Source organism: Sturnira hondurensis, unplaced genomic scaffold, assembly GCF_014824575.4.
Source record: "Sturnira hondurensis isolate 20B ecotype Veracruz unplaced genomic scaffold, ASM1482457v3 Scaffold0009733, whole genome shotgun sequence".
Taxonomy (NCBI): domain Eukaryota; kingdom Metazoa; phylum Chordata; class Mammalia; order Chiroptera; family Phyllostomidae; genus Sturnira; species Sturnira hondurensis.
The window spans coordinates 5,220,254-5,288,386 of record NW_028082364.1 but is presented as its reverse complement, the minus strand read 5'-3'; the positions used below and the strand labels follow the sequence as shown (position 1 = coordinate 5,288,386).

Below are 68,133 nucleotides of genomic sequence, written 5' to 3'. Positions count from 1 at the left end.
AAAGTGAGGCACCCCATCACTCCATGGCACAGGTGCACTTCTGCCAGTTTCAATGACTGGGACACAAAGGGGGATGGATACTCAGGCACCACACAAATACCGCATCCTTGGCATATGATCTTGCATCCACTGGCGATCTCCTTTCTTTTAAAGCAAAGTTATTCTCTTGAAAGCTTTCATGCATATTAAATATGTATACATTTTCACTCCACTATCAAACTCAATGTGTCAGTTGTGAGTTTTGAGTGTGTTTATACCCTGGTTGCATCCTCTGTGTTCTCCCCATGATCCCTCTGAGGCATATCTTTGGCCCATTGGTAGGTGCTACAGCACAGGACATTTGCAGGGGTCTCTCCCCGTAGACTTCTCCGCTGTTCGGTCAGGCACAACCCAGGTTTCCCAATGGTCGTTCCACTCGTGGGGAGCCCTCCCACCTCCACCCCATGCGTGTTTTCTGGTGTCACCTAGACCGATTTGCACAGAATGGCATATCCACGTTACTACACTCATAGGTTTCTCCCGTGGTTCTCGATGGTGCAACGCAGTTTGACTTCTCGTGGGATCTCTCGCATGCATCGCAACTCGGGGCATGCCTCCTGTGTGAATGACCTGACGTTTTGCAAGAGTTTTTACAGAAGGACTTCCCATATCTCTCACACGCGTAGGGTTTCTCCCCTGTGTCCGTGGGTGCGCTGTGAGGGCTGACTTCATTGGGAAGGATTTCCCACCTCTCTTACGTTCACAGGGCTCCTTCCTGGGGGAGTTATTTAGTGATGAGCGAGGTTGGACTTCGCATAAAAACTTTTCTCACATCCATTGCACTAGAAGGGGCTCACGCCTGTGTGGGTTCTCTGATGTACAGTGAGGTGTGATTTCATACCGAAAGATTGCTCACGTTCACCACATTTACAGGGTTTCTCTCCTGTGTGGGTTCTCTGATGTGTGGTCAAGGCTGACTTGGAATGATTTCCCACACGTATTCCATTCACACGGCTTCTGCCCTGTGGGTGTTCTCTGGTGCTGACCAAAAGCTGACTTCATATGGAAGGGTTTCCCACATTCGTTACATTTGCAGGGTTTCTCCCCTTCCTGAGTCCTCCAGGGTGCAGTTAGGGCTGACTGAAGGTGAAATGGTTTTGTATATTCATTACATTCATAGGGTTTCTCTCCTGAACGTGTCCTGATGACCAGCGAGGTTGGACTTCACAGAAAAGGCTTTCCCACCCTTGTCACCTACATGGGGTTTCTGTCCTCGCGACAGCTCTTAGGAATATTCGGACATGACTTCACACACAGAGGGGCTCTTCATACTCATTATGTTTAAAGGGTTTCTCTGCAGCGTGTGCACTCAGGTGTACTCCTGGGGTTGATTTCACATGGAAGGCTTTCCCACATTCTTTACATTCACGTGGCTTCTCCCCGTGTGAGTTTTCTGAGGGTAAGTGAAGGTTAACATTTTGTTGGATGTCCCCCATTTATTGCATCCATAGTATTTTTCCCCTGTGTGCGTTCTTTGATGTACGGTGAGCGTGCAATTCATAGCGAAGGGAATATCACACTTGTTACAGGTATAGGATTTCAAACCTGGGCGAGTGCTCTGATGTTTGAGTGGCATCTGACCTCTCACAGAAGGTTTTCCCACATTCACAAGAGTCACAGGGTTTCTTTCCTGTATGAGATACGTGGTCCATGATGAGGGATGACTTAGGGCAGCAGGATTTCCCACACTCAGTGTATTTATAGAGATCTCTTCTGGATGCTTCCCCTGATGGACATATAGGGCTGACTTATTAGAGAAGGATTTCCCACATTCATTAGATTCATAGGGTTTCTCCCGTGTGTGTGTGTGTTCTCTGCTGTGTAGTTAGGTTTGAAGACACACAGGAGGATTTCCCACAATCTGCATGCTCAGACTGTTTCTCCCCACTGTGTGTTCTCTGATGACGACTGAAGTCTGATTCCGCATAGAAGGCTTCCCCACACTCACTGCCTCAATAGGGCTTCCCTCTTGTGGGAGGTCTCAGCTGAACTTTCAGGGCTGAGCCATGTCTGAAAGATTGACACTCATCACAGACGTAAAGCCTCTCTGACTTGGCTGGGCTGACTTCACAGGGCTTTGTCACGGTCATGGGGTTCCTGTCCTGGGTGACTGCTCTGTGGACCCGTGGGCTGTGGTTGCTGGAAGGGTTTCCCACACTGATTACTTTCACATGGTTTCTCTCTTATGCGTGTCTTCTCATGTTGAGTGAGGTGGGAATCCTGGTTCAAAGATTCCTCATAACACTGTATTCCAAAGTTTTCTCTCCAGGGCGAGTTTTCTGAGGTTGAAATTATTCTCATTTTCATTAGATGCATGGTTTTTCTCCTCCCTGGTAACTTCCTGATGTTTGGCAAGGGCCAACTTCTCGCACTCATTAACCTCGGAGTACTTCTTCCTCGTGTGCCATGGGCATTTCCTGGTGGACTTTGAGGGTAGACTCGTCACTCGTGTGTCCTCATATTCCTGACAATAGTAGGATTTCTCTTCTGTCTGAGCCCTCCTCGAGGTGAGGGTGGCTGCTGTATGAAAGACGCCTTCTCCACATCCATTATCCTCAAATAATCGTTCCGGCATTTGAATTTTCTGTTGCTCAGTAACGTCCTCGTTATGACTTAGGGATTTCTCATCTTGGTTAGAGTCATCAGATTTCTTTCCGATATAAGTGTTTTCTTCTTTTCAAGATGCAACTTCCCAGTTACACTAATTTCATCACAGTCCTTACTTGAGTGATTTTTATCACTAGTAATAATGTTGAAACATTTTTCAAACTCAGTCCACACAAGTCATATTGACAGCATTTTTCTCCCACAAACAGGGTTTGTGCCCAGAGTAAATGTTTTTCTGAAAATATTATATTTCTCTTAATTGGTGTTTCTTCTTAGATGTTATTTATTTATTTTTAGTCAGAGAAGAAGGGAGGAAGAGAAGGAGAGAAACATCAATGTGTGGTTGCCTCTCTCATGCTCCCACTGGGGCCAGCAACCCAGGCACGTGCCCTGAAAGGGAATCAAACCAGCGACACTTTGGTTCACAGGCCGGTGCTCAATCCACTGAGCCACTAGCTGGGGCCAGTGTTTTTTTGTTGATGAATAAAGTTCATCACAAATGTTTATCTTGGTTGTCCTGGTTCCTGTCTATTCGACTATCAGACTTCCTGACTTCTAGAAATTTAAAAAAATCTGTATACTTTTAAAGTGCTAACACATTTCCTATGTTAATATAATGTATTGTGTTGCTGATTCTTATTTTCAGACCCAAGCTCCTTGGATCAGGAAGAAAAGTGGAAAATGCTGTTATAGTGGACTAGGAAGGTAAAGCTAGCAATGAACAGATGTATAATATTTGCTATTTTAAAAATATGACCTTTAAGACTAAAACAAGGGGGAAAGCATTATACAGAAGCAACGGAGGGGAAAGCATTATACAGAAGCTCAGATAATGGGGCAAACCCAGCAAAAGCCGTGACCAGGAAGGAGAGTGGCAGGAAATCACTGTAAGCGGATGTTCGGGAGGACCAGCCTTACTGGCCTTAAATGCGAGATGAAACAGGTAATACACATATATACGGACGTAGCCCACTCTCTACACCAATGGACAAAGTAAGATTTATATCAGTTGTTCAAGATATCCTTACAAAAAAACACAGCAAATATTGTTTCAACTATTCACTCCCAATCACCAGTTGTAGGTTTGATACAGATTCCTACACTCAGCAGCCTGCTTTTGAGCTTTGGTCTGACTCAACTCAGATGTCCTCCAGGAAATGCATCTCTCCCTAGCCTGTCTGCCTGTCTGCCTGTCTGTCTGTCTCTCTCGCTCTTACGCACACGCACACACTCTTTTTCTAGTCATGCCCCTTAAACTCCATTTTCTCAAACACCAAAGGTAACCCCTGCCTACACTTTCCATGAACACACTTTGGAAAGCACTAACTGTGCCCACATAGCATTTGATAACACTGAATTTCAAAGTGCATCACACAACTTTGTTTACCTCTCCCAACAACAACCGAGGCTCCCAGCAGGTCTGAATGGGTTTCCGGTTGCCTCTGAGTAGATAGAGTTGGTGGCCCTCGAGGAGCAGAATGCGTCACAATTATCTGGAAATTCACTCAAAGCACGGCATACAGATGCTTGCGGTCCCGTGTCATGCTCATCTATCAATCAGAATCATTAACAGGTGGGCGCATTTCCTATCCATGACAGATCACAGTGAGGGGGAGTAAGAAAAGACCCTTCAGGTGGGAACAGAAGCCTCAGGCAAACAACCAGGTGCTGTCAGGTGTCCTAGTGAATGATCAAGTGTGAGATGCTTGTGGCTCAGTCACTGAGTGAAGTGGGAATTCTTCTTCTTTAAAAATGTACTCGTTTAGCCCTGGCTGGTGTAGCTCAGTGGATTGAGCATGGGCCTGCGAACCAGATGATTGTGGTTCGACTCCTAGTCAGGGCACATGCCTGGGTTGCAGGCCAGTTCCCGGTGGGGGACACACCAGAGGCAACCATACATTGATATTTCTCTCCCTCTCTCCTTCCCTTTCCCTCTAAAGATAAATAAATAAAAGTATTTTTAAAAATGTACTCGTTTATTTTTTAGAGAGGGAAAGAGAGGGAGAGAAACATCCATCAGTTGTCTTTCGCACACCCCCTACTGGGGACCTGGCCTGCAACCCAGGCACATGCCCTGACTGGGAATCGAACTGACAACCTTTTGGTTTGCAGGCCCACACTCAATCCACTGAACCACGGCAGCCAGGGCTAGAAAATATAGTTCTGTTTTGAACAGTCAGGCGAGGCTTCTCTGAATAGTACATCTTCCCTAATGCGGCACCAGCTCATAAGCAAAGTCCAAGAGGCATGAAGAACAGGTTGCAGTATAACAGGAGGGCAGGGGTTAGGGCTGAGAAGGTCAGGAGCCACAGAGGACATTGGGAACGCGTCATGGAGTAGTTCTGGAGTATTCCTGGAGTTTACTGGTCTCCAGGCTACTCCATCGCCTCCCTACAATACAGTCTCGAGTGCCCCTACTTTGTTTATCTTTCAGTTGACACCATATACGGCCTGTCACTCTACACGGCTCTTGGGTATGACTGCTGAGGATCCTGGGCAGCCAGCTGAGGTCACCGTTGCAGCCGGAACGTTTGCGGGAAATCACAAGAAAGGTCCCATGTAAGCAACCTAACTTTACAACTGACGGAACTAGACAAAGAACGACAAATTTAACCCAGGCCGACCAGAAAAAAGGAAAGCACAAAGATTAAAGGAGATACCAACAGAATAGAAAAACAATAGAGAAAGTGAAACAAACAGCCTTTTTTTTCAATGAACAAACCTGGAAAACCTTTACCTAGATGCACTAAGAAAAAAAAAGAGAGATAGACGACTCCAATAATTAAAATCAGAAATGGAAAAAAGCACATTACTATGGATTCAGCTGAAATAAAAAGGATATAAGAGCCCTGGCTGGTGTGGCTCAGTGGACTGAGTGCTGGCCTGCAGACCAAAGGGTTGTGGGTTTGATTCCCAGTCAGGGCACATGCCTGGGTTGTGTGCCAGGTCCCCAGTAGGGGGCGCTAGAAAGGCAACCACACATCAATGTTTCTCTCCCTCTCGTTCTCCTTCCTTTCCCACTCTCTAAAAATGAATAAATAAAATATTTTTTTAAGGACATAAGAACTATGAAAAATTCTATGGCAACAAATTGGATAATCAAGATAAAATGGACAAATTCCTAGAAACGCAACGCCTATCAAGACTAAATCACAAGGGAAACAGACAATCTGAATAAAGTTACACCTAGTAGTGAGATTAGAGCAATAATCAAAAATAGCCCAACACATAAAAGTCCCGGATCTGATGGCTCCACTGGGGACCGAGGCAGCTGGCAGGGCGCAGGGCGCACGCCCCTTGAGTGGCGCAGGTGGCTCTGCGGGGTCGCGCTGCGGACGGGCAGGGAGGGTCCACCAGCGCGACTGGGCAGAACCAGCCACAGGAGCTGCGGAAACTCTTAGCGGCCCCAGGATTCAAAACACCGACGGTAAGCCTCGGTCGCACACATTTCGGGTGTGTTTGGGGGGCCTTAGGAACCGGCGCCACCTCGAGTACCGCGCAGCAGGAAGCGCCGGGCTCTGGGAGCGGAGGTCACGCGCGGGGCGCATAGCTGGTCCCACCTTACCTGGCTAATCCGCGGGGCCCCGGGCGGCCTGTGGCTCGGTCTTCCGGGCCGCATTCCGGCCGCCTCGGCGGTGGTGAGAACGGAGACCCGAGGCAAGCGCGACGTCGTGCCCCTTCTGCACGTTCGCTGGGGGCGGGGAGGGGCGTTCAGTGTGGACACTTACGCCGCCCCGCCCAACGTCCAGGCCCCGCGCCGGCCCACGCGCGCCCGCCTCCAGGTGGACGCCCCACGACGCCCCGAGGAACCGCCGACGCGCGCCGGAGCGCGCCGAGCCCAACGCAGTCCCGGGACGTGCGCCCCTGCAGACCCCGGGGGAGGCTCCGCCCACACGGAGGGCAGGGCCTGGGCGGACCCTCGCGGTCACCCCAAGCCCCACATCACTCCGCCTCTCCACAGCCGAAGTACCCTTGATCTGCTCCCTCCCCTCCTCTTAGGGGCCCCTGGGGTGAGGGGCCTGTTCACAGCCGCCAAGCAAAGGAGAGATTCGGAAAGTTACAGAGGACAAACAATGTGTAAAAACATGAGTGAGAAAGAAATAAAGGAGGGGAGCAAAGGTGAGGCTGCATGAAAATCGAAAGTAGGTCAAACACACACCAACGAAAACAGTACGTCACTCACGCTCTCAGGGACGACTGCGCATCTTTCTGACGTTTGTGCCATAAAGAAGCAATAGAGAGCACCACGAGGAGCCAGAGAACAGGCCTGGGACAGTGGGTATTTAATGCTTTACCAAATGACAACGGGGCCTCTGGCACGGGGTGGAGAATAAACTATTTCATGTGTTATGTTCGCTCAACCCGTGGCCACTGTCCAGTACCATTAGGGCTAAATCCCTAGATCACGCGTTAGCAGCAATCAGTCTTACCTGGATGCCAAATGTTCCAGTTCAAAGGCAAATTCGTGAAGTACAAGCAGACCTTCGGATTTCCTTTCTGGGTGATTTCCTTTCCAAAATGTTTTGGACTCCATAGAGGTCCCATGCGAACACAGTATTGTAAATGTACCAAATACCACCAAACTGTGCACTTCAAAATGGTTATTTTTATGTCACGTCAGTTTCACCTGGATTTTGAGAAAAGGAAAAAGAATCCGCCCGTGGTTCTACTGCCAAGGTCTAGGTGTAGGGGCTTCTTTTACAGAGCTCTCCCGGAAGCCTCACAAAATGACCTTTTCCTCACATCTGGGCGACCCCTTCTATCTACAACGGAGGGTGGAAATGCAGTCAGGGCGCATCGGCACACCCAGCAATACGGAGGGTGTGTTAGAGAAAGAGGCAGGGGGGGATGGATATAGAGAGGACAACTCAGGAGGGAAAAGTGGATAAAGTTCAAGCCGTGAAATGAAGATCCACTGGGGTGAGAAACAGCAAGTTTGCCTTCGGTAGATTCATTGATTCAATGAAAATGCAGTGAAAGATAACACTTGTAAATAGAAAATTTAAAATGTCAAAATCATGTGAGTGGTTAGAAGCAAAGGCCTCCTAGGCTCTAGGTTTGGAAGTGAATGAATTGCCTCTCACTTGTCCCCAACCAGAGACCAGGCCCGCAAAACAGGTCTGTGTCCTGACTAGGAATCGAACCAGCAACCCTTTGGTTCAGAGGCCGGCGCTCAACCCACTGAGCCAGGGCCACTCAATCCACCAGCCAGGACCACACATGGATGTTTTTCTCCCTTTCTTTCTCCTACCCTTCCCTTCCTTCTGAAAATAAATAAAATATTTTTAAAAGAAATTAAGTTCTGCCCTGGCTGGCGTAGCTCAGTGGATTGAGCGTGGGCCTGCGAACCAGGCGATCGTGGTTCGATTCCCAGTCAGGGCACATGCCTGGGTTGCAGGCCAGTTCCTTGCAGGCTAACTACCAGCAGGGATGCACAAAAGGCAACCATACATTGATGTTTCTCTCCCTCTCCCCTTCCCCTCTAAAGATAAATAAATAAAATCTTTAAAAAAAGAAAAAGAAATTAAGTTCTTGGAACAATCTGGCAGAAGCTTAAGTAGGTTAAAAATGGTCCAAGATAAAAATAAAGACCTAAGTTTTAAAATATTATAGCACAAAAACTGCACAGAGCCTCAGGGTGGCCACTTCGGCCATCAGACACGGGAAGGGCATCCGCATTCACGCGGTAGCTCCGAACGGGAGCAGGGCCCTGGTTCTCCCTCCCTGACCCTATCGGTTCCAGGAGAGGTTTCGTTCAGTGGCTCAGGGGTGCCCCACCTGGGCTGTTCCAAGCTGGTCGGTTTTTACCTTCTGACCCGCCTTTTACCACAGCTCTGCTCTTCCATGCCCAACCCCTCCGTCATATTCCACCCTCCCGGCCGCCCTCCCACCGCCCTGCAAACAGCTCCACGCAGATCTACTTCCTGCCCATCCTCTTGCTCAAATCAGAAGGATGTACAGCTGCCATATTGGACAGCTTTCTCCTGGACCCGCTCCTCTATCTCCTACATCCCAAACCTCCTCATTATTCTTCTCCTTCTCTTATTCTTTCTCCTCCTCCTCCAAGATTTTAAAAAATATTTTATGTATTTATTTTTAGAGAGAGGGGAAGGAAGGAGAAAGAGAGGGCGAGAAACATCAATGTGTGGTTGCCTTTCACATTGCCCCCACTGGGGACCTGGCCCACAACCGAAGCATGTGCCCTGACTGGGAATCAAACCGGCGACCCTTTGGTTCGCAGCCCGCACTCAATCCACTGAGCTACACCAGCCAGGGCCTCCAAGATTTTATTTATGTGTTTTTAGAGGGGAGGAAGGAGAAAGAGGGAGAGAAACATCACTGTGTGGTTGCCTCTTGCGCGCCCCCTACTGGGGACTGGCCTGCAACACAGGCACATGCCCTGACTGGGAATCAAATTGAACCAGTGACCCTTTTGGTTTGCAGGCGGTCGCTCAATCCAAGCAACACCTGGCAGGGCCAACCCTTCTCCTTTCTTGATTATTCCATTTTCTGATGTGCCTGCTAATAACTGATTGAGGGATGGTAAATTTCCTGAATTCCTGCATGCCTAAAAATATCATTATTTCTTCTCATAACCAGAACAGCTTGGCTGCATACAGAATTCTACATGGAAAATTATTTTTTCCTTAGGGAGAAAAAAATCAACCCAATAGCACTGAGTACCCTAACACCCAGACTGTGGTCTCTAAATATTTCCCGCTGCCAGAATCAGGGCTCCTTGGAGATCTGACTGATTAGCGTTTGGGGTAGGAAATATTCAGGGCAAGCCTGAGATACCTTGTCACATCAGAAAGTTTGAACTGGGTGGGGATATTTTATAGCCACGGATACATAAATACTCAGCAAAGGCCATGAGTTTTTTTTTTTGAACACTGTAACGTACCTACACATGTTAAGAAGAAATGGAGACATGCAAGCCAACCGCCTCTCTGGGAAGTGAACGAAGGTGAAAGCAACTGCCGCTGGCTGTCCTGTGTTGTCTCCCATGGGCCGACAATACTTCCTCACGACACTGGAGAGTGTGCTGTTGGACTGCAGCTAGCCTCTGTGGGTGGCAGTGGAATCATACCCCCAAACTTAGATATGCCTGCCCTTTGACCCAACAGTGGACCCGGGTACATTAAAAACCTGCATAACCGCACAAAGGTGTATGTACGGGGGGGACCCATGGCCCGGCAGGGTTTGCAACAGTGAGGAGCCGGGAACAAGGCCATTCCCACTGGCAGCAGGGACATGTATTACGGTGCGTGCACAGAATGAAATGCAGGGGCGGGGGGTGGCGGTTAAAGGGAGCAAGGTTGCCCTGAGGGTGGGAAAGCATGTCTTTATACGTTGAGTGATAGAGGCGAGTTGCACAGGGATAGCCCCGGTTTTAAAACGCTCCCACGCGGCATGGAAGAAATGGGTCCCCACTTGCCCGGCAGAAGCCGTGGTACCAGACAGCTGTTTGTGGTGTGACTGGTAAGGAGACGCAAAGGGCACTTAACGCATTTTCGTTCCATTGAAATTCTTAAGGCTGGCACGTGTGTGGTAATCAGGGAAGAAAAAAGCTAAATAATGAACAAGGATCATAAAGCTTTATTTAATAAATATAACCAAAAATTTCAAAATACTTTATTCCATATGTAGCCAATTAGAGACAGGGAAAAGAGTTAGGAGGAAATGTTTGGAGAGATTAAGTGAAGGGGTCAGGAGAGAGGCAGGAGGTTGGGAATGTGAGTAGAGAACAGGAAAATAACAAACCCAGGTGGAGGGGAGAGGGGTGCTGGGAGCCCCATGACTCCCCCAGCACCCCCCTATCCCCCATCATTGGTCACATCTCGCAGGCGTCCTTCCCTCCTTGGCAACGAAGGGAGACACTGAACTGACACTGGAGGAATGAATCAGGAATCTGGAAACCCCCACCCCCAGGTAGGCTGCTTCCTCTTTTTCTACAACAATGGGATTGAGGTGTTTCCCCTCCAAGATGGAAAGAAGAAAACCTGGCTGGACGACCGCGAGCTCTAGCTGGGAATCACTTTGTTTCTCTGAGTAGACTAAGATCCTCAAGGCTAGACCCTTTTGTACTAGGTCTTAACATCCATCTTTGCTCAAAGCCTGTTGCTTTAAAAAATCTGAACTCTTGGGTTCTGTTCTGACGCCTCTGAATGACAGAGTTCAAATTCGAAAACAGAGTTTACTTTGTGGTTCCTGTGTTTCAAATCCATCGGGAAAGGATGGGAGGACCAGGCCGGGGCGGGGGGACACGGTGTGTTGAGAAGTCAATAATGGAGTCCAAAGGCAGGTGCGGAGGCCCCCCCCCTGGGGGGGTGCGCTCCACCTTGGCCCAGAGCAGGCCAGCTGGGATGAAGCTCGTGACACTGGGGCCTCTGAGGAGGGGTCTGTGACGCAGGCACGGTTCTGGACCACTGGAGGGGGCCACAGGAAGGCTGGCCGACAGCCCTCTGGTCACAGTGCTGTCCCCGAACAGCTGAGGATGTGACCGGAGTGAATGGCAGTGTGGGGGTGCGCAAGGCCTCCCAGAAACACTTGGTAGACACGCATGGCAGGCTCAAAGCTCACCCTGGGTAGACCCCTCATGGACCAATACTAGTTTCCTAAGAGAACCTCCTAAAAACCAGTGTTTGCAGAACCCAGAGGGGCCTGACGCCCCATAGAGCTCCCTGAGGGCAGCCAGGAGTGGCGACAACACGCGACCCAGGAAGACCGCTGGTTTCTCTAGTCTTTATGAAAGCTAGGTCCTCCTGCCAACAGCCCAGAGCAGGGCAGAGGCAGCTGGGCCTGGGAGGGGCACCGAAGGTGTGCGTTTGGGGGCCGTGCCAGAGAGATGGCCCAGAGGCAGGCCCCCGGCCATGCGGGGCCAGCCCATCTGGGCTCCTGACCCTTTCTGAGGCTCCTGTCCCACAGGGAGAGGAGACCAGGGACCAGGACCCCTGCCTTCTTTATGTCCCGCCCCACTCCCTCCCCCAGCCAGGTGTGTTCACACCGCCAGTCAGGCCATTCCCACCCACCTACTGTGCCCCCTACGCCCAGCCCCCAGCAGCACAGCGGCTGGCCCTCAGCCCATGGCTACACCACAACAGGGGGAACTAGGTCTAAAGGGAATGCACACGCTCCAAAATCTGTTGGCTGGCCCCACGCACGCTGGCCAAAGAGGTGTTAAGGAGGGGCTGCCGCGGGCGGGGCGTTGCCGCCTCACACGGGCTGTGCCGCAGCCTGCCCAGTGGTTTCCGATGGCCCGGCCGGGGACGTGGGGTGTGGGCCAGGTGTGGGCCTTGCATAGTTGGGAGCTTGGTTTGTCGCTGAGCCGAGGGTTCGGGGCCAGGCCCCCAGAGATGGACCACCGCTGTGCAGGCTGCCCGCTCTGTGAAATGGGCACCTCAGCGGAACCACTGCCTGCCTCGAGGGTAGAATGACAGAGGCAGCGTTAAAGGGACCTGCAGATGTCACAGAGCCCCAGCTGTGAAATGCGAGGAAGGATTCCACCAGCAAACTCAGTCGCTTTACAGGTGGTTATGAAACCTAAGTGAGCGCTGGGCTTGGAAGGGCAGGTCGGCACAGTCCGTCTGCTGGCTCCAGGAGAGATTGGCAGCCCGGGGGCAGAGGGTGGGGCCCAGGCCCCGAGGGTCTCTGAGTGTGTCACCTCCTGTGTGAGGGCGAGCACCAAAGGACTCAAAGGCTGAGACTAAAATGAGGGGCCCAATGCGCACCAGGCCCAGCCCAGTGCTCAAGTCGGGTGAGGACAGTGGGGGACTCCGAAGAATAAGGCTTAAAATTCCCTCAGGACCTGCCAGGCCTGGGCCCCACCCGACCCCCAGGCCGAAGATTCGGCTTCTGGCTTCTGACCCTCCACCCCGTTCTTCAGGCCCCACAAAAGATGGAAATACACGTTCGAAGTCAAGTCCAAACCAACCCTTCCTCAGCTACATTTTCTGCCCCAGGTTAGGGACGACCACGGTCCTTTGGGCTCCCAGGGGCTGCCCCTGCTCCCCCAAGTGCACGATCTATAGAACTCTCCAGAGGTGCCCGGCTGACCAGAGGACCCCTAGATCTCCCACTGAGGCACAGAGGAAGTCCAAAGCAAACCCAGGAGAAGCCCACACTTGGCCCCCCACCACCCTGACTTCCCCTTGGCACAAAGGCTTCTCCCTCACTCTAAGACCCCCGGCTGTAGACTCATTGGCCACCTGTCCCGTGGGCCACCCAAGTCAGAACCCCAATAAAATAAATAACGTGGCCTGACATCCCTACCGCTTGGTTTCACAGCATCGACCAGGGACGTGGAAGTCCTCGTTGGGGCGGGTGGCCCCTGCCTCGCCTCCTCCGCCTGGCTCTCCCCTCCATCCCCCGACAAGCTGGGTGGCGCCGCTCTCAGCGGGGCACAGGGAAGCCTGAGGCCAGGGGCTGAGGGAAGGCACCGCACCAGGACTGGGACCCTCAGCCCTGAGAGGCCAGAGGAGCAAGGGGCTGGCACCCGAGCAGCCCTGGGGGCTGGTGGCCTAGCGGGCTGTGCTTCCATCAGCCTCGGGCACTCACAGGACGCTCTCCCCATAGGCGCCCGAGGGCCCCGCAAACACGGTTGCGGGCTCGGAGCCGAAGCTCGTTCCACCGGCGAACTCCAGCAGGGTGCTGCCGTGCTCCCCCGTCCCGGTGCCCGTGCTGGTGCTGGGCGGCCCTTTGGCAGGTGCCTCGGTCTTAGTGGCGGTGGGGGCCGTGGTCACGGTGCCGGGCGCGCCGGCCGCACCACGGTGCGTCTTCATGTGGGTAAGCAAGTGCGAGCTCTGCGAGAAGCGGCGGCCACAGTTGGCGCAGGCGTAGGGCCGCTCGCCCGTGTGCGTGCGCTGGTGCGTGACCAGCACCGAGCGCTGCGAAAAGCGCTTCCCGCACTCGGGGCATGGGAAGGGCCGTTCGCCCGTGTGGCCACGCCGGTGCTTGGCCAGGTTGGAACGCTGCGCAAAGCCGCGGCCACAGTCAGAGCAACGGAAGGGCTTCTCGCCCGTGTGCGTGCGCCGATGCCGCTTAAAGTCCGAGCTGTGGCCGAAGCCCTTGCCACAGTCAGGGCAGCGATGCGGCTTCTCCTCGGCATGCGCCCACTGGTGCCGCGTCAGCGCTGCGCTCTGCCCAAAGCGGCGGCCACACTCGCCACACGCATAGGGCCGCTCGCCCGTGTGTGCGCGCCCGTGCGCTGTCAGGTGCGCACGCCTGCTGAAACCTGCGCCGCAAACACCGCACACAAAGGGCTTCTCACCGGTGTGGCCACGCACGTGTGCCGCCAGGTGTGAGCCTCGAGCGAAGCGCGCGCCACACTCTGGGCAAGGGAAGGGCCGCTCGCCCGTGTGTGTGCGCCGGTGGCGCGCCAGGTGCGAGCCATACACAAAGCTCTTGCCGCAGTCTGCGCAGCGGTGCGGCCGCTCGCCTGCATGATAGCGCTGGTGTTTGGCCAAGGCGGCACGGCGCCCGAACGTCTTGCCGCAGTCGGAGCAGATCCACGGGCTCTCCTCTTCGGCCATTGTGGCTGGCGCCGGCTCGGCCAGCAGTCCCCCAACAGCTGGCCCGAATGCGCGCAGCCCGCCGCCGCCACTGCCCCCAGGCCCACCACCGCTGCGGAAAGGGTCGCAGGCCAGTCCCGCACCTTCCACCAGAGCCAGCCGGCCCCCCAAGGGTCCTGGCAGAGGCCGCCCATCAGCTGGCAGCTGCTCCCCGAAGCCCGGGAGGCTTAGGATCTGAAAGCCGTCTGGGTGGAGCCAGGACTTGGGATGAACAGAAAAGTGGAAGCCGAGAGGGTGCGAGGAGGGCCCTTCGCTGTCACCTAGGCCATTGCCGAGTTCCAGAAACCGCCTGTTGGGCTCCGGGTCCTCTTTGCTCCGAGGGGTGGGCACCTCTGCGGCAGCTGCAACCTCTTCTCTCGCCTCGGTCTCGGCCTCTCCATCCACCTCGCTGGCTTCAGGCCGCTCCGACCCGGTCTCAGCTTCCTCGGGCTCTGCCACGAGCACCGTCTCACAGGGCTCTTGCCGAGGGCCGTCGCCGCTGGGCTCCGAGCAGCCCCCACTGCGCCGGTGGCGCTGGAAGTCAGCACGGAGGCGGAAGGCCTGGCCACAGTCCGGGCAGCAGTGCGGCCGGTCGGCAGTGTGCACGGCCTGGTGCCGCGCGAGCGCCGAGCTCTGGCTGAAGCTGCGGCCGCAGTGTGGGCACGGGTAGGGCCGCTCGCCCGTGTGCGTGCGCTGGTGCGTGACCAGGTAGGAGCGGCGCCCGAAGCCCGCGCCGCAGAAGGCGCAGCGGTAGGGCCGCTCGCCCGTGTGGATGCGCCGGTGCGTAACCAAGTGAGACTTGTAGACGAAGCGCTTGCCGCAGTCCGGGCATGGGAAGGGCTTCTCGCCCGTGTGCGTGCGCTGGTGGATGGCCAGGTGCGAGCGGTACACAAAGCCCTTGCCGCACTCGTCGCAGCCGAAGGGCTTGACGGCCGCGTGGTAGCGCTGGTGCTTCGCCAGCCGGGACCGGTGTGGGAACACCTTGCCGCACACATCACAGGTGGTCTCGGGGCGCCCGGCCTGAACAACCGCCGCTTCAGCTGGGAATGCCCAGGGCACCAGCAGGCTCCCGGCCGGCTCACCGCCTGGCAGGAAGGGCTTCACCTCCTCACCCTCCGCCAGGGCCCCGAGGCCGCCTGGGTCGAGCCCCCAGCCCTCTGGAGTCTGCACAGAGTCAGAGTCATCGGGGCCCCACGTCCCAGGCACGTCCCCCACACCATAGGCTGCCGACCACAACCCTGGCGGCTCGTTCTCTTCCTCGGCCACCTCGGCCAGGAAGTCCTCGTCATCTTCCTCCTCGTGGTCCTCTAGGTCATCGGTCCAGAACCAGGCACCTGAAGGCGGCAACAGGAGGCCGGAAGAGAGAGGTGAGAAGCTGCCACAGGAGCCCCTGCAGGCTCTGGTCCCTGGAAATCTCAGCTTCTGCAGGAGCAGCTGCAGTTGGAAGCTCTGCTTGGCATTCCTCCCTCTGGGTGCTTCTCCACCATCCTAAGGCTGGCTGGCAACCAGGGTCTCCCTCCTGCACCCAGAGCAGAGCCAGGAAAGGCTGCCTTGGCCAAGGAGGCTGGGGACTCACTGCTCGGACATTGCTCAGGCCCCTCTGCTGAGCTGTGCACCCGCACCGCCCCCGCCCCACCCCCGGCCTTTTCTGAGCAACTGTGCATCTGGGCAATGGTCCCCAGTGGGTTCAGGCAGCAGGGCAGCTGCACGCCACTCCCCACCACACAAGGACAAGGACTCCCAAGTTCCTGCTGCTCCGTCCCTCCTCCTCCAGGCTGCACCACACCCTCCCCCTTCAGCACAGAGCGTGGGTATGGGGCCAAGTCTGCAGGGCTTCCAGGCTCATACAGTGGGGATGCCAGTCTGCCTGCCACTGTGACCCACCCGGAGGGAACTAGTGTTTATGCAGCGGGCGCTAAGTCACACCTGGCCCACAGGGGTAGGGGTGGGGGTCGGGGCAAGGATTCCAAAGCACCTGCGTGCTTCCCGGTGTGCACTTTATGCCGTGGGCCCACGGCGGATGTGCATCTTTCCATAGCCCACCTGCAGGGGAGAATCTGGCCAGAGCCCAGACCTGAAAGGGGGCCCAGCTTGTCAAGCACCAGTGGGGAATAGGCTTGTGTTCTGCAAGGCTACACACTGCCAACACAGAGGCTCTGCCTGTCCCAGCAGCCCGTGACAGCTCAGTGGCACGGAAATGAAGGTCGGGGAGGAGACAGACTAGCAGACAGGGTGCAGTTTTGCTCAGGGAGGACCTTAGATGGACCTGCCCTGCAGAGTGACCCCAGCAGACAGGTGACACCTATGACATCATGCTTGGATCCTACCTACCTCCGGCTCTACAGATGGCTGGGATCAGGAGTGGGGGAGCATCCCAGGTCCCCAGCCAGGTTCATGGACACACTGTGGCACCAAGACCCTCCAAGGACCATGGAGGACCAAGCACATCCATGCTCCGTGACAAGAGAATGGCCAGTGCCAGCCTGTGGCCCCTTCACCTGCGTGTGGCTTTTCTGCAATGTGCCCATAAGCAGGACACAAGTCCCTCTAAGACCCTCTGAGAGATGTCACCGACCTCCCAGACTCCTCCTGGAGGCAGCTGAGCTATTTCTCGCTGGCCAGAGCCCTGCGATTCTGCAGGATTCCGAGAGGGCCCCAGACGGTGGACACTGGGGCAGAAAGTCCACCCTGCGACGTGGTGGAAAGTGAGGCCCGAGGCTGACCCACCAAGGGCAAGTCAGGTGACCACCATCTGAGAGGTCAACTCCCCCACGAGCAAGGTGAGGCCAGTTCCCGCCCCTGCTGTCCCCCGGGTGTCGGGACCACCAAGGGTATGTGGGGCGACACTCCAGAGTGTGCACATATGCACCGCCTGTGTCTCCCTGTGTTTTTTACTGTAAACACATCTCTGAGCTGACGAGTCTGTCCAGACAGGTGACTGGCATGACATCCAGTGACCCTCCCTAGGCTGGTGTCACTCCAGCCCAAAACCCCGCACACCTACTGTGTGCGGGCTTCCATTGAACCTGCTGGGACTCTGAGAGCAACTCACAGCCCCCCACGAGACACTTCCACGGCACCGACAGTCCGACGTCCTCGGGTCAGAAACTTCAGGTTTAGTTCAAACTCTTTATTTTCCAGGTGAGTGACGTGAGGCTCTGACAGAGGATGAGAGCCAGAGCCCGGCCCCGGGCCCCTGGAGACATCTACCCCCTGAGGGCTTCCTGAAAGAATCTCTCCAAAATCCCCTCTCTGGAAGGTCCAGGCTGCCTGCCCAGGCTGAGGCCCATCTCTGGGCCTTCCGGGAGAGGAGAGAGGGCTCAGAGGCACCAGTTGTTCAGAGGTGGCTAAGTGGGTGGAGAAATGGAGGCGCAGCCCCGGCATGGCCAGGACCCACAGCTCCCTGCGCCCGGGGCGCACCCCTTCAGGTGGGCAACGTCACAGCAGGCCCCACTCCCCAAAACACACACTCAGAGACTCTGACACAAGGACAAGGGCTCATTTCTGAAGTGTCCTAAGAGGAACCCCTGGGTGCTTGAAGGGCCTCCCCGCCCGCAGCTCTCTGCAGGCTGGGACAAGAGGAGCCAGCCCATGAAGGCAGCGCTTAGCCCACAGTGGCCGCCCTGCCCCCACGAAGCCCGCCCCACAGCCCAGGCCAGCAGTGCTAAGCTGGAGCTCGAAGGAGCCGTGCTGGCAGAAACCCCGAAGATGCTCTCTCTCGCTCACCTGTGTAAACACCGGTGACGATGTCGTCCTCCTCAGGCCGGGGGCTGTCTGGCACCCAGGGCTCCTGCCCTTGCTCCAGCCGGGAGATCAGGTCTGGCTTGGGGATGGCGTACCCTGCCGTGGAGAAAACCAGAGGGCAGTGCAGCTGCGCCCACAAGGCCCTGCTGGCTCCTCAGTTCCTCTCTCCTCCGCCCCTTCCCCGACCAGCCCTCCCACCTCCCTGCCTCACTCTGGAAAACTCCACATTCCCTCCTCTGGAGCCTCGCCCTGACAGCCCCAACTCTCCTGCCTACCCCCTCTACACACCTTCTGCAGGGCGCCCACCCCTCTCTCCTTCGCCCCTTAAGGCCGGCCTCTGGGGGTGTACAAGAGGCCAGGGTGGGGCCGGCAGCTCTCCAGAGCATGTCCACCTGGGTCACGGCACTGCCAGGCCACACCAGGGCCCCCGTGACAGCTGCCGCCCAGCAGCACAGTAGTCCCTGGGACTCCCTGGGAGGAGGGCCCCCTTCTCCAAGACCCTGTGGCTGTAGAAGTGGTCCTCTCAGCAGCTGAGCCCCAGGAGGCCTCTCAGAGACAAAACGGCCCTGCTTACCCAAGGACACCAGGATCCCATAGTTCTCCTGCATGACTTCCTCGTAAAGGTCCTGCTGGTCCGCGTCCAGCCGCCCCCACTCCTCCAGAGAGAAGTACACAGCCACGTCCTCAAAGGTCACCAGCCCCTGGGAAACAGAGCGCCCTGGTCACGGCTCCGAACAGCCCCAGGCAAGGGGCAGGGCCCACAAAGGCAGAAACAGAAGGTGACCTGGACAGGACAGACCGAGGCCCTGAAACTCGGTGCCCACAAGGCCACAGCCTGATGCCATTACCGTTAGGCCTACCACTGCCCAACAGCACTGGGGGCTTCCGGGCCTGGCCATGGCCCTTCGGGGCAGGGCCCATCCCTGTTCGGAGAGCAGGAACCCAGGCGCAGAGAGGGTGGGCACTGAGTTCACCAGGATTCACACGGCTGCCTTGCCCTGCCAACTTCACCATCTGGCCAAGCCAGCAGTCACGCCTAAAGGTCTACACCCGGGGGGACAAGCGGCACCCATTAAGCAGAATGTGGGCTCTGGTATCCAACCTGGTGGGCTCAGCAGGAACTCAGAGCCTGCACAGGGGACAGGCACTCCAGGGAAGGGGCACAGCCTGGCCCTGGGGAAGGGCCAGGCCCCTGAAGGAACCGCACTGCACTGGTGAGTGGGCAGCAGCAAACGAGAGCAGGACATTCCAATGGCCTGGGAAGGCTCAGCACCAGGAGGGTGACTGCAGCCCACGGCCTTGGGGCTGGAGACGCCAGGCCCTTCCTGCAGCCACAGCCTGGGCTTGGCCTGAGGACCACAGTGCAGCCAACAGGGGTCTCCAGGACAACAGGGGCAAGCAAGGCCCCAGGCACCCTGCCTGGCTAACTGAGCTCCAAATAAGAAGGCAGCTCACCTGAGACCCAGCCGTGAGGAAACCGTCCTCCTCGTCCTCCTCGTCCTCCTCATCCTCGTCCTCCAGGTCTTCCTCCCCAAGCATGGCTGGAGGCCGGGAGGCCTGTGGGTCTGCAGGCGAAGTCTCTTAGGGTCCAGCTGCCCTGAGTGCTGGGCCTCACCGCCCAGGCCGCCTCGGCCCATCCAGCAAGCAGGCTCAGGGGCTCCCGCCGGCTCCCTGCTTCAAAGCCTGGCCCTGGCGTCCCAGCGCCAGCCCACTGGGCCAAAGAACGCTCCAGCCTGCTCGCCAGAGCCCCCACCTGCCCACCTTCCCCACGGCCAGCTCTTCTTACCCTTTTCCTGAACAGCTGGGGACTTGGTGTCACCACCAGGGCTAAGGCGTTCCTGCGACCCTGACGCTGGACTCTGCTGCTCCTCCTCCTCCTCCTCCTCCGCGGCCGCCTCCTCATCCTCGTCCCCCTGCAACTCCACCTCCACCTGCTCCACCTGCTCCACCTGCCCGGCCTCCGGCTCCTCCTCCGCCAATGCTGCTGCGTCTTCCTCTTCTTCCTCTTCTTCCCCTGCCAGCTCCTCCTCGCCCTCCAGCATCTCCACCTCTTCCCCCTTCTCTTCCTCCTCCTCCTCCTCCTCAGGATCACATTCTGACCCGTCCTCCGCCCTCTCCAGGTGGGCCGCCGGGGAGTCTGGAGCTGTGTGGAGGGCCGCCATCTTCGCAGGAAGTCGGCCTCAGCCCGGCCTGAAACACAGACGGGCCGCATGACAAGCCGCCCCCGGCACACTCGCAGGGCAGGCTCCTCCGTGGGCCTCTTGCTGGCCCGGCCGGGAGGCAGGATTCACTCCCCCCACTGCACAGTGACAGCAGGAGGTGGCCCAGCTCTTCCCACGGCCTCGTGCAGCACAGCAGGGCACTCTGCACTCAGAGGTGCCGCCCAGAGAGCCCCGCTCTGCGACCCCCACCGTGTGGTCACCACGGATGGAAAAGTCAGGAATTTACCCCAGGTCTTCATCCTCAAGGACCAGGGGCTTTGGAAGGGGATAAACAGAAAGGTCTCGAGATGAGGTCGTCCTGGATCAGGGGGGCCCTACACCCAATGACGGTGTCCTCAGAAGAGACAGAAGAGGAGACACAGACACAGAGAGGAAGCCATGTGGCAGCCCTTCACACGGTGTCCAGGCAACACGGCCCAAGGGGGCCTGAGTTTAGCTGAAAAGGGTGCGTGAGTGTGGCCTGCGAGAACAGCCCGCCTGATATTTGGAAGGAGGGGCTCCCCCACCACCCGTACCCAACACACCCAAGTGCGGTGCCAGGGAGTCTCAGAGGGGCAGGCCGCAGACACGTGCGCAGTGAGGCGTGGGTCAGGGCAGAGGTGACAGCTAAGACAAGCCAGACATTCGCCCCCCAAGGGTTTGCTGTGGACAGCCAGCAGGCCAGGCTCCCGCTGCAAGGGGCAGCAAAGAGGCCCTGAACACACCCAGCCCTGCCCATAGCAGCGCCCTTGCCCCTCGCCCTGTCCAACCAGGTCACTTGGAGAGAGCTCAGGGGGTCGTGGAGACTTGGATCATCACTCAATGAGCAAAGGTGTAAAGTGCCGTGAGACGTCTCTCCCAATTCCGAGACCAGAAACCCTGAGAGCTGAACTGTCAAAGTCCCAGTGGCTCACAGGGTCCTGCTCTCACACCAGCGTTATAGCCAGTTCAGCCCAGGCACTTGGGAGACACAGCCAGGGAGACACAGCCAGGCGGTGTCATGGCCCAGGGCTGTAGGTACAGGGAGAGGGAGGCCTCTGGCCCCAGGGCCCCAGGGCCCCCTGTCCCTTGGCTGTGAGTCCTCCGTCAGCCTCAGAACAGCCCCGAGGGCAGTCAGTTCCTATGGCTCCTTCTTGGGAGTAAACCTGAAAACACGCCCATCACCCAGCACCTGCTCCATCAGCATCTCAGATCTCAACAGGTTCATCCCCCATGTGGGCCACACCCACTACAAACACAGCAACCCCGAATCCTGGGGTGAGGGTGAGGGCGTGAACCCAGAAAAGATCCTGAGATGGCAGGCCACACAGGGCAGCGAGGCCCAGCTTACCCAGCTCCACCAGTGGGCAGCACCTGCCACCAACCCCCGAAACAGGACGGGGCCATCAGCGAAAAGATGCCCAGGGTCCTGAGGACAGGTCCTGTCACTGGGCTCCCAGGAGAACTGCTCAGGGGCTAGCTCTGACTCCACAATTCTCCACTTCGGCACTAACAAGGCAGTGTATGCGCACTTCCGGGACGGCTCCAGGCTGCTGCTTTGAACCCACACTTAAATAGCTAGGGACCTCGGCGAAGTCACGTGGCTCCTCCAGAGCCCAGGGCCCAGGTGCAGGAGTCGGAGCTCACTAGCACAGGAAGCCGTCTCTGCCCTGACCCTTGGGCTCCCCTGCTGGTTCCAGCCCCGGCCCAAGGTCACAGGTGAAGAACTATGCCTAGGAGGGTGCCCCCCGTGGGAGGGTGCCCCAGCCTTTCCCAGAGCCGCCTCCTCGGCTTCTGCAGCTCTCTGGTGTGACAGTGCCGCCTCGGCCACCTCTGGGAGGACGCGGCCCTGCCCAGCCCTTGGGGCAATGAGAATGCCAGCTGAGGTTTCCTAACTGCCGCCTACCTCAGGCTCAGAGGGTTCTTCTCACCCTGACCTGGGGCTGCAAATTCGGGCCAAGAACAGATGCCACGCCCGGCCTGGCAGAGACGCCTCCTGCTGGGCCCAGGGACCCACTTCAAAAGCAAATACCACAGCTTTGGAGTAAAGTGACCCCATGCTCAGGGCCTGGGAGCATGCCATGCCCCCCCGCCCAAGACTCCCTTTCCCTCTTTCTCACCCACCCTCCAGAGGCAGCCCCCCCACCCCGCCCCAGGCCCAGGAACACCCAGTGCGTGGGCCGAGGCCCTCACAGCACCTGTACTGTTCATACGTTAGGAGCTGCCTGCTCACTGCCAGTCTCCCAGGTACACAGTCAACTCCAAGAAGGAGAAAGTTCCCTCTGCCCATCTCTGGATCCCCTAAGGCCAGACTAGGAGTGCTCAACTCCCTGTTGAAGAAATGACCGGGTCCCGGAGTCAGTGGGATGAGCGTGGAATTGAAAAACGCAGCCTCCTGGCCCCACTGACAAACTCCAGGCCAGACTGGCCACTGTGCAGGGTCCCACTCAAGGGGCTCTGAGTCTCCGCCTCCAGAGAGGTTTGGCCCAAAGTCCCTTCTCCGGACAAGTGCGCCTGCTGGGGACAGGAAAAGGGAAAGGCCCAGCGGCCATGGAGGCTGGCAGTCACCCTGCATGGGACCAGGGTCCAGCACAGCCAGTCACCCACAGGCGACCCAGAACAGAGCACCTCTAAAAATGGGCCTCAGTCCCCTGAGCACTGTGTTGGCTTTGCCTCCCCAGGTGCGCACTGGGCATGCTCCCCAGACCTGCTCGCCCTTTCTTCCTCTCTGTCGGCCCACAGAAACTCACTCTGCGTCCTTCCCCGCACCCAGTCCCAGGTCGGCAGCCACAGAGGGTCAGGGGCGCAGCATCACCCACAGGCACACCGGGTCACCCGAGGCCCTTATTTCCGCTGCAGCTTTGCACCAGCGGCTACAGTGCTGCCGGCAAGACACCTTCCATGGGGAGAAAGGAGGGCCCCAAGGACGGAAAGAAGAGGCAGAACCGAAAAACTGCTGGAAATGTTCCAGAAAAGTGGATCAGTAGACACGGAGAAATGGGAGGGGGGGGGAAGCGTGTGGGTGCGCATGGATTCCTCCCCTCTGCGCGGCCTCGATCACCACACCCCTGTGATTCAAGGCCTTCCAGGTTTGCAGCTCCTCTGGGAAGCCTTCTTTCTCGGACCACCAGGGTCCTCACCGTCCCACCGCGGATCTGGGTTCCTCGGCTCTCCCGGGGCAAGCACTTCTACGGACGGTCCCAGCCCTCGCACCACGCCGGCCGGCCCGCTCCCCAGACCGGCCAACACTTGTTGACTCGAACCAAGTACCAAGGTCTCCCGACACCGGCGCAGCCCGGGGGGCTGATCTCCCTGCCCTGCCACTTCCCCTTCCCCGCCCCCACCGGGTCCCGCATGGAAGGCCGGCCGTCCTCCCACCTCTGCGGCCACATGGGGCAGCGCAGTCCCCGTCCGACTCCGAGGCCGGCCCCACGGCAGCCCGCTCGGGCGTCCATTTGCAGACGAGGGAGGGAGGCCCCAGCAAGGCCCCCGACGGCACTAGGCAAGCTCACGAAGGTCTGGCCAAGCCCCTCCATCCTTCAAGGGGCCCGCCTCCCACGGAGGCCCCAGCGGTGTCAGCCCCTCCTGGATGGGTGAGTCCCTGGCGCCGGTCACCCAGCGACCCCCGCCCCAGACGCTGGCGAACGCCCCCCGAGGAGTCGCGGCTGCGCCCCCGCCCCGTCCCACCTGCTCCGCGCCGCCTTCCCGGACAGGCCCCGGGGGCGGAGCCCGCCCCACCGCGCAGGCCCCGGCGGGGGTCGCAGGCCGCGGCCGGCAAGGGCGCGGCCGCCGGAGGCCCGGCCAGCGCGCAGCTCCGGCCCCGCCGGGCGCAGGCCCAGGACCCCGCCGCGCACCGCGACCTNGAGCCGCCGCCGGACGCCGGGGCCGGGCAGGGCCTGCGCCCCGCGCTACACAAAGTGACGGCCCCGGAGCTGCGCGGCGGCGGCGGCGCGTGGGCACCGGAAGTGCCGCCGCCGGCCCCGCCCCGCCCGTGCCCGTGGGGGGGCACTTCCGGTCACGCGGGGTCCGGCGCAGCTCCTGGAGGGGGCGTTCGGGAGCGGGAGGAATCTCCCCGCGCGCTCGGGCCTGGAGCCTGCGCCCACGTGCACCCGCGCCGCCACCCCTGGGGGGCCCCCCGCGATCGCGCCCCGAAAACTCCAGACCCCCATCTCGAGACCCCTGCCCACCCCTGAGACCCTGGCCCAGACCCGAGACCCCGACCCCACCGCGGGGACCTCGCCCTGACCCTGGAGCCCTCCCGCGAGGTTCCGCGGGCCCGGAGCGTCCCCGCTCCCCAAACTCACTCAGCCAGGACTCGGGGACCCTACCGAATGCCGGCCCCCCGCTAGGCCGGCCCTGGCCTCGGGACCCTCCCAAGGACCCACGACAGGGGAGGGAGGGGGTGACCCCGACAGGGGTCTAGTGGAGGCGTCCCTCCGGTCCGCATGGTATCAGGCCTGGACGTGGTCGTGTGCGGGGTCGATCCCTTGCTGGTGCGGGGCAAGTGGGACTTGGGCGGGTGCATCGGGCCCGCGGCTCACCGACCAGACTCCTGGGGACACAAGTGCGTGTAGGGTGTGGTGCGGCTGGTAACCCCGAATGGATGAGGACGGTTACTAAGGGGTAAGGGCAGCTGAATAAATGCAATAAGGGCCTCAGGTCTTGAAGAGACCCCTGGACCTGAAGAGTCCTGCTGGGGTTCTCCAAGCAGACACAGGTAGACGTGACAGGTGGCCACAGGCACACTGATAACGTCAGGGCAGTGGACTCCATCTGGCCACCCCCAGCCCTCTCCAAAACCTGTCTGCACCCACCCCCAGGGGACGCAGCTGAGAGCTGATTGGGACCCACAGAGGATGGGGTCCCTCTTGGCCTGGCTACAGCCCTAGTCAGGACTGGTGTGGCCCCACTCCTTCCCACTTCCGCGTGGCTCTCCCTCCCCGCTGTCTGGTCCTTCAGGTCTCTAGGCTGTGGGACCCCAGGGCCCTGGCTCAGACCCTCCCTCACTGCACCCGAGGCAGCTGCAGTGAGAGACTGAGTGCAGGCTGACTAAGTAGACAGGGAGGGCCAGGGTACTTGGAGCAACAGGAACAGCTCTGGGGCCTGGCACCTGGACCTGAAGTTTCCAGGGCAGGGAAGGGTGTCGTCGGCCCCGGCAGCTGGAGGGGTGCAGCTGGGGTCACTTGTGGGCTGTGATTGTGAGGGAGCCGCGAGAGCGCCCCCACCAGCACTGCCCCCGCCCCCGCCGAATCCACTCCCTGTGTGGAGGGCCGGGGAGCTGGGGGCCCAGGGCCAGGTAAAGAACAAACAGGGGAGGGGCAGATGACGCAGAACCAGCAGCTCCTTCCCTGCCTTGGAACCCTCCTCCACCTTGTCAGGCAGGGACCCCGCACCTCCCCAGCATCTCAGATCCCTTGGCCTGTCCCCACCTGGCACCTGAGCCAAGACCGATTTTCAAGGGCCTGGAGTCCACTGGACTCTCCCCACCCAATGGGCCTGCCCTCCATGAGGTCCCATCCCGGCCTGATTCCACTCCCCCCGCCCAGAGTCATCCCCACAGGCTGGGCCCAGAGGCTGCTGGGCCCTACCCCTGTTTACTCCCTTCTATGAGGAGCCCTCCCCAGGGCTTCCAGGGGCCTGTCCTTTCCCCCTGCCCTATAAAGGGCAGAGTCCCCAAAGCTTGTCCCAGCTGGGACACAGAGTGGTGCAGCCACGCAGAGGACCCACAGGCCACCCTGCCCAGCGTGTCCCAGGTCTGCTGGGGGCGTCCCTCCCCTGCCCCACAGCTGGGACATCTGGAGCAAGCAAGGGGTGCTCCGGTAGACGCCCGCATTTCTGTGAGGAAGAACCTAAGCCGCTTGATAGGAGCCTTAGTATCTGTGTTTATATTTTTAGAGTCAGAAAGTAAAATCCCTCACTCGTGGGCCCCCACGCCTTTCAGGGCTGAGCCCCACCGGGTCGGGCTGGATGCTCACACACAGACCTTGCCAACAGCCTCGGAGGGGCGGAGCTTCTGCAGCTGCCCCTCCCCTGGCCCGTGTCACCTTTGTGGCTACTCAGGGCAGAGCTGGGCTGTCGCAAATGGGGCACGCCGGAGCCTCTCATGACCTAAAGTCACCTGGTCTTAACTCTTCCAGCCACCTAAGTCCGGAGCTGCCAGGGGTTGGGGCTGGCTGCCCCTAGCACCTGCAGGCTGGGCCCTGGGGTGGGCCCCAGGCAGGCGGGCCTCTTGTCCGCCACAGAGGTGCTAGAAGGCAGGAGACCCAGGGCTCAGCCCCGACTTCCTGGCCCCACTTTGCTCCGTCTCGCAGTGACATTCTGGAAAGTGCCGGGTGGCCCCGCTGCTTGGGCTTCTCACAGTCTCAGACCCATCCTGGCCATCGGCCCTCTGGACACCCCTTCCTGTGGGCGGTCGGCTCCTCACGGCACCCTCACTCCCTGCGAGGCTCCCAGGTGTATCCTGCTTTTCCTTCCTCTCAGTGGGAATTCTTTTTTTTTTTTTTTAATTTATCTTTAGAGGGGAAGGGAAGGAGAGAGGGAAAGAAATCTCAATGTATGGTTGCCTCTCATGCGTCCCCCACTGGGAACTGGCCTTGCAGGCATGACTGGGAATCAAACCGTGATCCTCTGGTTCACAGGCCCATGATCAATCCACTGAGCTACACCAGCCAGGGCTCAGTGGGAATTCTTGAACCGGGTGTGTGTTCACATGACTGCACTCAGCCCACATGCTCACCAGGCCCTGAGAGTCACCATAGGGGCTGGGAGAGCCGGCTGGGGGCTGAAGGGCTGTGGGCTGAGCCATGAAAGGTGATGAGGGCCCCGGGGCTCTGGGTGGAGAGAGGTCAGTGGGGTGGGGCCCGGCAAGGACCAAAGGGAGGCGTCTTGCAGGGCTCACCATGTTCCCTGGACGGCCTGCGGGACCACACCCGTGGGCCTGGCGGGGGAGCCCCTGCCAGTAGTCACAAACACAAGCAGGGCTCAGTTATCTGAGTTCTGCCTAACTGGAAATCAGGACGGGGCTCTGATGCCGTTTTTTGACACGATGGGCGGGAAGCTAGACATGCCACAGTTTGCCAACCACCAACTCTTCCGGGGGCAGCTGATGGGTCAGAAACGCAGGAGCACCAGAGGAAGGAACCTAGTCCCACCTGAGGCCTCTGCCAACATGAGGTCGCCCAAGGTGGGAGAGGGAGGGCGAGCGGACCTCTATGGGGCTGGGCCACCCTCCACACAGCCGCTTCCGAGCCCGAAGGAGAGAGGAGAGAGGCGGTTGGCAGGGCCTGCCCGGGCCTGTGTACCCCAAACGAGAAGGAAGCAGCCAGAACAAGCAGCCGCCGCTCCCAGCCACAGGGCTGGCCTCAGCTTGGGTTCCTCCTGCACAGTGGCACCTGGGCTGGGCGGGGGGACAGGTGAGGGACAAAGGGCCCAGAGGAGGGCAAGTCCCAATGGTGAAGTTCGGGCTGAGAGCCCTGGGCCAGGAGCTGAGGGCAGCAGAGGTGAGGAGGTCCCTGCACCTTCACGGCAGAGGTGACGTTTCAGCCCGAAAGACAGCGGGAGATCGGCATGCGGTGCAGCGGGGGAGGCCTGGCCTGATCAGGAGCCTGGGGGCGGGATGCCTCAGCAGCCCTCAAAGACAGCAGGCAGGGTCAAGCTCACGATTTACCGGGCTGCCCGGGGTCCAAGTAAGTGGCAGGGAGCTCTCGGACGGCTGTTGAGTTGCCCCAGGTGGAAAGTAACGAGGCTTCCAAGCGACAAAGTGTCACTCTGTTCAGGCTGCTGGGACACAGATACCAGCCTGGGTGGCTCAGACAGCCGGTGTTGATTTCTCACCGTCCTGGAGTCTGGGAGTCTGAGATCGAGGCGCAGGCAGATTCGGTGTCTGGTGAGAGCTCTCCTCCTGGATCAGAGCGGCACCTTCTTGCTACATCCTCACATGGCAGAAGGGGTTAGGGAACTCTGTGGGGCGTCTGGTACAAGGGCACTAATCCTGTTCCCGGGGGCCCCACCCTTAGGACCCTGTCACCTTCTGAAGGCCCCCCCAACACCTTCTGGTTGGGGGTTCAGATTGCAGTGTCAGAATATGAGGGGACACGGACATTCAGGCCATAGCACAAGGTGACAGAGTTAAGCTGCAGACATGGGAGTGTTGTTTGGGGGGACCCTGACGCCACTGGGAAGGCCACTTGCAGAGCGAGCTCCTCCTTGTCCACCCGTATTCTGCAGGGCCTGTAGCTGCCCGGCAGTGGTGGGGGGAGGGAGTGGTCACTTGGCTGCAGGCGGGCAAGGCTGGGGTTGCCAGAGGGCAGAAAGCAGGTGCAGACAGAGGTGACAGAAGAGTCCACCCAACGGGGACAGAAGGTCAAGCCCAGGCCCTGCAATGGAGCAGCGGGAACCGAGCAGGTCAAGGTGCGGACTGCAGACGGGGGAGGCATGGGGGGCGGGGGGCGGATTCTCGCCTTGGCCGGACGTCTGGTCCGAGCCCCATCTCAATCAGGGCCCCGCTTTGGGGCCTCCCCGTCCGTCTGGGCATCACCCAGCTGCAGCAAGAATCCTGTCGAGTCAGTTCAGCCAGAATCTCCACCCTGGGTATCTGATCGCCTTCCACGTCTGACCAGAGCCTGCTCCCTGTCACCCCCCGACCCGCCTTCAGCAAGAATGCTGCCGGGGCTGTCGAACCAGCACCCCCCCACCAGGATGTCCTCCCCACCTGCTTTCCGTCCGCGGCTACCCCGCCCCATACACACACCCCGCTCCTTGGAAGGAAACCCCCACTTCCCTTCCATTCTGAGGTCTCTTTTCCCCTAGTGCATTAGATCCCGAATAAAATGGCTTTTTTAAACCGTTTAAAATGATGTCTAGCTCTGGATCTCTTTAACCACGGTACTTCTACTCTCTCCCCATGCTGGGCACGCTGGGGCTTGGTGGGGACGTTGTTATTACCCTTCTGTGCCCAGCTCCTGGCTAGCCACTCCCCCCATCATTATGTGAGAGCCCAGGGGGAGCCCAGGAGGGCTTCCTATAGGAGGAGTCAGCCGAGAGTCGAGTGGGAGTGAGTTCTGTCCAGCTGGCAGGCCAGTCCCTGAAGGCAGCGCACAGCTGCGTGTGGTCTGCACAGAGATGGGTGCCTCCCACGTCCCTGGGTCCCTGCCGGCGAGCCACAGCACGGCTGACACACAGGATGGGGGCCTCGTGACAATGACTGGGGGGCTGCCATGACCCTCGCTCCGTTCCCCCCCCACCCCATGCCCACCACAGAAGGCAGAGTGGATACTAGCCAGATGACCGCACCAGGGAGCTCTATTTCGTGGCTACATTTTCAGATGCCCACCCCCCCAACTGTTTACGGGCCTGGAGCAGTGACATGGAAAATGTATTAATTGGACGAGACTGACTCAGCCTATCCTCGGGAGATGCCCAAACCGCCGCCTCAGGCATCTACCTGTGGGTCCCCATCTTGCCCACGAGGGTTTCAGTGAACGAGTCCATCCCCAGCCAAGGGTCTCAGGCCAGAAGCAAGGATCTGGGCGAGGGGCACGGGGCATGCGCCCGAGCACTAAGTCCCTGTATCTACAGAGACCCGGAGAACGGTCCCACACAAATGAAGGCCCACAAAACTCAGAGGTGAAAACAGATAGGACAACGTGTTTCTTCACGTAAGTGTACTTTTTATTCTTGTGTTTCTCTCTCACCAACACGTCTGTAAAGTGTAGCAGGCTGTGCTAGTAAAGGAGAAGCAGGGAAGAGAGATCGGAAGGAGCTCGGCAGCCCACACGGGGGAGATCAGGAGCCCTCAGCGCGTGGGGGGTGGAGGTGGGGGGTGGGGAGCCTGCTCCAGCGGCCTGCCTTCCCGCGGGCATCGCGGCCCCCAGACGACGTGGTGAATGTAAAGAGCATTCCTGATGTCTCCGATCCTTGTCCCTAACGTCCTCCCTCTGACCCAGGTGACGCGGCAGAGTCTGCTCAGGCCAGCCCCCTGTGTGGCCTGGCCCTCGAGGACCTTGCCCTGGGTCTCAAGGCCAGAACCCAGCCTAGAGCTGGCTGGTTGCAGGGAAAGGGGGGTACCCTAGGGCTGTTTCAGGTTGGGGGGGGCGGGGAGTCATTCCTTTGGACCTTGGACAGCACTCCCAGAATGCCCTCTGCTTCAGCCACAGGCTTCTATTCCAGAGGACACGAGGGGGCCACTTTGGACATGGGAACAGGCACGGAGGCCGACAGCTTGCTTCCCACACTTATCAGGACTCCTGTGGCTCTGCGGGGGAAGGTTTTACCTTCCCGCCCAGAGCAGGACTTCCTAGCATTTGCACATTGTCCCAGCAGACACTCTGACCCTGTGTTTAGGAACGCAACATTCAAATCAGGATTATATCCATCCTGATGAATTTCTGTTCCAGAACGTATTTTCAGAGCAATTGCAATGGAGGACAATCGGACGCCTTGGTCGGTTTTCCACATAGTGCAGACGAGTTGCCTTTGCCCCCGTATTTCCTTGAAATAAGTTTCACCAGGATCAAATCCTTTTTGTGCACGTTTTACCAGGTATATTTGATTCCCTGGAGAGCGTTCGATCGGGTCCAATGTCACCAACTGTCCCATCTGTCATTGGAAGTTTTGCTTGGTGGCTCTCATATTTGGTAAGCCCAGGCTTCCCAGGAGAGGTGCTGTTTGGTGATCTCCTCACCCATCCATCGGTTCCCCGATCACGAAAGTGTAGCATGTGCTGTTTGTGCTAATGTGCAACATTCCTGCCGGCTCAGCCACACCCACTTTCCTCTCACAAGTGTTCCTGAGGGCGATCTGTCCCACTCTGCAGGTGGTCCCGAGGACAGATAGAAACCTTTTCCCAGCAAGATTCCTGGATATCCGGAAAGACCAGAGCTGGGTCAAGGTGGTACCAGCAGGCAAGGCACAGTGCCTCTCAAATCAGCGGAGCCGGGCCCCTCCTGGTCACAGAGCCTTGTCCCCTGTGGCCTGCTCAGGGCGCGGAGGCCCACTGGTGGCCGAGCGCGTGCTGCGAAGCAAACCCAGGCCCCGGGAGCGGCCTGCTCCATGCAGCTGGCGCTCGTGGCGGCGGATCTGGACCTTGTGGCGGAAGCGCTCGCCACAGTCTTCGCAGACGTAGGGGCGCTCACCCGAGTGCGTGCGCCTGTGGCGCAGCAGGTTGGATGAGACGCTGAAGCGCTTGCCGCAGTCCCCGCAGGCGTAGGGCCGCTCGCCGGTGTGCGTGCGTTGGTGCTGCACGAGCGCGGAGCTCTCGCTGAAGCGCTTGGAGCAATAGGAGCAGGCGTAGGGCTTCTCGCCGGTGTGGATGCGCTGGTGTGTCACCAGGTTCGAGTGCTGCGAGAAGCCCTTGCCACACTCGCTGCAGCGGTGCGGCCGCTCACCCGTGTGCGTGGACTGGTGCCGGATCAGGTCGGTGCTGCGGCTGAAGCCCTTGCCACACTCGCCGCAGATGGTCGGCCGGTCCCGGGCGCGCCGCCGTCTTCGCTGCCTCGCTGGAGCCAGGGCCGCACTGCCCGCAGGGCCCGAGATGGGTACCACTGCCGGCGGGGGTACAGCCGGCAGCACCATGAGCTCCTGCAGCACCACGTAGCCTGGGGGGGCCACCATGACAGCGGCTGGAGCCCCCAGCCCTGAAGCTCCACCTACCCCCGCGGCAGGCACGAGCTCCAGCTGCAGCTCTGGTTGCACGGGTGTCAGCTCCAGGTGCACCTCCTGCTGCTGGGCCCCTAGTTCCACCGGGGTCAGCTCCAGCCGCACCTGCTGCTGCTGCTGCTGCTGCTGCTGCTGCTGTTGCTGCAGCTGCTGCAACTGCTGCAACTGCTGCAACTGCTCCAGCTGCTCCAGCTGCTGCTGCTGCTGTTCCAGCTGCTTCTCCAGCTGCTGCAGCTGCTCCTGCAGTTTGAGCTGCAGCTGCAGCTGTTCCTGTTGTCGCTCCAGCTCCTGCTGCCGCTCCAGCTCCTGCTCCGACTCTAGGTCCACTGGCATGAGCTCCAGCTCCACCTCTTCCTCCTCCTCTGGCTCCAGTGGACGGGGCTGCAGCTGCTGCTGTTGCAGCTGTTCTTGCTGCTGCTGCTGAAACATCTGCTGCTGTAACTGTTGCTGCTGCTGCTGCTGCAACAGCTGCTGCTGTTGTAACTGTTGCTGCTGCTGCAACAGCTGCTGCTGCTGTAACTGTTGTTGCTGTAAAAACTGCTGCTGTAACTGTTCCTGCTGCTGTTGCAACAGCTGCTGCTGCTGTAATGGTTCTTGTTTCTGCTGTTCCTGCTGCCTCTGCTGCTGTAACCGTGCATGCTGTTCTAACAGTTCCTGCTGTTGCTCTTGCACTTGCTGTGCTTGTAACTCTCCCTGCCATTGCATCAGCTTCAGTGGCTCATGCGGCACTGATAGGGGTCCTTCTTGTAGTTCCTGCTGTCGCTGAGGCAGTGGCTGTTGCCCATCCGGCTGCGGCTGGGGCTGCTCCTGCTGTTGCTGCAATAGCTGTTGCTCTTGCACTCGCTGCTCTCGCGCTTGTTGCATCCGTGGTAGTTTCCGCCTCAGTTGCCGATGTCTCCGGCGTCGGTGTTTTTCCTGTAGTCTCTGCTGTTGCCGTGGCAGCTGTTCTTGTCCATCTTGTAGCTGCTGCGGTTCTGGCCGATGGCCCGATGGCTGGCTTGGTGGCTGCTGCTGTTGCCACTGTTCTTGCCGTGGCTGTTGTTGTGGTGCTGGCTGCTGCAGTCGCAGCTCCGGCTGTCCTGGCTGGGCCTCCTCAGCACCCTCGCTGGCCCCCTTCTGGGCAGAGGTTGCTGGCCACATGGGGCTGCTGCTCCTCTCCCGAGCCTCTTCTTCCTCCCGACTCTCACTCCCACCGCTGCCACCTGGAGTGGAAATGGCAGGAAGCCAAGACAGAAAGATCTGCAGGCAGCTCTCTGTTCACACCGTCAGGACCTCCCCCTTGCCCTGCCCTATGTCCAGCCCCTCTAGGATACACGCCGGAGCTCTCAGCAGAGACCCAAAAGCACTGGGTCCAGTGACATGGCAGCATGGCAGAAACTGAAATGCCCAGAGGTGTGGGGTTGCTTGGAAATGCACCCAAAAGACTGCTGGTCATGTCACTCTGGACCCCAGCTCCCTGGCCCCCTCTGTGGGCTGTCCCCCACACAGACATGGCAGTGACACCAGCATGGGCTCCCGACAGAAGTCCCTTGTGCCTAGTCACCATCCAGCGGGATCCATGAACCAGCCGTGCCGAGGCACGAGCTCACGCTGCAGTCGGACCTCAGGCTCGCACCGTGAATAAGTGAAACGCGCCATCTCTGCAAAGAAGAAGGGATTTCTGGAGAGCTGCCTGGAAGTGTCGCCGCAGGCAGTTTCTACAAGTCACCAGGGTTTCGGAGAGAACACGAGGTCTCCCCTGGGGAGTCCTTTCCCGGTGAGCAGCCACCCGACCCCTGCAGGCTTGGTGCCCTCCTCGTCTGTGAACTAGCTTGACGCTATACAGCCTGGCACTTCCTGAGCGAAGCAGGGAGGGCTCGGACACTTCCCCTAGGACCTGGTAGATGCTCGAAGAGCCCCTCTCCCTGTGGGTTAGGACTGAGTTTGCAAACTAACGGGCAGCTTAGAAATGCCAAGGATACAGCTAGCTCCGTCTGAAACAGCCTACAGACGGGCCGTGTTTGACATTGTTGTTTTGAAGTGGAGAGGCCAACAACTCACAGCTCCACGTGAATGTGGCAGCTGGCCAGTTCCCTCACCCCTGGGGACCTGAGTTTCTCCATCTGCAAAGGAGACAGAGCCTTTTCAGGGGCCCTGAGAACTGGAGAGGATAAATGCACAGCCCAGCATGGTGTAAGCACAGAGTAAGCCCCACCACACAGCCACTACTCCGTGGCGAAGCGTTGCCTTCTGCCCAGCATGCACGGGCAGTTTCGCACTTGGAGCATCACAGGCATCACATCGCACTTGGGTTAGCACAAGTTCCAAGGGGCTTTCTCCACTCCCAAGTCCAATTTCAACATCTGTGCTTCCTATAGCACCCTGTTTTCAGTTTTGTGTTAGAAAACAGAAATCTGATTGATAAAAGTGTGCCTTCTGGTCACTCTCCCAGGAACATATTGATTTAATGAAGGGATAGCTCCATGGGAGTAATTTCCTTTTAGAAAACTCTTCCTAATAACCAGGAGGGTGCTCTTCCAGACAGTAAGCTGCTCACCGCCCAAAGCACCCTCGCTGGGGACCTGAGGTCTATCTCCTGGTTTAGGAGGTCAGAGCACCCCCGAGCCCCTCACCTGAGAGGGTGTTAGGCCCTGGGCCCCCATCTTCAACACACCGCAGCTCCAGCACAAAGGTCTTAGTCGCCGGCCCCAGCTCCATCCTGGCGGTCAAACCAAGATTCCAGGGAGCCGGCTGTGCTGGGAGGAAGGAAGGAAAGAAGGAAGGAAGGAAGGAAGGAAGGAAGCTGTTCGGATGGGCAGTGGTGCTGTGCGTGGCAGCCCCCAGGCCAAGGCGCGGGCACCCAGAGACCCCTCAACTCTGCCCCAGGCCCCCCAGAGCAGGCAGTTCCTCCCCTTTTGGAAATCAGGCCAGTGCAGTCCACGGCTGGGAAGGAAGGAGCAGGAGCAGCCTGGACGAGACTCAGCTCCCAGGCCCATTGCCTGGCACAGAGGCGGCCCTCCCTGATGCAGCCCATGCCTAGGGGCAGCCTGCAGCTGGTCCTCACCGAGAGGACTGTGGGCAACCAGACCCCTCACGAGGATGGGGAGCCGAAGTCCCAGAGGGGCATCTGGGAGGTCTGCAGAAAAGAGACGTCCACCCCGGGTTTCCCCGCCCACTCAGAGTGCCGACCAGTCTGTGCACCCTCTGGTCTCCTGCCTCCCCAGCAGGGGGTTCGCCCAGCCTTCCCAGGGCACTGGCAAGCCAGGGGTTCCAGGCCCCATGTGCCCTGGTGCCAGCTCAGCTCCATGGGAAGGCAGGCTTCCAAAGCACTACAACCCATGGAACTGGCCAGCTGCCGGCCTGGCCCCAGGCCCAGGGCCCAGAGGTCCCTGAGGTGTGGAAGGATCCTCGCCTTTCCGTGTCCACCCAGGCCCCTGCAGAGGTGTCCCCACCTCCAGTCCTCCCACCCCTCCTAACGGGATGACTCCAGGTCCCTTTTCAGAACCCAGTCCAAAACCTCTTAAGAGAAGTACACTGGCGTCACCCAGCTCTCCCACCCACTGGGCCTCACCTGGTACAGCATTTCCTGCTTCTCACCACAGCCTCTGCACCAGGGGAGGTGTGGGCAGCAGGGTCTGGGAGGTGAAGGCCAGAGCCCTTAGCCAGCTCCTTCCTGTGACACCTCCATCCAGAAAGAGCTGGGGAGGCACTGGGGCCCACCCCGGGCACCTTTCTGGGCACTCCAGAGGGTCGGGCAGCTGTCAGGGCTGTCGAGTTCGCCCTGGGCCAAAAGAAGGGACAGAGCTGAGTTCAAGAGCAGAAGTTGGTGTCGGCTCCCTGAGGTGGCGAGAGAACCCCATCCAGCGCTGGGCTCAGAGCTGGCGGGCTGCGACCAGGGTGCGCGCCACAGGCTCCAGAGCAGACCAGGTGGTGTAACCCCGGTTGAGGTTGGCAGGGGCCAGGAGACACCCGGCTCGGCTCAGGAGGCTCAGCCCAGGGCAGTCCGGGCCCGGCAGGGCTCCGCCAGCGGCCACAGGTGTCTGGATCCCGCGGGCCTCGGGCGGGGGGCGGGCAGCGCGGCCTCAAGGGGGTCCCTGTTCACTCGCCCGCCCTCCTGAGTTTGTGTCCAGCTGGCCTGCGTCCGTGCGGGCAGCGGCCCGGCCGGGGTGGGGGCAGCGGGGGCCGGCACAGGAAGTACCCCCAGCATCCGCATCCTGTCCCCCGCCCGCCGCCCGCCACCCGCGGGGGCGCGCCACGGCCCCCGCCGCTGCTGCTGCCGCCACCGCCGCCGCTCTAGGCAGCCGCGAGCTCGGTGGGCTTAACCCTTCCCGGCCGGCCGCTCCCCCGTGGCGTGGGACGCGAGGCGGGGACCCTGTGGTGCGGAGAGAGCAGCAAGAGCAGCGCGCTCTGACGCATCCCCAGACGCGCGCGTCTGCGCGCAGGGCTTGGCGACCCGACAGTCGCTGCACGGGTCTCAGCGGAGGCACTCAGTCTCAGAGTGCCCCTGGACTGCGTACAAGTTGTGGTCAAATAGGTGACACCGAGTTAATGAGGAGGCCGCGTCCCAGGCCCGGTGGGATTGGAAGGGGCTTCCCCCTCCACACTGCAGACCCTCTCCCGCTGGGCGGTGGGCTGAAGCGCTCCTGCTGCCTGGAGAGCTAAGCTCATCTCTTTCTGGACCCCTGCTCGCTTCCAATGCGCACAGGACCCGGTGGCCAGGCCCCCTCCGCGGCCCCTCCTCCTGCCCTCCCCAGGCCCAGCCTCCCGAGCAGCTTCCTGCCTGCGTGCTGGCTCTCCCGCTCTGAGAGGCCGTACCTGGCCATCTCTCATCCCGTCTGTTTGCTGTAAGGCCCTCGGGCAGCCCTCGCTGAAATCAGGACAGTCAGATTCCCCGAGAAAACCCAGAGACGCGGTGATGGAGAGCCGTTCCTGGGGTGGAGGTGGGAATGCCCCACTGGGGGGTGGGGGGACAGTAACCAACCGGTAGACACGTACCTGGCCTCCCTGTTCCACCTTTTGAGCCTCCTTGGCCCCCCAGGCACTGGGGCTTCCCCTCCGGCCCTGGCGAGAAGCCTGCGCACGGCGTGGGGACTTCGCAGAAGCTGGAGGTGGAGGGCACACCTGCCTCAGTGGGGCAGCAAGGAGAAGGCGGCTCTGGAGGAAGGAGCATCTGGGGCGGGGGTCTCTTCCAGCCAGGTAGCCTGAGGCGCCAGGGGGGAGGCTAAGGATAAGCGACCACCTCCCTGCTGGATGGCATAGGTGTGCACCTTCCCGACCCTGGGAGGTCCGAGAGCAGAGCTCTCCCTGTCTCCTGGGAGAGCGCAGGCCTGCAGGATCCGGAGAACCCTCCCCTCCCAGAGTCTTCACCCTCTCCCTCACCTGCTTCCTCTGAACTGCGTCTTCTTCTTCTCACCACGCTCCTGACCTGGGAATGGGCAAGCCCCTCTCTCTCTGCCCTAGGTGGCCAAACTCCCTGGAACGATGCACCATCGTGGTTCTGTCCTTATCTGCCTGCCCTCCTTCCCCCTCTCCATCCTGACCCCCACCTGTCACTCCACCAGACAGCCCCCTTTAATGTCACCACTGACCTCCAGGTCACTAAATGCCTCATCTGGCTGCACCTCTGGGAGCACCGGACACTTCTCTGCTGAGTGCCAGAGCGCACTGGGCTCCCAGCCCTCCCGGTCAGCCCCCGTTCCGACTCCTGAGCGGGATCCACCTCCTTGGCCGGCCTGGTTGCTCACCTTTCCAGGACCCAGATGCAGGAGGTGTCTCCCTACACCTACAGTCCCCTCCCCCACATTCACACCGCGAGGATCCTCCTCCTGCCCGAACCGGGACACCCAACTCCAGCTCCAGCCACCCTTGCTCCCCTTCTCGGTCCCTTTTCTTTTTTGAGGGCTGACACAGGTACCTAGTTGAATATGCCCAATAGCTCTAGGCAGCTTTGGCAGCAACAGAAATATCTCCTCCCTTCTGAGTCCACTCCTGTTTCTTCTGAGAAGCCTGGCCACATGTCTAAATTACTTGCTCGTGGTGCTGTCGCTGGAATTTCCTTCGTGGGACGTGTCTATGGACCGCCCACTCTGAAAGATGTGCTTTCCCACGGAGAACAAGTGTTCACCTAATCGTAAAAAAACTCCCCCAGGCTCCCCCTGCAAAGATACATCCTAATTTATTTAACCGGGTACCTCCTGATGAAGCCGTTTCTCACGTTTTGCTCCTGCGAACGTGCCTGCACCTCAAACTCAACTCACCTGGGAGAGCTCTTCTGTGAGATGCATCCCTCGCAGTGGATGCGCTGGTCCAACCACACGATACGAGCAAAAGTGGGTTTCCTGCTGCGCACACACGAGACACAGAGTTCTTTCCGGTCAGTGAAGCTGCTAGAACAACCACGCCCTGCATGCCCCTTTTCCATCCACCCAAGCACCTGGAAACCTGCCTCTGCCCTCGCCCCCAACCTGCGTGCGTGTCTGTACAATTTTGATAGATGCTGCTCCGACAAACTTGTGCCAATTTAAATCCACACCAGCCAAGAATAAAAGTGCCTGCCTCCCCACCACTCTGCTAGAGCAAGGAGACTCTTAGTTCTAAGTTTCAGAACTTCAGAACTGTGGTTCAGTGGATTGAGCTCCAGTCTGTGAATCGAAAGGCCACAAGTTCGATTCCCAGTCAGGGCACATGCCTGGGTTGCAGGCCAGGTACCCAGTGAAGGGTGTTGGGGCTGTTGGGAGTGTGAAAAAGGCAACTGATTGATGTTTCTCTCCCCTCCTTCCCTTTTCTCTGGAAATAAAAAAAAATAAAACCTTAAAAAAAAAGAGAAAATAGCCCTGGCTGGTGTAGCTCAGTGGATTGAGTGCGGGCCTGCGAATCAAGGGATCGCAGTTCGATTTCCAGTCAGGGTGCATGCCTGGGTTGCAGGCCAGTTCCCAGCAGGGGACTCACGAGAGGAAACCATACATTGCTATTTCTGTCCCTCTCTCCTTCCCTTCCCCTCTAAAGATAAATAAAATCTTAAAGAAACTGAGTTTTCAAGAAAAGAGAAAATAGCACAGATAAATATGTTTTTGCTCTGGCCAGGTATCTCAGCTGGTTAGAGCATCATACCAATAACACCAAGGTTGTGGGTTTGATCCCCAGTCAGGGTACATACCAGTATCAACCAATGCATGCGTGAATAAATGGAACAACAAATTGATGTTTCTCTCCCTCTCAAATCGATGTTTTATATGTTTGTATGTATGCATGCTTGCATGCATGTGTGTGTGTGTGTGCATATACAGATCTACCCATCTTCCCTTGCCCACTCAGAGGTCCTGGCGGCATTCACCCAGGTGGCTTCAGGTACTCTCCAGTTCAGCAGTTTGCAGCGCCCCCTGGTGTCTAGCTCTGGTAGCTTCACCCATTGACGTTTACCTGCGTGGTCCCTAGGGACGGCCGAGTTTATAACGCGTAATTGGCTGGTCCTCTACTGATGGCTATTCAAGCTGTTACTGGACTTTCTGTATTTTTTAAAGATTTTATTTCTTTTTTAGAGAGAGGGGAAGGGAGGGAGAAAGAGAGGAAGAGAAACATCAGTGCGTGAGAGATACAGGGATCAGTCGTCTCTCCCATGCCCCCAACTGGGGATCTGGCCAGCAACCCAAGCATGTGCCCTGACTGGGACTCGAACCTGTGGACTTTTTGGTTTGCAGGCTGGTGCTCAATGCACTGAGCCACACGAGCCAGGGTGTGGATTTTCTGTATCAAAAAAAAAACTGCGACAGCGTTTCCACATAGATGTGTGTGTATCTCCATGAGAATCAGGGCATAACCCTGTTCATCACAGAAGTTCAAGTCCAGCTACTAATGGATGGATGAACAAAATGTGGCCCACCCACAGAATGGACCCTCATTTGGCCATGAAACGTAGTGAGGCTCTGACATGTGCTACAACACGGATGAACCATGAACACGTCAGTGCATAGCACACGGTGCTCAGGGAAAGAAGCCAGACACCAAAGACCGGGTACCGCGGGATCCTGTTTCTATGAAATAGCCAGAAAGGGTAAATCCGCAGAGACGAGGCTAGTGGTTACCAGAGGCTGGGAGGAGACGGGTGATGACCGTTAACGAGTGAGGGTTTCTTTTTTGGGTGATGAAATGTTTTAAAGCAGATGGAGTGAGGTTGCACAACTCTGAATGCACTGAAAACCACCGCGCTGCACACTTTGGGTGAATGGGTGTGCGAAGTCTCTCAGTAAGACTGTTACCGTCCGCCCTTCGCAGTTGAACATTCCAATGCCTCGTGCTAGGGTCCTGGTGCCTGTCCCCCCTGCCCCCCGCCCCCGTCACCAAGAGACTGTATTTGAAATGCAGGACACTCCTGTGGTTGCCTGCTGGGTCACAGTCAGTTTATCTTCTCCTTGTCCCAGAGCACCCGAGGGACTCACCCTACCACACAGCCACCCCGTCCTCATGCACCTCTGCATTTCCTATTTGCCCCTGTTGACAGGTGGGTGGGAAAATGGCGTCTGACTTTCATTGCCATTTCCCTGGCCCAGTTTTAGAATCGTTTCATACTTACTCACCACTTGTATTTTCTCTTCTACGAACTTTCTGTTCATGACCTTCACCTGTTTTGGTATTGCAATGTGTTCTGATTGACCTGTAGTTTTTACACCTTCTGTATAGATGTACTTTAATATGTTGCAAAGGTTTTCTCATGGATCAACATCAAAATTTTTTTCATTTATTGACTTGAGAGACACAGCAATTTGTTGTTCCACTTATTTATGCATTCAGTGGTTGATTCTTGCACGTGCCCTGGCCGGAGGTCAAACCCGCAACCTGGGCGCACTGGCATGACGCTGCTCTAACCAACGGCGCCCACTGGCCGGGGCCTCTCGTGGACCAGTGTCCAATGTACGCAGAGCGCTGAGCAAGTGTGCCGTTTTCAACAGGCCGACTTCATCGCTCACGTGCCACTAAAAACCGCACCGAAGGAAGCCTGTGCCCAGTGGCTGCGTCTGCTCCATCTTCCTTTCCTGACCTCCCCCCAGGAAACGTGTGCTGGAGGCTACCTTCGGAGGCAGAGTGGTGCTCAGAGACCCTCTCTGACGACAAAGCAATGTGGGGGCTGCTTCTCTGTCCTTTCTGGAAACCCTCGGCACTGGAGTTGGGCACCGGGAACCGGCCACGCGGTGTTGGTGCATTTCACCATGTGCAGGTGTTTTCACACGTAAACAAGAAGCCCAGGGACGGTGAGGGCCCGCTCAAAGAGCTGAACACGTCCTTTCTCGTTCCCGGTCCTCAAAAGTAATTTAAAAGCGGATTCTGGATGGGTGCCACTTGCAGCCTGCCTCTCCCCACCCACCGGCTGTGGCTGCAGCAGCCTGGCTGGGCGCCCTGTGGTGCTGAGCCAGACCCAGGCCCCAGGTCCTGGTCTGCCAAGGGCCCCATGGTGCACCTGCACCCTGACCTGGGGGGACGCCTCAAACTCCAGACCTAGAGCAGACAAACACACGGAGTCCGGTGCGGTTCCATATTGCCGATCATGGCCTCAGTCAGCAACCAATCAGCATGAGTTAACCTTGGCCCTTTAACTGCAGCCCGCTCACCGCTCGCAGAGACCACCTCTCACCCCCATGTCCAGCCTGGGGAGCCCCCAGTTACTGATACCTTTCTTTCCTCCCAGACGTTCAATGAGAACTCAGAGCACATCCTTCCCACCGGGGCGGGGGTGGGGGTGGGGGTGGGAAACCCTGAGGGCTGTGTTCGGCAACCGAAAGAACCGGACCTGAGGCCAGCAGACCCGGAGCACACTGAGGCGCCGGCAGAGGGATGCCCTGTCAGGAGGGGTGGCCACAGGGGTGTCCCATCTTCTCACCACGGTCAGGGCAGACTGGGGAGGAAGCCACTGCAGCTTGCATTCAGTTAGTTCTTTTTTTTTAAAATACTTTATTTATTTACCTTTAGAGGGGAAGGGAAGAAGGAGAGAAATATCAATGTATGGTTGCTTCTTGTGAGTCCCCTGCTGGGAACTGGCCTGCAACCCAGGCATGTGCCCTGACTGGGAATCGAACCGCGATCGTGTGGTTCGCAGGCCCGCGCTCAATCCACTGAGCTACACCAGCCAGGGCTGGTTAGTTCTTAAAAAACATTCCACAACGTCTGCTCAACTCTTTAGAAAAATTTTATTTGAACACGTCAAAGAAAAATGCAGCGATCCCAGTGAAACGGACGCCCCTTTCCTCGGAGGCAGGGCCGTCCCCTCGGGTTTCCCTGCACCAGCCAAGTGCTGGGCGTGGCCTGAGGGCACCCAGCTCAGCCCGGAGCTCACGGAGCCCTCGGAGTGGAGGGGCCTGTGTTCGTGGCAGGACGTGTCCCGTTCACAGGGAAAGAAGCCAGGTGTGTGGACGTGCAAATGCTGCTCTGCACGCCCGCAACCCGACAGCACAGGCTCAGCGAGTGCATCTGGAACGACTCTCGAGGGGCCGGGCTCACAGGGGGGGCACCGCCAAGAGGCCGCACCGCTCTGCCCGGGCTGGGCCCTTCCCCTTGGTCCGTCCAGGCTGGACTCTCATGAGCGCAGCCAGGTAGACGGCACCTGGTTGGCGATGTCACGGAACTTCTGCCCCGAGACAGTCCTGCTGGTGAGGAGGGGCCGCCCGCTGCCTCCTGAAGGTCCTCTTCTGTGGGCCGGCCCCTCTCCGGGAGGCTTCCTCCGCCCAGGTGCAGAAGGCACAGTGCCACTCGGTGGCAGGTGGGGCCAGCCTAGCGGATGGGCCTGAATGGAAACGTCATGCCCGACAGGAAGGTGTGCCCGGGGTGTGTGGGCAGCGCAGGGTGGGCGGCAGGGTGGGCAGGCACGGCCCCGTAGCCCAGCGGGGGCGTGTGGATATGAGGGTAGAACCCGGGAGGCAGCGCCGCGTGGGGCGACTGCTGCACGGGGCCGGAGATCACCAGCTGCAGCAGGCTGCAAACACAAGGAGAAGGGTTGGCACGCATTCCAGAGGTGATGGTCATCCTCAACGCAGCATTGGACTGGCCCTGTCCCCTGGGCTTGGTGTCATGGGGGAGAGAGGACAGAAGGTCCACACATGTGGTGCCCTCCCATGCACCAACGGAGGCACCAGGCACAGGAGCAGAACACCCAGGTTTCTAGAGGGGCAAACTGAGAGCAGAGAGGATGGGGGCGGCGTGTGGCTGGGGAGGAGCAGGATGTATCAGGATTTAGCATAGGACAGGGCAGAGAAGAGAGGAGGGGCCAGCGTGGGGAAAGCCAGAGCCCCCCAGACAACAGGTAAGAGGTGACAATGCAGAGGGAGGGGCCCGAGGGAACGGCAGGTGCCGGGGAGGCAGGCGCCAGCAGGACCGCAGGGCCAGGGGCTGCAGCGGCCCCCACACCTGGGCTTGGACACAGGCCATCACCCGTTTTGGCCTCAAGTGCCCACATGCAGGGGGGCCGTGCCTGAGGCCCCACAGGAAGCAGGCAGGCCTCCGTTTTCTCAAAGTCACTCTCGGTGATAGTCCTAACCAAATTCTTAGGAAAATCACCCCAAAGCTGGCTCCCTGAAACCAGAGCCCCCGACACCTTCAGGAGCCTGACCCACCTTCAGGGGCCCACCCCCTTCCCCTCCCATGGGGAGCCTCAAACCCTCAGGTGCTCTGGCCCCTTGCCCCTTCACTACAGGGTGACCGCTCCCAGACCCTGGGGGCATCCCCTCCCACCTGTACCCAGCCCCGCTTCTGACATGCCCGGGTCTCTGTACCTGCCTTTCCACCACAATGCCCTTCCACCCTCTGTGACCCCCCAAGCGCAAGGGGCAGAGCACCTCCCCCAGCCTGCACTCTCCTCTCAGGTTTGGAGCATCAGTACCCTCCACCTGCCGGAATCCCCCGCCCTCCTGAATTCAATGTCATCTCCAGTGCTGGTCCCTCTGAGACTCCCGGAAGGCTTTCCTGAGTAGCGTCATCCTTCCTGACTCCACTGCCCCTGACCAGCAGAGCTCCTTGACCTCCAGCTTTCCAGGCTCAGCCCTGCCCTGAGGTCAGCTTCAAAGGGCCAACTCCTGAGGCAGCCCAACTGGAAAACCTGTCAGTCCCTCCCCTTCACGACAGGGCCCCTGCCCAGCCCTGCTGGCTCTGCTCTCTGCCCTCCTAGGATCGCCCTGTGCTCGGCTCCAGCGGGGCTGTGTTCCTGGCATCCAAGCCAGGTTCTCACTGCCAGTTCCCAGCTGCCGGGTCCTGTTCAAACCCATCACCCACCTGTTGCTCCCTTGCTCCTGCTGCTATCTGCTGGCCCCAGCCATGGCCTTCCTCCCAGACCACTTCACCCTTGGGTGGACCCTGACCACTGCTGGCCTGCTACTTGCAGACTGACCCCCACCCCACCCACCCCACAAGTGCAAAGTGTGGGGCCCTGCGGCAGCGAACCGAGGCCGAAGAGAGTGGTGCCTTTCAGGGTGGCCTGAAGCTGCTCCAGGCCTGTTTTCATTTGTGTAGCTCGTTTACAACTGGGCAAGAAATTCGACCACAATAAGCAAACAAGGAAGCAACCTAAGGGCGTATCATCGAGGTAAAATCCAGGTTCCACGTCTATGTGGACCCGCACTCCCTGCTGGGGACACAAGAGGGCTCAGAGAGTCTCCAACTGGCTGGAGAGGCAGTCACACGACAGAGACAACCAGAAAGCAAAGCCTGTGCCCAGTCACTGTCCTCTGGCCCCAAAGCAGGGCCAGGCCGTCAGGAGCGCAGGGCCGGCCGGGGATCCCCGGTTACAGCGCCGAGATGATAAAGGATTTACGCCCCATCATATTCTCGTGCCCTGAAAACACTTAACAGTTTTCTGAGAGCTGCGCACAGAGAAAGGAAATACTACAAAGGGGTCCCTGCCGAGGGGTAACAGGCCCCATCTCTACCAACAATGTCCTCAGATGCCAGGGAGCTTCTCTGGAGCTGGAAAAAGGCCCCGTGTGCCCTCCTGAGCGAGGGACGGCCCTCTGGACAGGCTGTCACCGGCGCGGATGAAGCCCCAAACAGGGCATTGCGCTCCACCAGGACGTGCTGTGCTCCGCCCTCTCAGTTTCCGTGACTCCTGAGACACCTGACCGGACCCTCCCCAGCACAGAGGGACACGGAGCCCCCGACCACACGTGAGGATGCGGGAGGCCTGGCTGCAGCTCTCTCACGGGCAGCCCATGAATTGGCATCTGGCCGACCCTTTGGCCTCGGACTGTGAGTATTTCTGTAACAGCCTGCCACCCACGCCCAGACTCACGGCCCGGACCCCACAGCGCTGGCCGGCTCGCCCTCTGCCCGCACTGCCTGCCGCAGCTGGCCCTGGGGCCCTACTGCCCTGTTACAGACCAGTGCCGATCAGCAGTCCTGGGCTCTTCCATTTCCTAAACCCTGCCCGCGCTACAGGGAGCCTGGGGCCTTCCATCAGCACCCTTTCTACAGCCACTTGCGACAATGACGACTTTTGGATGATACAATGTTTCATGCTGATTGTCACTGCAAACTAACGCTTCCGGCTTCCGCAGCCAGCTGCCTGGATGCGTGGATACAACATCCCAGCTGAAACACTACCAACTCAGTGTCCCTGCCTATGGGCTCCTCAGGTTGCTTCCAGGTTTTTGCTCATAATTTCATGCAGAAGGGGCATCTGCATGAAATATTTTCACGCACAGAGCTTTTCGCTTCTCACAGTCAGTGAACCTCACTGGGTTAAGCAGAACCCCTCCCCGTGGAACGCAGAGTGAGGGGCGCTGCTCAGGTACTGACTGCACAGCAAGCACCCACTGGACCCTCAAAGGACTCCTATGGCTGGCGAGGGGGGAGGCAGAGGGCCAGAGGCAGCACTGCCATTTTCTGGGTCTAATGGAGAAAAGGAGGCCGTGGGGGACAAGGAACTGCCGAAGGCCCCAGACAGGAAGGAGCTGGGCTGGGCTTCTTCCCAGGAGCAGAGCGACCACGGCCCCTGCTTCCCACGGCCACCCTGCTCAGACAACCACCACCTCTCACCGGGGGTCATTGAAAAAATGATAAGACGATCATGGCCCGAATGAAAGGACAGATCAAAACTCCAGAAAAAGAACTAAACAAAATGGAGATGAGCAATCTATCAGATACAGAATTCAAAACACTGATTATAAGGATGCACAGGAAACTTAGTGAGTACTTCAATGGCATAAACAAAGACCCAGGTAGAAATGTTATACCCTAACGGAAATAAAAAAAACAATCTATAGGAAATCAGCAGTAAAATGGATGAAGCCAAGAATCAAATCAATGATACGGAACACAGGGAAACAAAAACAACCACACAAAATAACAAGAAAAAAAAAGAATCCCCCCACAATGAGGATAGTGCAAGGAGCCTCTGAGACAACTTCAAGCATACCACCGGGGGTCCCACCTGCCGCAGGCTAGGCTCAGAAATGCATGAGGGCCCCCTGTTTAATCCTCACCACAGCCACAGGAGGCAGATGACCCAGCACCCCCATTTTACGGGGGGCCAGCCGAGGCAAACCACAGACAGACCGCGCTCAGAACCTGCTCAGTGCCGTCCGGGGCCCAGGTGCTGGCCTGAGCTACACGCTGGGCCCTAGGGCTGTGGCTCCGCAGTGTTTCCCTGAGGGCCATGCACCTCACAGTGTCACCGACACTGCACACCGGTGCCACCAGGAAGCTCACGCGTGCACAAGCGCACAGGCAGTGTGACACTCAAAGTGACCCTGGTTCTTTCCACCTCTCTTATCTCCGATGTGGTCTGCACTTGGCCTTCCTCCCATGAGTGACGCCATCCTGTTGTCCCCCACTTCTCACCAGTCTCCGAGGGGCTCCACACACACAGAATCTCTGGACCCCGCAGCGGACCACGGCAAGGGGTCCTCTCTGCCCTGCACCCCACCTCCAGCCCCCACCCACCAGAAGTCATGAGAGGCACTTACTTGTTGTGGGGCAGCCTGGAGCACAAGGTCCTAAGGTCATCTGAAATCAAGGAGACACACAATTAAGGAACGGACTGGAAAAAAACAGGGGAAATGGGCACTGACACTCTTTCCCAGGGTGTTGGGACAGAGTAACACTGCCAGACACTAGAGGCTGTGTCACCTTTTTCTTCAACACTCGCTTTCACAAACCAGGCCCCAGAAAGAATACATCACTTGGGGAAGCGGCAGCTCTACAGGCAATTTGTTGGAAGCTGGGGAAGGGCCCCAAGGCAGGGCCCGACATCCAAGGCATTAAGCGCAGGGATAAGAGGAAACCCACCCGCAGCGACCGCAGCCTGGAGCCACAGGCAGCTCCCGGGAGCCAAGGGTTAAAGGGCAAACACAATGGTGTGTCATTAGCAGGAGCTCACTCTCCTGGGAGCCTTCAAGTTCATGCCTAAAATGCAGAATTAAGGAACCCTCAAAACAGGTGATGAATGTTTTATGCATTTAAACCTATGCATTTTACTGCATGTAAATTATACCTCAATAAAAAAGGACTGCAGAAAAAGAAGAGAATCCCTAAAGGCACAGATATCAAGCTGTTACTGAGGGTCCCCAGTCCTGGGCACCAATGGCCAGGAGACACAGAGACCCCACGGTCACAGGGCTCTGTCTCGGCATGCCCCCACACCCCCCAGGTTCACCAGGAGGAAAAGTCCTAGCACGGGCAGGAGACAGTGTTTGTCCAGGAGCCCCCATCTCCTTCGGGGCAGACGCGGGTGAAGGCCCGGGAAGGCCAGGCAGGAAGCCACGCACCTCTCGTGCACAGCAGCGCGCCGGAGGCCATGGCCACCTGCAGCGCCTGGGCGAGGCGGTCCAGAGAGAGCTCGATCTCCTGGGAGGCGTTGAGGGGGTTCAGCTCGTCCGCCAGCCTGCTGATGTCCTCCACCAGTGGGACCATGTGTTCGAGCAGGACCAGCCCCAGGCGCCCGTACAGGTTCTTCTCAGTGAGGTGTACCTGCAGCACCATGAGCACCTGCAGGACGCTGAGGTGCAGTTTGGAGTACAAGAGGTGCGAGTCTCTGTCTGTCCCCGCTGAGTCCGGGGCAGCTTTGGGGGCGATGTGCCCGTTGGCTAAGGAGGGCTTCTTCTTCCTCTTGTAAGCCAGCGGCGCCTTCACACACCAGCGGATCAACCCGGTGAGCGGGGTGAGCTCTAAAAATCCTATGGGGAGATTGGCCGCAATCGGAGCATTTAAAAAAGTGATGAGAATCAACCTTGAGTCCTCAAAAATCCAGGTGACAATCATTTCAAGCAAGTCCAGCGGTGGGATGAGGTCGTCTGCAAAGACACATCCAGTCAGGAGGGGTCCCAGCTCCCATGACGGGAGTGGGCGGAGGGGAGACGGGCCCCCAAGTCCCCAGTACTGACCACCTGCCACTCACATTATCTGCCCCTTTGCTCACCGGTCCCGTCTCCCTCCCTAGGACATCCCCTCCGTGAGGGCTGGCACTCTTGCCGTACTTGGTGTCACGTCCCCGGTGACAGGGGGGACAGGACTGTCTGGCCAAGGCAGGGGTCACAGAATATTTAACTCGATAGTTACCTAGAACTCTGTTGTGCCTTGAAGAAAGTCCATCCTACGTGTCATTTTAAATAAAATCCCACACGTTTATGACCAAGACTACACCTCACGGCACCCCTTCCCTTGTGACAGGCTTCAGCCCTGCACTGGGTGCCCCTTCCAGGGGGTTTAGTCAGTGACCTGTCAGCTGCTGGGGACCAGGCCACCCACCCCCGGAACCCGTGTCTAACCAAGACCCTAGGAAGTGGCACGTTCTGCGGCCTAGAACAGAGGACCCCGATGAAAACAGGCGCTGACATTCACCTGGGCTCCCTACCTCACACAGTAACACGTTCAACCCCAAACGACGCGAAGAGACTGAGGCAGTGACCTAAGTGATTTCCCCAGACTTGTCTGAAGTACACGGTGGGCTCAGTTCTGCCTCTGGGGGGGCCTGGCTCTTACCCACAAGGCTGCGGGAGTGGGACCTGGCCCGTCTCCGGGGCTATGCACTCTCCGCTTACAACAGGCCGGGCCAGGGCCCAGCCGGACAGAGGCGTGCGGGGTGAGTGAGACACACATCGCCCAAAGGTTCCTGAGGGTCTCCAGATACTGGCCATTGCCCCTGGGACCCTGCCTACTGTCTGGGTATTAAACCACCGCCCCCACCCCTGCGCTCCTGTCATGAAACGATGGCCAGCAGCAGGGAGCAGCTGCGATCCGCACGTGACAAGATACACAGTGGGAACCTTGGGTCTGGCCCGACTCCCTGAGACACGTCCATCTGGGAAACGCCGGTCTCTCACCTGCCCCTCTGGCGTATCCCAACACCCCCACCCCCAAATCTAGGCTGAGGCGTCTCTAAGAACCCGAAGGCGGGGTGTGCATGTGTGCCCTGTGTGTACATGCGAGTGCGTACTTGACAGCGAAGAATCCCTACTACCTTTCTACTCGGAGACTCGCGGTCTCCGCACCCTCCGGGCCACAGGAGGTCCTGCTGGGTTTGGGGAGCTGCTTCCGCTGTGTGGCTCTGAAGGCACAGGCTCCCCGGGAATGCCCTCCTGTCACCAGAAGTGCCAACAGCAGCGGCATCGCCACCCTTACAGCAGACTCCAGGTCCGACCCTCCAGGGCTGCCACTGTGTGCCCAGCCACCCCCGTTTCTCCACACTCATCAGGTCGTGGCCGCTGAACCTGTGCAGCTTTTCTGATGTCAATCACGCCTCAACAAAGTGGTTTAAAAGAAACCACTGACAGCCCTGGCCGGTGGGGCTCAGTTGGTTGGAGCTCGTCCTGTGGACCAAAAGGCCATGGGTTCAATCCCCAGTCAGGGCACCTACCCAGGTTGTGGGTTCAATCCCTGGTCGGGGTAGGAGAAGGCAGCCCATAGATGCTTCTCTCCCCCTTCCCCTTTTCTCTCTAAAAGCAACAAAAAAAATGCCCTCGGGTGAGAATTAAAAAAAAAGAAATCACTGGCCTGAAAGAAAAACATCCTGTCCCACATCCACTCTAGCACGTTATCGGTGTTCTCTGAACATTATTTCTCTCCCCATGTGTTCACCCATTCCCAACGTCAAGGCCACTCTCTGTCTTTGTTGGTCTGGAACAACTGGAGACTGAAGGAGCGACTGCGATTCTGCACAATAGGTTAAACGAAATCCTCCGCATTGGAAAACAAAAGGCCTGAACGCTGTTCCCCACGGTCCACAGCACCTGGAAGTCTCAGGAGGGGGCTGGGCACAACTCTGCCCCCGCAGCGGGGGGCCCCCCCACCTGCCCCCAGCCAAGGGGCAGACTGCTGTGTGAGGGGAAGTCTGGAACCCACATGTGAACGGGACAGGCACTTGAACGTTCACGCTGTGTCCACACTAAGTCTCCCAGGATAACTGAAAGGTCGAACAGCAAGAAAAGAAGTTACAAAGAAAAGGGGGATCAAGCCCTGGCCGGACAGCTCAGGTGCACAGAGGGTCGTCCCAATACGCCGAGGTTGCAGGTTCGATCCCCAGTCTGGGCACATACAAGAATCAACATCAGTAAGTAGAACACAAATCGATCCTTCTCTTTCTCTCTCCAAAGTAAAATTTAGAAATAAATTGATTTATAAAAGTAGGGGGCGGGGAGGCCAATGCTAAACTGAACAAAAGCAGGAGATGCTGTCGAAGACTCTCCGGTTGCTGCAGGCTGGGGGGGCTACCAGGTTGGGAGTGGAAGGGGGCTGTGTGTCAGCCTCTGCGCGGCAGGGGCCAGGGCAGAGCTGGACCCTGAGGGGAAAAGCAGGCTTTGGGGGGCTCTGCAGAGAGAGCTCCTCACTGGGTGAGGCCCGTAACTGCCGCACGTGGAAAAACCAGGGCCACAGCTCCCACCCCGGTCCGGCTGGAGCCAGACAGCTGCTCCTGGTCTTCTCTGCTGGGCGTCTGCATCAAATGAGCGGACCAGGGGCTCTGCGGCTGGACGGGGACGAGGGCTTCTCCCAGCCAAAGTCAAGTGCCATCTAATGGCTACTACCCCTCCTGGCAGCTCGCCAAGGAGGCCTCAGAAACATCCCAAGAGCAGCCCCGCGGGGCACGCCACCTCGGTGCGACCCACCAGGGCTGTGCTGCTGAAGACGTTCCACCTGAACCTCTTCCTAAGGAGACGCCCGGAGGGACCAAATGGAGGGACACTGTGTAAAACAACAGGCCTGAGTTCTTTCAAAGGTCAATGTCATGAGACATATTTTTAAATGCTGGGAACTGTTCCGCACTTAAAGACCAAAGTGACATGATGCTCTGTACAGTGTACAATCCCTGACCTGGACCCCGAATTCTCCTGACCTCTGCACCATGGAAGACAGTCCTGAGACAGTCAGGGAAATCCGGAGGAAGGCTATGGGAGATAACAAGTAATGTTCTTTTTCTTTTTTTAAGATTTTATTTATTTATCTTTAGAGGGGAAGGGAAAGAGAGAGGGAGAGAAATATCAATGTATGGTTGCCTCTAGTGGGTCCCCTGCTGGGAACTGGCCTGCAACTGAGGCATGTGCCCTGACTGGGAGTTGAACCATGATCGTCTGGTTCACGGGCCCACGCTCAATCCACTGAGCTACACCAGCCAGGGCACAAGTAATGTTCTTTCGATATTTCATTTCTTAGGTGTGACGATGCTATCACGGTGATGTAAGGGAATCTGTTCTCAGGAAATACGTACTTAAGTACTTGATATTGGCAACAAACTCAAAAGCTCAGGAAAAAATATTTGTCAGTGTGTGTGGACAGAAAGGAAGGAAGGGAGAGAAAGGGCACGTACGTCAAATGTTATGAACCAGTGAATCTAGGCAAGCTGTATGGGTGTTTGTTATAATAGTCTTGCAACCTTCCTGGAGCTTAAGTTTTTTCAATATAAAATGCGAGGGATAGCCCTGGCTGGTGTAGCTCAGTGGACTGAGCGTGGGCCTGCGAACCACAAGATCGCAGTTCGGTTCCCAGTCAGGGCACATGCCTGGGTTGCAGGCCAGTTCCCAGCAGGGGACTCACGAGAGGCAACCATACATTGATATTTCTCTCCTTTTCTCCTTCCCTTCCCCTCTAAAGATAAATAAATAAAATCTTTAAAAATAAATAAATAAATAAAATAAAATGCGAGGGATAAAAAAAGCGAGTCGGGTCTAACCGAGACACCCGTGTCTCTCCCGGACCCCAGACCCCGGCTTTCTGCCACTCGGGCCACTCCACCTGGCCGCTAGGGATCGCTAAGGAGACGTCCCGCCAGCAAGTCCCAGAAATCCAGGCGGCCCATCCCTCTGGCTTTTAGCCTAAAATACCACACACATTTCAGAGAGAAATGAGCCCAAACACTGGGACATTCGCTGGACGTTCGTCAGCGGAAATGAACCTGGCGATGAGCCGAAGCCTCCCCGATGGGCAGCAGCCTGCTACCTGAGGAGAGGTCTTACCTGAGGACAGGTCAAAAAGCGCGGTGACGGAGGTGACGAACTGGCAGCAGAAGCGGGGGCTGGCGCTGAGTGTCCGCTTCAGCGTCTGCACGGAGCCCGGCACCAGGCAGCAGTAGTCGTCCACGAGGGCCCGGGCCAGCCTCACGCAGTGCACCGCCGGCGTCCGCTGGAAGGGGCCACAGTCCCGTCACCACAGCTGGCACGGGCCCTGGAGGAGCCGCTGTGCACTCCTGGCGGAGACCACCAGCAGTGGAGCCCCTCCAGGGGCGGGAGGCCACTCGCCGCTCCCTCCGACGCAGGGCCGGCAAACTCGGGCCCGAGGACCAGGCCCACCCCACCGCCCGCCTTTGCGAACATGGCTCTGCTGAATCAGCCCTGCTCACACCCTTGCCTGCCATTTAGGGCTGTCACTGCATTGCTAGGGCAGAGCTGGACAGCTGTGACAGACATGACATGACCTGCAAAGCCTACAGTATTCACTGTCTTGCCCTTTATACAAGGTGCATGCCGACCCTCGCCTTGAAGTCTACTCAGGTAAGACCTTTTCTCACAAGTCCCGCCACCCTGCAGTTGAGCCTCCAGTGGTAAGAACTACAGCTGCCGTGACTTTAAAGAGCTTTGGGAGCATTTGTGAACTATCACGAGATTCAGAGCAGAACCCTCTCCACTGCTTTTACAGTGCATCCTCTTGCAGGTGCCCAACTTTTTGGCGTTTCTGGGCCACAAAGGAGGAAGAATTGTCGTGGGCTGCACGTTAAATACATTGCAAAATGAAATCACAAAAAAACTCGTACTATTTTAACTCAATTTACACTCTTGTGTTGGGCCGCACGCAGCCCATGGGCCACACAGGTTGCCCACCCCTGCGTCTAGCAGGCCTCCTCGGTGCTCTGAGGCCCCGCATCGCCTGCCTTCCCGGCCTTCTCCCTCCTCACTCAGATGCCGATCCGTGACTGCTGCCACATTCAGCAGCTGCTCAGGACACCACAGACCCAGGGTCCAAGTGCGGCCTCCACGGGAAACGGCAAGGGGGCAGCAGGCCAGACTGTCCTTTCAGGCTGAACCCTGCCCCCAGCACCACATTGGCCGTCTCCGCCTTTCCTCGGAGGAAGCTGCAGCCCCTGGCCCAGACCACTGAGACCCTGTCCTGTCGTTCACATCTGCTCTCACGGTGCCGAAATACCAGCACACTGCATCATGAGAGAGAGATGGGGAATTATACAATGAGCTACAAGATGCTGAACTCGGCTTCACCAGCCCGTCAAGGGACACAGGAGATACAATCTCGCAGTTAAACACAACACACATGATTAGTCCAGATGCCACAGAAACCCTACTGCTGAGAATTAAGGCAGAATCCACTGAGATTTATCTGTGTACTGTAAAGAAAAAATGTTTTCTTGCTAGCCAAATGTTAAGAATAAATAAGACTACAAGAAAAACATTTAAATAAATTAAAAAAACAACCAAATGGTTTCAAGAACTTGGGAATGAACAGGTCTGTGAAACTGAACACGGGAAACTGTCAGCATAACTAAGGGTAGTAATGAAAATATTCAGTTAATAATTACTCAAAGTGGATCATCAGTCTCCTGAAGACTTTGAGCAAAACCAATCTCCCAAAATACCATCTAACACACTATCCACTGTCAGTGTATATCTTTCTTTGATAGTTAAAAACATGCTAGAAAGCGTTTGTGTCCCTGTCACAACTGCCATCCACCTGGTAACTACACCCTGGAACAACACCAAACCACTCACCACTCGGCTGGCTGATCTAACTGCATAAAAAACAAAAATACCTGTCACAATCTGACATGGAATGATCTTTTTTAAAAAAAATCCTACATTTGAGGTTGCATGCCTATTTGTTTTCAAAATCTTATCTATCATTTTCAACTAATAAAAATTATTTTCCACCCTGGCCAGTTGGTTGGAGCATTATCCCCTAGACTAAAGGTCGAGCCTTCAATTTCTGGCCAGGGCACATGCCTGGACTGTGAGTTCAGTCCCCTCCAGGGCATTTAGGAGAGGCAACCAATTAACGTTTCTCTCCCTTCCTCTCCCCAATTTCCTGTTTCTCTAAAAGCAATGAAAAAAATATCCTCATGTGAGGATACATAAAGTCACTTCCACTAAAAAATATATATATAATTTTTCACCTGTTCTAAAGATGCGGCCTTTTAACTTTTTAAAATGAACTTACCATTGGAAACTACTGTTTTCTCGAGAAAAGTCATTACCTGTGTATGAGTATAGGTCTGGGGTATCAACACACGGTGACATCAAGGACATAACATCTGGCAAAGGCCTCTCAAGAAATCCAATTACTTGAAAATTCCTGACCCTAAGCTCCTCCACAGAGACCCTGGGGGCAAGGCTATTTCTAGGGAGGTACCTGGAGCCAGGAGGCCGCACACTCCAGCACGGGGATCCGACACACAGCCACAGCCATGGAGACCAGTTTTCCCAGCAAGCTCATCCGGCTGTCGTCGGCTTTGTTCCCTTGGGGGCTGAAAAGGGATGAGAACATAATCTGCCGGACAGAGTCCTTGGTTTGCTCCTGGAAATAATTGCACATGATTTCAAGAAGTTGGAGCTCCTGAAGTGAATTCAATCTCTATAAAACAAATCCAGAAGTGATGAGAAATTCAGTTTCAACATGCATATTAATTCATACAGGAAGAAAACAGAAAATCCGCTTTCCCCAGGGAACTTTTCATCCCACTAAAGCCTAGGTGCCAGGGAATAGTTCTCTATTGTCGTCCCAGGAAATGTCATTGTACTTAGTTATGCATCATCCCGGGGGTGAGGGGGGCCCAGAATGACCGACGGAGATTTGAGATTCTCCGTAACAGGCCTTTACAGTCTCTTCCTTTAACACCATGGGAGCACTCCTGTCACTGGCCCGGCAAAACAGGCACACAACTGAGCCATGCTCGGGGCTCCAGAGGTTTGAGCTACCGCGGAAGGAGCAAGGCCAAAGGCGAGAACGGCGCCGGGATAGGAAGGGCGTTTGTGGTCTGGCTGGCACCTGTCACCGAGACGGGGGTAATGAGCAGGGGTGTGCTGCTCCGGCCGCGGTCAGCCGCCGGCCGCTCTGCGCGCCGCACCTTGGGCTGCGCGCCGCGCTCCTTGGGCACTTGGTACACGAACTCTTCCACCAGCTCCACTGGGCCCTTGTCCACGATGGGCAGCGGCGCGCTCTGCAGCTGGCTGCTGAAGTAGATGTCCAAGTGGTACAGCACTTCCTTGGCGGCGCTCAGGGCGTCGCGGCGCAGCAGCGAGTGGCGGATGTCGCTCATGGTGCGGCCGCTGCGGCCCGGGGCACCGGCAGCGCGGCCGGACTTCCGCCCCGAGCCCAGCGGACGCACCCGCCGCCCTGGAGACAAAGAGGCCGCGACCCGGGCCCCGCCCGCCGAGCCCGGCCTGGGCCGCGGCGCCCGCCCGCCCGCCGCTCCCCGCTCGGGCCTGCTCAGGGGGCCATCTCCGCCGCCGGCCAGCGGGAAACCCAGGTGTGCGACTGAGGCGCCACGGAGAGCCCCGGGAGCCCGACGCCGCGGAGCCGAACGGCGGGGAAAAAGCAAGCGCGGCGACGGCGGCCCGCTGGGGTCAAGCGCGGTTCGTGGCGGGCGCCTGCTCTCAGGAGGTCGCCCTCTGGCGGCTCAGTCCGCGGGAGCGGATGGGCAACGTGACGCCCAGAGGGAAGCCCCGCCCCCACGCCACGAGCCCGCCTTCGCTCCGCCGGCCGAGCAGCTCCGCCATGGAACCACCACACCAGTAAGCGCTCATTGGGCCTGTGCTCCCCGACCCCACCCCACCGCTCCCTAATCTGGGTTCCAGGCCTACACGTGGGATTTTCCTTTCCTTTCCCACCAGTGAGTATAAGGTGGTAGCGGGCTCGGGCTTAAGCAACTCATCTTATAAAGATATCTAGTCTGAACTCAAGGGGCTGCGATGACAAAAGACGACTCCCCGTCCTGTCCCTAGAGTTCCTATGCCCGGGTCCCCTTCACAGAAGCCTGGGTGGGCCACGGAATTGTAGGTCCCCTGCTCCTAAAGGCTCTTCCATCCTAAAGACCCCCAGCACTTTCTATGAATCTCTTTTCCAGCATTCATCTCTCTGCACCCAATTAACTAGGCTTAGTTTGAAATTTTAAATAGATCAGAGAGCCCTGGCTGGTGTGCTTCAGTGAATTTAGTGCCAGACCGTGAACCAAAGGGTCACGGGTTTGATTCCAGTCAGGGTGGATGCCTAGGTTGTAGGCTAGATCCCAAGTTGAGGGAGCAGGAGAGGCAACCACACTGATGTTTCCCTCCCTTTATTTCTCCCCCCATTCCCCTCTATAAAAATAAATGCATAGAAACCTTTAAAAAAATAGGGCTGAAAAGACTTGAATATGGCCACAAGAGGTCAGTGGAGGGCAGACCAGAGCCCACAAGCATAGATATGTGCCTTGTATCAAAGGCCTGCACAGACCCAAGAGCAGGCCTGAGTGAGGATGCTGGTACGGTTAAGGAGGTGGGGGAAAATATACCAAAAAAAAAAACCCAAAATGCAGGCCTTTCCCTGGGAGAGATGGGAAGGGCATCAAAAAGGCACAGCTAGGCACAACTCCAAGTCACTGAGACCAGGGGACACACCAGGCGACAGTCATTCTCTCCCAGTGCTGAGCCTACAGTGGGAGACCAAGGTCATCTGGGACCTCTGAAAAGTCACCAGGACTTCAGAGAAGCTCCATTCCAACAGGCTGAGTGAAGAGAGGACGAGCAAGGGAGATTTCTATTAGGCACTTAGTAAACCCTACTTTTCACTTGCCTCCCTTAACCACTGAAAGCCAATTTATAAATATGGATCGGAAAACAGAAATACCAATGCTTAGAAAGAATCCATATGCATAAGTAAATGTCCACTGTATTTAAAAGGCAACAATGCTCTTCCCAGTCTCATGTCCTCTTTTTCTCACAATGTGCAGCACCAGGTAGAAAGATCTCTCCAAGGTTGCTCCAAAGCCCGTGGGAGTAAATGTTCTGGTAGACCCACGGCTCTGCTGATGGGGTCCCTGCCACTTGGGAGCAATGCTGGTACCAGGCCCGGTCACCTCTGTACCACTCGTTCGTAGTCTGGTTGGTGGCGGCCAGGTACAGAGCAAAGCACAGAAAGCCTCCCAAGAGGAAGCTCAGCATCACGACAAAGCCCAGCAAGAAGACAATCCTCGGGAAGGTCAGGAACAGGTACTGGGGACAAAGAAGAGGCAGCACATTAGGCAGCTGGGCTCTGAGGTAAGTAAGGATCAGCACCCGCCAGCCCTGGTCTTTTCTGCAAAACCGTCAGAATTGCTTCTCCTGCTCACCCACCTGCGTGCACATCTGACCCACTGAACACAGGTCAGAAGCACTGACTGACAGCCCAGGAAGACACCCCAGTGTATACGGAGTTTAATATGGGATGAAGTGTGCGCACTTGGAGGAAAAGGGAAAGGGGAGTCCGGAGACGGTGTTGGGCAGTTAGGTACTCATAAAAGAAACAGAGAAGCCCTGGCTGGTGTAGCTCAGTGGACTGAGCACAAGCCTGTGAACCAAAGCATCGCTGGTTTGATTCCCAGTCAGGGCACATGCCTTGGTGGCAGGCCAGTTCCCCAATATGGGGTGTGCTAGAGATCATCATACGTTAATGTTTCACTCCCTCTCTTTCTCCTTCCCTTCCCCATCTCTCTAAAATAAATAAATAAAATCTTAAAAAAAAAAAACAGAGAGAAATAAATGGATCTTAATTCAGCAAAGTCAAGTCCAAATGGACAGAAGAGATCAATCTCCCTTTCAAAATGAAACCACAGCCCTGGCTGGTGTAGCTCAGTGGATTGAGCGTGGGCCTGTGAACCACACGATCGCGGTTCGATTCCCAGTCAGGGCACATGCCTGGGTTGCAGGCTAGTTCCCAGCAGGGGACTCACGTGAGGCAACCATACATTGATATTTCTCTCCTTCCCTTCCCAACCATACATTGATATTTCTCTCCTTCTCCTTCCCTAAAGATAAATAAATAAATAATTTTTAAAAAATAAAGTCAAAATGAAATCACAAAGATACAGGTACAGGAGTACCCACTGTACAGTGGCACTGGTTTTAACGGTCCCTCCTCCCAAAATACACAAGTGAAATGTTCATTCATGAAGAAGCGTCCAACCCGGGACAGTCCTACTGTGAGACAACAAGGAGCCATTCAAACGAGGCCAATGTCTATGTGCTAGTTTGAAAAAGCCGGTTGTGGCATGCCGTCCAGCGGGAGAACACGCGAGGTTCCACAAGGCCCAGTGCAGCCCGACCTGTGCAAATGCCAAATAGCTCCTGGACACACAGGCCAATAAAAACACAGAGGAGGAAAGCCTGATATACACACACCAGAGGCTACAAATGTGGTTGCCTCTGGGTAGCGAGTGCTGGGAGGGAGGGGTGTAAGTTTTCATTTCATTTTCAGGATGTTTTAAATTTTCTTCCCAGCTTTAAAATATAAATTGACAAACCACTGTGAAAGTTTAAGGTGCACAACAATGCAAAATATAATGAATATGTGTGTGTGTGTGTATATATCTCAAAATGATTAGCACAGTAAGGTTAGCTAAAGCATCAACATGTGGTTGCCTCTCATGCCCTGCCCACTGGGCACCTGGCCGGCAACCCAGGTATGTGCCCTATATTGGGAATTGAACCAAGGATCCTTTGGTTTTCAGGCGGGTGGTCAATCCACCGGGCAGGAGAAATGTAATTTTTAAAAAGGGCACTCCAGCCTTGGCACATGCCTGGGATGCTGGCCAGGTGCCCAGTAGGGGGCGCGCAAGAGGCAACCACACATTGATGTTTCTCTCCTTTCTCCCTCTCTTCCCCTCTCTCAAAAGAAATAAAATCTTTAAAAAATAAAAATAATTTAAAAAATTAAATAAATAAAAAGGGCACACCATATTTCCTCATCAAACTAGGGGAGGTGCCTCCCACCCCAGCAGTGGGTTTTAAAAGCAATCTGACAATAGATGTTAATATCAAAAGACTTGTAAGTACTGATAATCTTTGACCCAGTATTTATATTGTTTGGAATCTACCCAAAACAACGTCCTAAATACAAAACTGAAACCATACACACAGACTGCCCATCGCCAAGGGGAAAATGCACTCTGCCAACACAGACAGTCGGCGACCACCACCTTAACAGACCAACCCATGCTTCTTGGACCCCAGGTTCCACCAGACGGGATGCAACAGGAAACCTGCGACTCCATGTGGGAAGCATTTCTGCCGAGAAAAATTTAACCTGATTCTAATCAAAGCTCTAGAACCAACTTCCGGTTCACACTGGTGTCAGGAAACAGGAAGATTGAGGTGGCACTAATAGGAAAGAGGCAAATCTGGAACACGGGACATTCTGTAACAATAGGCGACTAGACTATTAAATACTTATTTCATTAAAAAAGGGGGGGCACTGTTTTAAACTAAAAAAAACCATCCAAATGTGATGCTTAACATTAAAGTGAACTCTGGTTCAAGGAGGTAAAGGCTAGGAGGACTAATAAAATGTAACAAGAGTTAGCGAGGATGTGGAGACACTGGACCTTTACACACTGCTGGTGCAACTGTCTTGGAAAAGTCTGGCAGTTCCTCAAATGATCACAAATAGTTACCATATGACCCAACAATTGTACTTATAACTCAAGAGAAATAAAAACTATGTCCACATGAAAACCTATACACAAATGTTCGTAGCAGCTTTATTTTTTTAAAAAATCCAAAAGTGAAAACGCCCCACCTGAAGAAGGGAGTACAGTGTGGCATATCCACACAACAGAGTACTGTTCGGCCGCAACAGGAAACGAAGTACCGCTTCCCGCTGTAGCATGGTGAACCTTAAAAGCAGTATGCTCGGTGAAAGCAGCCAGTCCAAAAGGCCACACACTGCACGATTCCATTTATATCAAGTGTCCAGAAGAGGTAAATCCACAGGGACAGAAAGCAGATTAACGGTTACCATGACCGGGGACAGAATGGAATGGGGAGTGATGGCTCACAGGTATGGGTTTCCTTTTTGGGTGACAAAATATTCTGAAATCAGTGGTGACAGTTACACAACTCGGCATGTACTAACACCATGAATCTTATCATTCAAAAGGGTGAATTTGCCCTGGCTGGCGTAGCTCAGTGGATTGAGCGCGGGCCTGCGAACCAGATGATTGCGGTTCGATTCCCAGTCAGGGCACATGCCTGGGTTGCAAGCCGGTTCCTTGCAGGCTAACTACCAGCAAGGGACGCACAAAAGGCAACCATACATTGATGTTTCTCTCCCTCTTTCCTTCCCCTCTAAAGATAAATAAATAAATAAAGTCTTTTAAAAAAAGGGTGAATTTTATGGTAGGTGAATTACGAATTTTAAAAGATTTTATATCAAAATTTTTTATTGATTTAAGAGAGAAAAGGGGAGGGAGGGAGGAAGAGAGAAATAAACATACGCCAATTTGTTGCTCCACTTACTTACGCACTCACTGGTTGGCTCTTGTATGTGCCCTAAAGGGGTCAAAACTGCAGCCTTGGCGTATGGGGACAATGCTCTGACCCACTGAGCTACCCAGCCAGGGCCTACAAATCAATTTCTTAAAATGGAATGGCTTCATGTTTTCACTGGGCAAACAAACGTGCTTTTTCCAATTTTGAAACCAGAAGTTAGAAGCTTACAGCCCACAACATAATTACCTGAACAAGAAGGAAGATGTCGATAACTTGGGAGTATCCAAGGTCGTCAACGTAAGTCTCCAGGTACAAGTCAGACAACACCACCACCCGGACCAGAAACACGGTGCTCACAACGGCCATGGCAGCCGCTGACGCAGTCAACGTCAGGAGATAGATGAGGAAGTACCTGGCGTTCCAGGCCCCAATGCAGTTGTTCACCCAAACACAGTGATGGTCAAACCGGTGCACACACCGGTTACACACACCTGCACAGCAACAGAAAGCCGCACGCCCAAGTTGGTGCTTGACGAGACAATGACACCACACACACCTACGGACTCTCCCACAAACGGGCTGCTGGCTGTATGAACCGGGGAAACGGCAGCTGCTGTCACCACACTTTCAGGACTGCAGTGTCCAACACAACAGCCACCGGCCCAGCCTCCTGTGGCCAATGGGCACTTGATACATGGCTACAAGAAACACTTGAGAGAATGCTTCGCTGACGTTCATAAATTTACAATTGTTTTTCAATTCGTGCAATGCTCCTGCAGAGTTCAATGTGATAATATTGAGATAAAAGGAGTTAGTGAATTTACTTAACTTAGGCAGTTTCAAATAAATGCTTCTGCTTTAAAGGAAAATCGATTCTTCTGATAAAGATAAACCATTATGTCAATGCAGATGTGGATGTTACAGAAAGTGACACTTTGGTACTGGCTTGCATAACGAAGGACTGTTAAGAGTGGAATAGCCCGGGTGAGTGAGTCTGCTCTTCCAACGGCAGACTTCACGACGACTAAATACAGACCCTGGGTTTCCGATGAAGATTTAGCGTCTGCATGAGAGGTGCTGAAACGTCTCTCTGAACATACAGCAAAAACTTAGTACAAAAACAAGAATATAAACTATCCCATAAATGATTTTTTAAACATTGTTATATTAAAATAGTATTTTAAAAGATTTCATTAATTTATTTTCAGAGAGCAGAAGGGAGAAAGAAACACCAATGTGTGGTTGCTTCTTGCACGCCCCCTACTGGGCACCTGGCCCGAAACTGGGGCATGTGTACTGACAGGGAATTGCACCAACAACCCTGGGCTTAACAGGCTAGTGGTGCTCAATCCAGTGAGCCACATCAGCTGGGGAAAAATAGTATTTTAGATATGCTAGGTTGAATAAATCATATGATTAAAATTAATTTCACCTATTTCTTTTTACTTTTGTAATGTAGCTACTCGAACATTTAAAATCACGTATGTGGCCCAAGTGGTCTTTGTTGGACAGCACTGGTCCAGCATGTTGGTAACTCCCCAGAACAGGCTCTGCCCGCAGATGGGGATCTGCAAGCACCACGTCTTGCAGAAACACCCCTTGGGCAGGATGCTCAGCCACTCGGCCAAGGACGGGCTGCCCTGCCCAGCACGGTTGGCCGCCCACGAGGCAAGAACACGAGACCTCACCTCCAGTCATCTGAAAGAGACCACTACCAGGCCGCCGCCAGCAGGGCCTGCCCGTGTCTGGGAGTCAGGTGGCCCTGCTTTCCACATCTGGAACAGCCCTTGCAGACGACGCCCACTGCCTGCCCTGGGAAGGTGGAGCTGGGGCAGCCGGGGCCACACTTACTGCAGTGCTTGGATCGTGCTGGCTTCCGTAAATCACAAGTAGAGCACCTCACATTCTTTGGAAACATGACCTCATCAAATTCATAAACTTGAAGAAGTAATGATTCATTTGCTTCTGTTATGGTACCTGAAAAAAGTAAGGACAAAGGTAATACAGAATATGCACAAAATCTGTCCTGACACGGCACAATTAAACACTGCTATATTTAATGTTTTAATTCGTTTTATAGTTTTTCACAGCTTTAATGAAATGCAATTCAAAGAACCAATTCACCCACTTAAACCGCACCATTCAGTGGTTTTTAGCACACCGCAGAGCTGTGACACACCGCCACAATTTAGAACTCTCATCACCGCCAAAAAAGGAGTCCTGCCGCAGTCGGCGCCCACTTCTCTCTACGCCCCACCCTCCGGCGGCCGCTAATCAGTACATCCGTCTACATGGATGTGCCTTGTATGCACACTCTGTACAAACAGAATCACATGGTATGTGGTCGGTGGTATCTGGCTTTTCACTAACATAATATTTCCCAGGTTCATGTGTGTTGTAGCAGGTATATAAGTACTTCATCCCTTCTTATTGCTAATAGTAGTCCACTGAATAGGCATACTGCATTCTATGTCACTATTCATGAGGTGGCGGACATTTAACACTTCAAGGACAGGAAAGGTTAAAATCACAAGAATGGGGGAAAAACAAGCAAATATCTATCAAAAGACAGTATAATATTAATATTAGACAAAAGAGACTTGAAAGCAATTACCAGCGACAGAGGCTCAGTATATTTTGAAAAAAGTTTCAAGGGAAGGGATGATACTAATTCTAAACTTAATGCATCTACTAAGAATTATACATGTGTACAACTAATATACACACACGGACACAAACACTGGGTTCAAAATATGCGAAGCAAAATCATACAAAAAGAAATCTCTCAAGTCTACTATCAGAATGAGAACACCTCTCAATCAAAGAATTAGTGTAACTATAAAAGATATTAGCATAATTAATAAACTTGATGTAATGAACTTATGTGGTTCTCTATATCCAAGAACATGGACCATTTACAAAAACTACATGCCCAGGCATACTGCAAATATCAATAAAATTTTCCAAAGAAATACTATCCTTCAGACCTGGCTGGCGTAGCTCAGTGGATTGAGTGCTGGCCTGTGAACCAAAGGGTCGCCCGTTCGATTCCCAGTCAGGGCACATGCCTGGGTTGTGGGCCAGGTCCCCAGTGGGGGTATGAGAGAGGCAACCACACACTGATGTTTCTCTCCCTCTTTTTCTCCCTGCCTTCCCTTCTGTCTAAAATAAATAAATAAAATCTTTAAAAAAATACTATCTTTCAGAACATAAACTCTCTATAAAACACAATTAAGTGGAAGTATAAAAAAAATTGGGCCCTGGCTGGTGTAGCTCAGTGGATTGAGCATGGGCCTGCAAACCAGACGATCGCGGTTCGATTCCCAGTCAGGGCACATGCTTGGGTTGCAGGGCAGTTTCCGGCAGGGGCCAGTTCCCTGCAGGGGATGCACGAGAAGCAACCATACACTGATGTTTCCTTCCTCTCTCCTTCCCTTCCCCTCTAAAGATAAATAAATAAAATGTTTTTAAAAAAATTAAACTAGCGCTAGCCAATGTGGCTCAGTTGGGCAGAGCATCACCCTGCACACTGAGAGGTTACGGGCTCGATTCCAGTCAGGGCACATGCCTACATTGCAGGTTCAGTCCCTGGTCAGAGTGCACACAGGAGGCAACTGACCAACGTTTCTGTCTCTCCCTTCCCATCTCTCTAAAAATAAAGAGGCATGTCCTCCAGTGAGGACAACAAATAAAGTAAATAAAAATAGAAAGTTAACTAAAAAACATATAAGGAAACTTTTCAAATACTCTAAATGACCCATGGGTCAAAGAAGGAAGGAAAAATAAAATTAGAATACACTGAAAAGATTATGCAAACACTAAAAAGCAAGTCTTTTGCAAAGTCCTTCGCGGGATCACTGCGTGTTTGCAGCACTGTCAGTGAGACTGACAGCTGAGCTGGCTCTACCCAGAGCCTCCACGTACCGGGGTCGCTCACAGAACTTAGGGTGAAAAACGTCAGGTTTACAATGAGCAGCAGGTAGGGCAGAAGGAGGAGACACAAGGAGAAGTCCAGGTCTCGGCAGTAGCCAAATATTTCCCAGGTGTATTCTGTATAAACCATCCCTTGCAAGATGAGGTGCAGGATGATGAAGATGTAGTTTCTGAAAAGAAACAGACATATGGCTTGTTCCTGGGGACTTCTCCAAGATGAAATCGGGCTACACCAAGGAAAGTTAACCGAGGGCCAACTACTTCCTTTGGGCTTGAGATAACAGTAGGAATTACATGAGAAACTATGTGAAACATCTGGCATAGTGCCTAAAACATAGTACGTTCTCAATAAATGTTATCTATTATTATGACCAGCTGTCTTGGGAATTGAGTGCTCAGTATCTGAATATACTTTTTATGGAAATGCTATAAGTTTTTTCCCACTCTTCAAATACTTCTGTTTGAAAGCAGACCTGTCCCACTCCCAGAGAGAAAAGGCAGACTATCTCTGAGCCCAGGCTCTGAGCCCAGACCTCTCTGTCCTCGGCAGCAGTCCTCTCTGTGTCATGCTGGAAACCTTACAAGGAGCTTCCCGGAGCTACAGAATAGCAACAACTAACAATCGAAAGAGAAAGGAAGATACTATCTAAACTCAAATATAAATACCGTGTGTGAAACAGGTAATGGAGCAAACCTAGCATCGCTGTCTGAAGGCATTCTGGAATTACATAGGAAAATATCTGAAACGAAAAAAAGAGGAACATTCGATTTCATTTCTCATTCTCCCCACTTCCCCCCAGCTCCCGCCAAATTAGATGCTTTATGTTCAGCTGACAATGCTCGTGATGTTGTGCCCCTGCACAGGGGCAGGGAAGAGGTTTAAGAGCGTAAAGAGGCTGGCTTCCCTCAGCTGGCCTTCCTCTGAAGCCAGCTCCTCCACTTTCCACCCTGACCTCCAAGAAGGCGCCATGTCAGGGTCTTCAAGTCAAGGGAGGGGAGCAGAGCAGATGGATCAGGTAATGCTAAGGTGAATGCCGCTCCTTTCCCTGCCCCGGGTTCCATCCTACATTCTGGAGTCCCCTCCAGACCCCTGGCCATTAGGCCAGGCCCCTCCCCAGTCAAACTCTTCCCAAGGACTGCTCACCCCAGTTTTGCGCCCTTTGACCCCTGAAGGAGTGGGGGCAGCCCAATGCTTAGCTTTCCGTGCCTGTTTCACCCATCAGGCCCCTCTAAGCAGACACTGCTCAAATCCATGCCCAACAAAATGCACCAAGTCGAGAAAAATACCCAGCCTTAAGAATACTACCTTGTGCCCTGGCTGGTGTGGCTCAGTGGATTGAGCACCGGCCTGGGAACCAAACAGTCCCCGGCTGGATTCCAGGTCCCCGGTAGGGGAGTTTTGAGAGGCAACCACACACTGATGTTTCTCTCCTTCTCTTTTTCCCTCCCTTCCCCTCTCTCTAAAAATAAATAAAATTTTTAATAATAAAAAAATGCTACCTTCTCTTAAAGCACCAATACAAGATTATTTTAAACAATAAGGGAAACACACCCTAAGACTTTGCAATATGTGACAACTGCCACAAATAAAAGAACAAGCAAACACATGAATAAAAAAGGCATCTCTTGTTTGTTCCATCAGGAATAGGGGTGAGCCTTCTCACTGGTAGAACAGTGGTCTTCAAGCAGCATTGTTACCTGTGTGCCTCCCCTGACCAGGCCTTTCAGGTAATGGGTTGTGGAGCAGACACAGATCACGGCGCCACCAACCAGCACTACAGCCAGGTAGAACAGGAAGAGAACCAGGAAGTCCATCTTGGGGCCAGGAAGGAACAGAAAGAATGTGACTACACCAAGGGATTCATTCCATGCCTCCTATTCTCAGAGATCAGCTCCCTAAATGGTTCCCAAAAGAAAATTCAGCAGCCTGTAAGCACACTGCCTCTTCTGTCAGGCCTCCAGGCAGGTCCTGAGCTCTCTCCCCTGTAAAAGTTCCCTAATTAAACGAGTATGGACCTGGCTGGTGTAGCTCAGTGGATTGAGTGCGAGCTGCGAACCCGGCAGGTCCCGAGTTCGATTCCCAGTCAGGGCAGATGCCTGGGTTGCGGGCCAGGTCCCTGGTGGGGGCCACGTGAGAGGCAACCACACTGATGTTTCTCTTTCTCCCTCCCTTCCCCTCTCCCTAAAAATAAATAAGTAAAATTTTAAAAAAGGTTTTCTTAAAAAAAAAAAACAGTGTGGTCCGCTTTGGGGCATCTCCTATCTGCAAATTCCAAGCTAAAGTGGGGAAAATATGCAAAAGGCATCCGCCTTCTCTCCCCCAGCAACAAATCATTCTCCTACTTCCTTAAATATATACAAATATCCACACAGATGTTGACACAGACGTAGCCTAAATAATGTGCACCCAGTGCCATGGTAACAAGCATCCCCTACAGCGGTGGAGGCCCCAGGACAGGCATCCTGTCTGTGAAAGGCCGTACGAACACGGGCCTGTATTAAGAAACTGAAGATGGTGACTTTTGGCCTCAGTAAATATGATTCTGGGCCTGACTTCCAATTACAATGACCGAACTAGGAACTATTCACGGGGCGAGAGAGAGGAAACGAACAGCAGTAATCCTCACGAGGTGGCTCAGGGTCCCCAGCCTACATATCTCTCTTTTTCGGATAATTTTCGGCGGGCGGCTCTGACATTCCTTCTGGCAGCATTCCCAGGGAATTCCAAAGGCATCTCCTCTTGCGCAGAGGCAGGCGCCTGGACCAAGAGGGGACACCCAAAGCTGCAGGAGTCATGATTCCTCCAGGCGGATGAATCCGGCTGCAAAGACAGATCAATTCAGCACTCGCATAAGACGACTCGTTATATAGAAGAGTCAGGGGAGGAAGACACAGAGGAGGAGAATTGGAAACTCGGGGGATGCGAGACCCCGCAGGGCGAATGGGGTTATAAGACTTCCGGAGAAAAAGCTAACGGGGGAGGAAATAAGCTGGGAGCCAGGTGTCGGCGCCGGGGACCCGACAGAAGGGTCTCCCTGACGCTGCTCTCCAGCCTAGGATCCCGGCAGGTGGGCCGGGTAAGGACCTTTCCTCGGGGGCCGGAACCCGAGGTAGGGGGCGGGGCTCAGGAGGCTGGAGGGTTATTTGGGGTTGAAGAATGCTGCGGCCTAACACAGACCAGTGCGCGGGGCGGTGAGACGGACAGACGGACAGCCCCGAGCGTGCCGGGGAACCTGAGCGCCCACCGGAGGACGCCTTACCTCAAAGAGCGACCCCCAGCCCGGCCCGCCGCACCGGCGCCTCCAGGGCGCGCCCCCAGACTTCCGGCGGATTCGTGACGTCACACGCGCCGGCTTCCGGCGGAAGTGCGGACGCCGTGGACGGGGTGGGAACGGCGGTTCGTGTTCGGTTTCTACAGAGGCGTTGGGACTTGCACGACTCGGGGGCTGCGGTGCAGCCTGACGCGGGAAGGTCGGACTTGAAAGTGCGGTTGCCAGAAAGCCGAGGAAAAGACCGGCCTGCGTCTGCCGCGGGCCGGGA

General features: G+C 56.1%; 4 protein-coding genes across 10 annotated transcripts; all 4 read right to left on the bottom strand.

The window, feature by feature from the left end:
- Positions 1–10,222: 10,222 nt before the first annotated feature.
- On the bottom strand, positions 10,223–24,087 carry ZNF316 (zinc finger protein 316). Of its 3 annotated transcripts, none has more exons than XM_037057870.1 (6): positions 23,967–24,087; positions 19,726–20,129; positions 19,395–19,504; positions 18,514–18,640; positions 17,922–18,035; positions 10,223–15,529 (listed from the first exon to the last, which is right to left on the bottom strand). In XM_037057870.1, exons 2-6 carry the CDS (start codon positions 20,099–20,101, stop codon positions 13,200–13,202), a joined length of 3,057 nt encoding a protein of 1,018 aa, XP_036913765.1. In that variant the 5' UTR covers positions 20,102–20,129; positions 23,967–24,087; the 3' UTR covers positions 10,223–13,199. The 3 variants fall into 3 exon arrangements, with proteins under 3 accessions (XP_036913765.1, XP_036913766.1, XP_036913764.1); XM_037057871.1 differs by lacking the exon at positions 23,967–24,087 and adding an exon at positions 22,870–23,729; XM_037057869.1 differs by lacking the exon at positions 23,967–24,087 and having other exon boundaries at positions 19,726–22,200.
- Positions 24,088–29,776: 5,689 nt separating this feature from the next.
- On the bottom strand, positions 29,777–35,997 carry ZNF853 (zinc finger protein 853). 2 transcript variants are annotated; one of them, XM_037057868.1, is made up of 3 exons: positions 35,325–35,997; positions 34,387–34,509; positions 29,777–32,976 (listed from the first exon to the last, which is right to left on the bottom strand). In XM_037057868.1, exons 2-3 carry the CDS (start codon positions 34,469–34,471, stop codon positions 31,067–31,069), a joined length of 1,995 nt encoding a protein of 664 aa, XP_036913763.1. In that variant the 5' UTR covers positions 34,472–34,509; positions 35,325–35,997; the 3' UTR covers positions 29,777–31,066. The 2 variants fall into 2 exon arrangements, with proteins under 2 accessions (XP_036913763.1, XP_036913762.1); XM_037057867.1 differs by having other exon boundaries at positions 34,387–34,504.
- A 5,915-nt stretch (positions 35,998–41,912) lies between these two features.
- INTS15 (integrator complex subunit 15) lies at positions 41,913–55,891 on the bottom strand. Its single transcript, XM_037057864.1, has 6 exons — positions 55,284–55,891; positions 54,569–54,790; positions 52,171–52,336; positions 47,494–48,018; positions 46,693–46,732; positions 41,913–42,713 (listed from the first exon to the last, which is right to left on the bottom strand). Exons 1-6 carry the CDS (start codon positions 55,473–55,475, stop codon positions 42,512–42,514), a joined length of 1,347 nt encoding a protein of 448 aa, XP_036913759.1. The 5' UTR covers positions 55,476–55,891; the 3' UTR covers positions 41,913–42,511.
- Positions 55,892–57,049: 1,158 nt separating this feature from the next.
- On the bottom strand, positions 57,050–67,913 carry ZDHHC4 (zDHHC palmitoyltransferase 4). Of its 4 annotated transcripts, XM_037057860.1 has the most exons (8): positions 67,854–67,913; positions 67,247–67,414; positions 66,292–66,415; positions 65,260–65,333; positions 64,585–64,763; positions 62,512–62,637; positions 60,907–61,151; positions 57,050–57,408 (listed from the first exon to the last, which is right to left on the bottom strand). In XM_037057860.1, the coding sequence occupies exons 2-8, from the start codon at positions 67,387–67,389 to the stop codon at positions 57,118–57,120; spliced, it is 1,182 nt and encodes a 393-aa protein (XP_036913755.1). In that variant the 5' UTR covers positions 67,390–67,414; positions 67,854–67,913; the 3' UTR covers positions 57,050–57,117. The 4 variants fall into 4 exon arrangements, with proteins under 4 accessions (XP_036913755.1, XP_036913757.1, XP_036913758.1 ...); XM_037057862.1 differs by lacking the exon at positions 67,854–67,913 and having other exon boundaries at positions 67,206–67,340; XM_037057863.1 differs by lacking the exon at positions 67,854–67,913 and having other exon boundaries at positions 67,221–67,340.
- Between the last annotated feature and the right edge of the window lie 220 nt (positions 67,914–68,133).

Coding starts and splice junctions, on each gene's coding strand:
- ZNF316 (XM_037057870.1), bottom strand. CDS start 20,101: ATGGCGGCCCTCCACACAGCTCCAGACTCCCCGGCGGCCCACCTGGAG. Junction 18,641..19,394: donor TCCTCACGGCTGGGTCTCAG/GTGAGCTGCCTT, acceptor TCTGTTTCCCAG/GGGCTGGTGACCTTTGAGGA. Junction 15,530..17,921: donor CGTCACCGGTGTTTACACAG/GTGAGCGAGAGA, acceptor TGCCGCCTTCAG/GTGCCTGGTTCTGGACCGAT.
- ZNF853 (XM_037057867.1), bottom strand. Junction 32,977..34,386: donor AGGGCCTAACACCCTCTCAG/GTGAGGGGCTCG, acceptor TTTCCACTCCAG/GTGGCAGCGGTGGGAGTGAG.
- INTS15 (XM_037057864.1), bottom strand. CDS start 55,475: ATGAGCGACATCCGCCACTCGCTGCTGCGCCGCGACGCCCTGAGCGCC. Junction 52,337..54,568: donor GTGCGGCCTCCTGGCTCCAG/GTACCTCCCTAG, acceptor GGCCCCTTCCAG/CGGACGCCGGCGGTGCACTG. Junction 46,733..47,493: donor CGCGCTGCTGTGCACGAGAG/GTGCGTGGCTTC, acceptor CCTTGATTTCAG/ATGACCTTAGGACCTTGTGC.
- ZDHHC4 (XM_037057860.1), bottom strand. CDS start 67,389: ATGACTCCTGCAGCTTTGGGTGTCCCCTCTTGGTCCAGGCGCCTGCCT. Junction 66,416..67,246: donor TATCCGAAAAAGAGAGATAT/GTAGGCTGGGGA, acceptor GTTCCTTCCTGG/CCCCAAGATGGACTTCCTGG. Junction 57,409..60,906: donor ACATCTTCCTTCTTGTTCAG/GTAATTATGTTG, acceptor CTTTGTCCCCAG/TACCTGTTCCTGACCTTCCC.